This window comes from Anastrepha obliqua, chromosome 1, assembly GCF_027943255.1.
Source record: "Anastrepha obliqua isolate idAnaObli1 chromosome 1, idAnaObli1_1.0, whole genome shotgun sequence".
Classification (NCBI taxonomy): Eukaryota; Metazoa; Arthropoda; class Insecta; order Diptera; family Tephritidae; genus Anastrepha; species Anastrepha obliqua.
Window position 1 is genome coordinate 767,919 of NC_072892.1, and position 66,701 is coordinate 834,619.

At 37.9% G+C, this 66,701-nt stretch overlaps 4 protein-coding genes across 8 annotated transcripts; 2 read left to right on the forward strand and 2 right to left on the reverse strand.

The window, feature by feature from the left end:
* Positions 1-8,466: 8,466 nt before the first annotated feature.
* LOC129249430 (superoxide dismutase [Cu-Zn]) lies at positions 8,467-25,714 on the reverse strand. Of its 4 annotated transcripts, XM_054889250.1 has the most exons (6): positions 21,188-22,112; positions 21,060-21,135; positions 20,861-20,988; positions 9,181-9,368; positions 8,898-9,116; positions 8,467-8,832 (listed from the first exon to the last, which is right to left on the reverse strand). In XM_054889250.1, exons 4-6 carry the CDS (start codon positions 9,244-9,246, stop codon positions 8,521-8,523), a joined length of 597 nt encoding a protein of 198 aa, XP_054745225.1. In that variant the 5' UTR covers positions 9,247-9,368; positions 20,861-20,988; positions 21,060-21,135; positions 21,188-22,112; the 3' UTR covers positions 8,467-8,520. The 4 variants fall into 4 exon arrangements, 2 of the variants coding, with proteins under 2 accessions (XP_054745225.1, XP_054745219.1); XR_008582655.1 differs by lacking the exons at positions 8,467-8,832; positions 8,898-9,116; positions 9,181-9,368 and adding exons at positions 19,112-19,324; positions 24,880-25,520; positions 25,625-25,714 and having other exon boundaries at positions 21,060-22,331; XM_054889244.1 differs by lacking the exons at positions 20,861-20,988; positions 21,060-21,135; positions 21,188-22,112 and having other exon boundaries at positions 9,181-9,490.
* On the forward strand, positions 15,642-28,015 carry LOC129249416 (sodium-coupled monocarboxylate transporter 1). Of its 2 annotated transcripts, none has more exons than XM_054889225.1 (9): positions 15,642-16,145; positions 22,109-22,268; positions 26,066-26,131; positions 26,202-26,253; positions 26,320-26,387; positions 26,452-26,606; positions 26,731-26,980; positions 27,045-27,598; positions 27,655-28,015. In XM_054889225.1, the coding sequence occupies exons 1-9, from the start codon at positions 15,850-15,852 to the stop codon at positions 27,926-27,928; spliced, it is 1,875 nt and encodes a 624-aa protein (XP_054745200.1). In that variant the 5' UTR covers positions 15,642-15,849; the 3' UTR covers positions 27,929-28,015. The 2 variants fall into 2 exon arrangements, with proteins under 2 accessions (XP_054745200.1, XP_054745208.1); XM_054889233.1 differs by lacking the exons at positions 26,066-26,131; positions 26,202-26,253; positions 26,320-26,387; ... (2 more) ...; positions 27,045-27,598; positions 27,655-28,015 and adding exons at positions 24,004-24,069; positions 24,162-24,213; positions 24,288-24,355; ... (2 more) ...; positions 25,355-25,533; positions 25,597-25,846.
* An 807-nt stretch (positions 28,016-28,822) lies between these two features.
* LOC129235942 (uncharacterized) lies at positions 28,823-30,772 on the forward strand. The gene is made up of 3 exons (XM_054870034.1): positions 28,823-29,521; positions 29,595-29,718; positions 29,778-30,772. The coding sequence occupies exons 1-3, from the start codon at positions 29,063-29,065 to the stop codon at positions 30,380-30,382; spliced, it is 1,188 nt and encodes a 395-aa protein (XP_054726009.1). The 5' UTR covers positions 28,823-29,062; the 3' UTR covers positions 30,383-30,772.
* Positions 30,773-34,291: 3,519 nt separating this feature from the next.
* LOC129253524 (cardioacceleratory peptide receptor) lies at positions 34,292-60,168 on the reverse strand. The gene is made up of 6 exons (XM_054891942.1): positions 59,680-60,168; positions 37,171-37,306; positions 36,870-37,067; positions 36,254-36,800; positions 35,835-36,168; positions 34,292-34,672 (listed from the first exon to the last, which is right to left on the reverse strand). The coding sequence occupies exons 1-5, from the start codon at positions 60,166-60,168 to the stop codon at positions 35,946-35,948; spliced, it is 1,593 nt and encodes a 530-aa protein (XP_054747917.1). The 3' UTR covers positions 34,292-34,672; positions 35,835-35,945.
* Positions 60,169-66,701: the final 6,533 nt, after the last annotated feature.

Genomic DNA, 66,701 nt, shown 5'->3' on the forward strand with positions numbered 1-66,701 from the left:
GGACTTTACTGCTCAGTTGCCTACTTAGTCCAAAGTAGCACTTGTTGGCAAGAGAGATTCTACGTTGGTTCCTAAATAGACGAAGTCTTTTACAACCTCGAAATTATAACTGTCTACAGTGACGTGGGTGCCGATACGCGAGTGCGCTGACTGTTTGTTTGAAGACAGGAGGTACTTCGTTTTGTCCTCGTTCACCACCAGACCCATTCGCTTTGCCTCTTTATCCAGTTTGGAGAAGGCAGAACTAACAGCGCGGTTGTTACGCTCTTATAAAATATAATATTGTGCCTGAGCGATTAAGTTCTGCGGCTCGTACGATGCTCTCCAACATCAGGTTAAAGAAGTCACACGACAGCGAGTCACCCTGTCTGAAACCTCGTTTGGTATCAAACGGCTCGGAGAGGTCCTTCCCAATTCTGACGGCGCTGCTGGTGTTGAGCAACGTCATCTTACATAGCCGTATTAGTTTTGCGGGGATACCAAATTCAGACATAGTGGCATACAGGTAACTCCTTTCCGTACTGTCGAATGCAGCTTTGAACTCGACGAAAAGATGGTGTGTGTCGATTCTCCTTTCATGGGTCTTTTCCAAGATTTGACGTATTGTGAATATTTGGTCGATGGTAGACTTTCCAGGTCTGAATCCACACTGATAAGGTCCAATCAGTTGGTTGACGGTGGGCTTCAGCCTTTCACACAATACGCTCGCTAGAACCTTATAGGCGATATTTAGAAGACTAATCCCGCGGTAATTGGCACAAATTGCAGGATCGCCCTTCTTATGGATTGGGCAGAGCACACTTAAATTCCAATCGGCAGGCATGCTTTCATCCGACCATATTTTGGATAGAAGCTGATGCATGCACCTTACCAGCTCCTCAGCAGATATGTCTATAGTGAATAATAATAACAGCACGTCCAATATGGATGTTGTGTCGCGACTTATAACTGCTAGCACCGCCTCGCTGCGTAGCGAGGTAGAACAAGTTAGACGTCAGTTGCAGGCTTTAAGTAATTCCGATAATGTTGCTGAATATGCAACAGAATCAATAGATTCAACGATCAATTGTGAGGAAAGTTTAGATGTCATAAAATCTCTTCCTGAATTTCGAGGAAAAATCAACAATTATGTTAGCTGGCGCGAAGCTGCTAACAATTCAATGTCATTGTATACTAGGGGAAGCAAAAAATATTTTGCTGCCTTGACTATCTTGCGTAACAAAATCACGCAGGACGCTAACGATATTTTAACGAACCACGGTACGGTTCTTAATTTCGATGCAATTCTGAGTAGGCTAGATTTTGCCTTCGCTGATAAGAGGCCGTGTCACATAATAGAACAGGAAATGAGTGTGCTTAGGCAAGGACCTGGTACCCTAATAGAGTTCTACAACGAGGTCAATAAAAAACTGACGTTATTAATTAATAAAACGATAATGACGCACGGAACGAATTCCGCAATTACAAAGGAGCTTAATACCAAAAACAGGGAAACAGCTCTTCGAACCTTCATTACAGGTCTTAACCCTCCGTTGGACCAGATCCTCTTCACGTTGGCACCACGTGACTTACCAAATGCTCTTGCCAAGGCGCAGGAGCTCGATGCCAATCAAATGCGAGCACAATTCGCATTGCATTTTTCAAGGAGTAATAATAATAATAATAATACAATAAACAGAAACGCTCCTCAGGGCGTTCGTAGGGGTGCGAATTTTCAGAACAATTTAAGGTATCCACCAAGGAATACCCAAGCAAATGAGGTCAAACAAAATCGTCCAGAGCCAATGGACGTTGATCCATCATTACAGATTACAAATAGGCCCAAACCGATACAAGCGCACCAGCAACAGGTGAGAGGCAATAGAAATAATTGGCAGACCAGTTATAATTATCAGGCAAATGCTGTGCCAAAGAGGTCGAATGATAGTGCGCAAATAGGTACGCAACCTCAGCAGAAGGTACAAAAAATTAATAACATGGGAGAAAACCATTTTTTAGAGTAAGGTCTGATTTGCCCTACATTGTCAAGACGGATAGGAAGACGAGGCAAATCTTCAAAATCTTAGTTGATACGGGAGCAACAAGCTCATATATACGGGCCGGGCTCTATGTAAATAAAAATGTTTTAGAAATTAAGAAGAGGGTAAGAACCATTCATGGTTCGACCATCATAAACTTTTTCCATAATATAAATTTATTTGATGTTCAGGAGCGATTTTACGAGATAGAAAATTTGGAAAGTGATCTCTTAAATGGAATAAATTTCTTGAGTAGAATCGAGGCCAAGATTGATATTCCAAATCGGGTGTTGATCTATGGTAATAACAAAACCGAAAAAATTCATTTTCTTGATGATTTTGATATACCAAACCCCTCGGGACAAGAAGGTCCTGAAACGTCTGTCGAAACGGTGTGAAGAAAATTAATCAGAAACTAGTAGGGAAAAAAGGTCAGAAGGGCCTGCCAAAAATTATACTAGAAACAAAAAAAATGATAAAAATTTGCAAAAAAATATTTCGGAAAACCTAACTCCTGAAACGTTAGCTGAGGTAGATACCGCGAAAATAAAAAAATTGAAAATAAGAAATTGAAGATAAGAATGAAGATTCCCAAATTGGAAATTCATTGAATAATTTAAGGTCGGAGTCCTCAAAGATATCCTTTGAAGTAGGGGGAGTTGATCGAAGGTTTGCAAAATAAGGTGATTGAGGAAATTTCAATAACACATAGTGATGTTAATTTAGATTTACCTTTTCGTACCGACGTAAAGGCGGAAATACGAACTTTTGAAGAAAGGCCAATTTGGTCAAAACAATACCCTTACCCAATGTCAATGAATGATTTTGTTAATAATGAGGTTCAAAGCCTGTTGCAAAAGGATATAATTAGGGAAAGTAAAAGTCCATACAATTCTCCAGTATGGGTGGTTCCAAAGAAAGGAGTAAATGATGACGGGAGTCCTAAATTGAGATTGGTCATCGATTTCAAAAAAATTAATGAAAAAACCACATCTGATAGGTACCCAATGCCTAATACGGAGGTTATACTTTCGAATTTGGGAAAGTCTAATTATTTTTCTACAATAGATTTGGAGTCTGGATTTTACCAGATATTAATGAAAGAAGGTGATATAGAGAAAACGGCATTTTCGGTAAATAACGGGAAGTACGAGTTCCTACGAATGCCGTTCGGATTGAAAAAAGCACCAAGTGTTTTTCAATGAGCTATGGATAATGTATTAAGGGAATATATTGGAAAGTTTTGTCACGTTTATGTCGACGATGTTATAATTTTTTCAAATATTTGGAAGACCATAAAAAACATTTGAGTTTGGTAATTAATATATTAAGGTAGGCAAATATGAAAATATCCTCTGAAAAATCTAAGTTTTACCAAAGAGAGGTGGAATTTTTGGGATATATAGTGGCAAAGAATATAATCAAAACGGACCCAAGAAAGGTTGAAGCCACACAGAATTATCCTATACCAAAGACATTGCGTCAATTGCGGGGATTTTTGAGGGGAAACCTATTGTCTTTATATCAAAAACATTAAATTCTACGGAGCTTAATTATGCTACAAATGAGAAAGAGTCGTTCACAATAGTCTGGGCTTTGAAAGCATTGCGTAATTACCTTTACGGTGTTAGTGATCTGGAAATACACACTGATCATCAACCTTTGTCATTTGCGATTTCGGAAAGAAATCCGAATATTAAGATTAAGAGATGGAGATCATTTATTGAAGAATTTTCTCCAAAAATTATTTACAAATCAGGTGCAACCAATGTCGTTGCTGATTCATTGTCGAGACAAATGCTTAATAATTTGACGAATTCCGAAGAACATAGTGACTCCGGTGCTTCGTTAGCGGACACACAACAATCTGCTGAAGGCAGTGATGAATATCAGATTCATGAAACAAAAAAGCCATTAAATCATTTTAAGCAACAAATTTTGATAGATAACGGGGCGAAAATAACCGTGTTAGAGACAATTTCTTATTTTAATAATAAACGATTTTTGATCGAATACGACATACCGGAAAATATTGTTGGAGTTTTAAAAGAATATATTAACCCAAAGTTGGTTACGGGAATATATTGCACACCTGAGGTGCTTTACGAAATAACGAACGTATTGAGGGAGGCATTTCCAACTGTAAAATTTTTTCATACGAAATTGTTCCCAAACGATATTACTAATAGAGAGGATCAGGGAGCGATTATTGAGCAAACTCACAATAGGGCACATATAAATTATAGGGAAAATTTGGCCCAAATTAGGCAACAATATTATTGGCCATTGATGATAAAACAATTCAAGCAATATGTAAAAAATTGTAACATATGCAACAGTAATAAATATGAAAACTTATTCCGATAGGAGAGGCACCTATTCCGGAAAGGGAGGGAGAACAACTCCATATTGATATTTTTTTCGCGCAAAAATTAAAATTTTTAACTTGTATAGATTCTTATTCTAAATATTTAATTGTAAAATATATTGGGGATAAGCTTAATTTGGAGGAAAAAATTTTGGAACTTCTGCAAACATTTCCAGATGTTAAAAGTATGGTTATGGATAATGAACCAGGTTTAGGTACGATACAATACAGGTCTTTAATGGAAAGACTCAACATACAAATCTATTATTGCACACCACGTCATAGTACGAGTAATGGTCAAATAGAAAGGGTTCATTCCACACCTATAGAAATATCTCGATGTTTAAAAGAGGAACACAGTTTAGTCAGCGATTTCGAATCGATTATGAGGGGGGTGCAGCAGTATAATAAAACTATACATTCAGTAACAGGTAAACAACCTTGTAATATTTTGTTTAATAAAGAGAAGCATGAGGGGGATATATTAAGAAATAATCAGGAAAAAATGTCAGAATACCACAACAAGAAAAGTCTTCAAAAAAATTACCATAGGGGTGAAATTATATATGAAAAAGTATATGGGGAACGAAATAAATTAAAACCCAAATATAAAAAGTAAGTAGTAGTAGAAGATTTAGGATATAAAGTTAAAATACAAAACAGAAACAGAATAATTCACAAAGATAACATTAAAGTTTAATTGCATTATTTTTAGGAAAAACGGGGAAATTAGTGCCACTTATATTGATGTTTTCATATATCAATATCATTACAACAGATATAATTGATTACACAAGAGGAAATTATATACTTGTAGAAGAAGAAGATGCAGGAATTTTTGAATATTATGGATCATTATACCATTTAACAAATTTATCATTATTTGAAAATGTTGTAAACAAATACAAAAGCAATGAAGAAATAATATAAATTGATAATTCAAGTATGGATTATGAAATACGAATGATAGAAACATTACTAGGACAATTGAAGGTTGATAACAAAAGATCGAAAAGAGGTATTAATGAATTAGGTACTGTTTGGAAATGGATTTCGGGTACGCCTGACCAACTGCACAAAAATAAATGAAGCAAACGAATCAATAAATATTGTAAAAGATGGTGCTATAATAGCATCAGGAAAGCATAAAATTAATAATCACACTACAGAAGGAGTTTATTTGATAACTTTTCAAGATAATGTTATAATTGACAATAGAAAATATGAAAATCCTCCAGGAAAAATTTTAAGATATTTAAGGGAAGGAAAATTAAAATCTTTTTTTGTAAATAAATACATTGAAACAAAAAATATTGATTTAAAACTAAACAATGTTAATATACTCACACCATTAAAGCAAAAAATAAAACGAAATCCTGTTTGGTGGACATTTACCACTTTAATTGTAATAATATTATCTGCATATTTTGTCTTTAAATTTATCATATACATTAAGCTGAAAATTAAATTAAAAAATGCAAAAGAAAAAGAAGAATTATTATTGCAATTATCAAACAGAATTAATCACTTAACAGCTTTATATTCGAAGACGAGACGCTTCGATTTAGAAGAGGGGGAGTTAACGCCTCTTATACCACACACCACTAATCCAGTATGTAAACAATTAACCATAGATTAATGGCGCAAGCGACTTCCCATGTCATTGACACTTTGCGCCGTTGTGCATTGCGCGACAAGCATCACAATGAAGACTCACATTTTTTAAAAAGCTTTTGCCATTGAAGCAAAAGTTAATTTACATGCATACGTTTCGATTTCTGCCCTCTCCGTGAGATTCAAAGAGTACGGTGAACTCGACATGTTTCAGAAACGCTCATATATTTACATACATAGGTACATACATACGTATATATTTTACGATACATTTTATTTTAGTGACTCGTCGCTGTTCATATAAGTTTGCCAACCGGGTTGCTAAGTTTGCGAGTAGTGAGCAAAACAATTTGAATCCAACGTTACACTACTTCATTTTCATTTTGACGAACTGTAAAAGTATGCTGGACGGTCAAGAGACAAACGTTCCTCTCCTTATCACATGTCGCTCAAAATTTTATGTAATTCTATTCCTCTTTATTGGCGCGATAACAGCTTAAGCGCCCCAGGCCTTTCTTTCTCGTGCTAACCGACGCCAATTGGACACACCAAGTAAAGCCAAGTCCTTCTCCACCTGATCTTTTCTACGCATAGGAGGCCTTCCTCTTCCTCTACTACCACTAGCTGGTACCGCATCAAATACTTTCAAAGCCGTAGCGTTTGTACCAATTCGGACGACATGACCCAACCATCGTAGCCGCTGGATCTTTATTCGTTGCACTATATCTATATCGTCGTAACCCTCATACAGCTCATCGTTCCATCGCCTGCGATATTCGCCGGGCATGAAAATATGATTAGCTTGAAAATATGCAAAATATAATAAAAAACATCCCTTCTTATTTTTGGCAGATTGGCAGAATCCTCTAAACAAAGTCACTTGCTCTTCGCTAAAGTGTCGTGGCTTCCATGTACAAATTTTTCGGTTGTCGAGCAGCGGAATTTAATGGCGAGCAGAGAGCGGGAATAATAAATAGTGTTTAAGTTCTTTGCTCCAGGTTCCAGCAGGTTAGATTCTAGGACAGTTGGACTGTACAGATATTATATAAAGACTTTCGAAAATAAGATAAGCTCCGTCCTGTGAGAACTAACAGATATGTAGCTCATATCAACAGCCCATTTGACAACCAAGTTTGTGCTTCCCTATATCTGATCAGAAGAATTGCTCAAAAACCCTATCTTAAAAATAAGTGTCAGGTGATCCAGCTCTTCCAAAAAGGTTGTTTGATTTCTGTTAAATCGATTTCGGACACATTTTTTCCGCCTCCGGCAGAACGTTATTAAAGAACCTTATCCCTCATATTAAAGAAGGGGCCTACTGAAAAGTCTTTCCGAAAATAAATATTCTTGCTTTTAACAAATGGAGGCAGAGCAGATCTTTCTGATCTGTTGAGACTGTAAAAGCTGGCCTCAAGGAATCCTTTTTTTATATAAAATTCAAGGTCTGAAAAGCTCTCACTCGTCTTGGTTATAAAGGTCACTCTTACTTTTCTCCAAAGTCAGGGATGTTGTCCATTTAGGGGCAAACAAACGGCAATACACCAACAGTAAGACATTGTTCAATCCTGGTGACTAGAAGGTCCTATGAGACTCAGGAACTAGCTTGGGCTTCTCAAAATCATTAACATCTCTCTCGTTTTCCTTCACTACGGTTAGGAAAATTTGAACGATGCCCGACGCTATAAGCTCCTATTCTACCCTGAACTTCGCTAAATGCCTTTCAGGGTTCTAGAAACTGTTCCCCCTCTTCGAATTTCTGCCAGCCGCGCTTAGCATCTCTCTCTATATATTAAAGCTCGGTGTCGAGCTATGAATTGTGATAGTAAACCTTTGAATGGATGTAGTGTATTATGTTGTTGTCATTTTAATAATCAAATATATGTATTTTGTTCAGCCTGATTGCTGAATCTATCCCAAAGAGAATCCTGGAAAGACTTTTGTGGAAATATTGAAGAAAACTCTGAAGGAAATCGATTACAGAAAATATTACCGAAAAGACCATCCGCCTTGCTTAAATTACTTTTAAAAGCCAAATGGCATTTGGATCTCTTGCTTGTCGCCCTAATGAATTACCTGGATACACAGAGAACCTTGGCTCCGATACTCTTAACTTGGGCACCTGGAAACTTAAAGTTTTTTCAATACGTGCAAGTTGAATCGACAATGTTAATGCTCCTGCTCCTTTACTTCAAGAGGCATTTTAAATGGTTTGCTATTGAATTTTAATCCCCCGAATCAAGTGCGATACCAAATTCCAAATGCGCAATTTTTCCAGAAGTTATTGAAAACGACCTGGATTTATGTCCGGCTAAAGAATGTCGCTTCAGTAGCATCTACCAGAAAATCGTAACGAATATTTTTTGTTTGAAGAAAAAACACTCCATTTTAATTACAAATTTTACTTTAAATCATCAAGAAATACAAAATCACAACAAAAGCTTGCAAAGATTGTTTTTATTTACACTCTCACACACATTTTGTGTTATTTTTATATCTTTAGACAATTAAGCTGATTTTTCTTTACATCTGTGGTGGCGTTGTTGGCGTCGTTGTGGGCGTCTTTGTGGCCGATGTTGTGCTTGTAATACTGATAACGCCACATGCAATCGCCGGGCCCACAGAGTTCTCCTCATTCTGATAGGCCAGGGGATCAGGCATCGCTTGCAGTGAACTGGAGAATACTTCCGCATTAAGTGCCGTATTTAAATCGATAGGCTTCTCGTGAACAACAATCGAACGCCCTATTATCCCATTGAAACCGAACAAATTCAGATACACACTGCGAAAAGCCACCGATATGCTACCATCCTCTTTGGTTTCAATGTTGCCGATCTGTAAGGCAATATTAAATGTGGAATTCATATCACATAAATTTGTGTACAGCTTGGCATGCTCACGAAATTATTAGGAAATTGTCCGCCGGTGGATTTACAGCCCTCGCTTATGTCCCCATATGTATGTATATGCAGCGCATGTTTGCCTGGTGCCAATCCAGTAATGTTAATTGTCACTTTGAGATCGCTATTGTAGGGCATTTGCTGAAATGTAATCATTCCGCTCACGGCGGATTCACCTTCTCCTGAAATTTTTGCGGATGCTTGCCAATGTGGTACAACCTGTATTAAAATCTATTTATGAATAAATTTTCTAAATTTTCGCAAAAGGATTTGTACTACTCACGCTGACATAATTGTATCCAAAATACAGTGGGTGATGAATCAATTCGCCACCCAGAGGCACCGTCATTCGCTCAAAACGTTTTACCTGAGTACCTGAGACAACCTTCACCACCTCTGCAGCCGCTTTATTAGAGTACGAATTATTGACAGTGGGACGTGCCCGGATTTCTGTTGCTTGATTGGACGCAACTGCGAAGGGGTTGACGCAGATTGTGAACAGTAAAAAAATGTGCCAAAGTAGTCGAATGATATGTACCATATTATACAAAATTGTTTAATTAATTTTGACAAGCTAGCAAGCAACAGGTGTGTAAAATTGCCGACTAACAACTGAATTGACAAACATTAAACTTTAAACTAGTACGTCCATCAATGATGATGACTTCGACACGGTTTTCACGCTGATTGATTCAGTTAAATGCAGCAGGGGGTATTTGTTTTCAGACCGCCGATTTAACAGAAGGCAGTTCCCTACATAATGTACATTCATACATACATGTACATTCATACATACATATGTATGGGAGGTTAGTGTGTAAAAAAATATAAATATATTTTTATACATAATGATTGCAGAAATGTGGTGCGTTCTGCGACACGAATGGCCTATTGTTTGTTTGACACGCAACGTTTGTCAGGCTTGCACAGATACTACTTTATGTGTACGCAAATATAATATTTGTAGGCACTACTATTTATTTTAGATTAGTATGAGTACGGCTATAAATATGTGGATTTCAATAAAGCATTTGGCATACGTCACTAGAACAGTGGCCGGCTCAGTTCTCTTTTTGTTAAATTTAATGCAAATCCATTAGGTTTTAAATGCTTTTTTATAATGCTTTGATAATTGAAATGCCTAAATAAAAAGCGAAAGTAAACAGTAATTTTGTTTTACTGGCTCAGAGGAGAACTACACTGCGAGATGAAGAGAGTTTGTTAAATGTTAAATGAGAGGGAGAGAGAAAAGCTTGACACTACAGTATGTTTTCAATTGAAAGAAATATTGTGGGTATTTATTGTACAATACAACAAAAACGAAATACTGAAAGTTGTTTGCTGTGAAAAAGATTTTGAAAATGCCTTTATAGAAAAATTACTGTTGCGTATTCTTTTAATTATACAAATACTCATTAAAAGAATACGCAACAGTAATTTTTCTATAAAGGCATTTTCAAAATCTTTTAATTATACAAATACGCATTTAAAGCTGATGGCCTAGCCGCTAATGCTTTTTAATTCATTGTGATTGTAATTCATTACTTTTCCAATTTTTAAATAAAAAAAAAACAAAAAAACAAATACTCATTTTTGCTATGCATCTGAAGCACAGTTGTGCAGTCACCTGCTGACATATAAACCATTAAAAAGAGAAAGAATTCGTCTTGACAACTGCATGTGAGCTGGAGTGTAAAATGTTTGCTTCTGCATTAAAATAATAATTCAATATGCAGCCGAATTTCCATAACTCGAACTAAATCAAGTGGCAATAGGTTTCGAAGCAATATTCACTCAATTTTAGTTCCATAACTCGAACTTCTCTAACTCGAAATTCTCCATAACGCGAATCAACATACTTATTGAAAGAATGCTTGTCTAAATTGAATTATTTAGGGCAAATCCCAAATTATGTAATTATTGTAGGCTCTTTTCCGCTAAATCCTTTTTCGAGGAAGTACTTAGCGTTTTCGTAGACTAAAGTCTGTTTATCATGATTCCAAAGCGTGTGTTAGTCTACTGAAAAAAATTTAAGCTAACAAACAGGGTCGAAAGTGTATGAAAGAATGAAGAAGTGACTGAAAAATATGGCATCCCACTAAGTATGTTTTCCACAATTTAAAAAAATAAAAAAATCAACAATAGTGTCGTTCGAGTCTTCAACCGACATTTAAAAGTGTGAACAAAGCTGCCCTCGAATGGTTTCCAACAGGTTGGCTTGAAAAGCGGAAGCGGAGGTAGGCTTTCTGTCAATAATTTCTAATTATTGTAATTTATTGTAGCAGAAATATATGTACTTCGTTTTCATAAATATGTTTATTATTTAAGATGTATCTTACATTACTGCAGCTTATTAAAAAAAAGAATATTCTATAACTCTTCATCTATCTTCAAAAGTCGAACATTTTCTTTCAATAATACTGATTCACGTTAGAAAAATTTGACTACATATTCATTTAGTAATATTTTTACGTCAACAAACTTTTATAAAAAAATACTTATTTATATAGCCCACAAATAGATACTCAGCGAAGAGCTACACGTTTTTAATTTTAGCCTACAAATGTTAGATAAAATGTTTTGAAATGAAACTCTGAGCAAATACTATGAAAAGGGTTTCACATTTTTAGTGATTGGCTTACAGGGTTAATTATTTACGAACTTCAAATGTAAGAGACATTGGACTAAAACGTTATTTTCTGTCGACTGTAAGGAAAGCTCACTGCTGCTATATTCTCTTCGTTTGTATGTTAAGCCTTTATCAACAGTTGTTGCGCAACATGTGGATTGTTATCAACAGTTAGCTTCATATGTAACTACATACATATGGTCAGGCAAACATACATAAACCATTATTTAATGACATATATTGTACAAAAGTGTGCATTAAAAAATATTCAGTATACAACATATAAATTTGTGTTGATATTAACGTAATAATAGGTTCGCATGTAATAAGATTATTTACTTTTTCGAGCTTAACACCCAATCCGTAATTAAAATGCAGTTATAAAATGAACAAGTCCAAATAAAACCTGGACTGGGGAGACGCTTGGGAGACTAAGACTTTCCCTACAAAGCCGTTTCAGTAACTGGCAGCTGAATTGGCAAGCGCTATGCCAATTATTAATGCGAACACAGATAGCCATTTCCATAGAATTTCACATCAAACCGTCAAGAAATATTTACTACCTAAACGGCATATAAGATATTAAATACATTTATTACAGTAGCGAGCTTGGTGGTCATCTGTACACACAAACGTATGTAAAAAATAATGCATATCGTAATGATAATCCTTAAACATATAGTGCTGATCTGCATGCCTCCCACTGCTAATACAGCAAAGAATAGCTAAGTGTTTTACATTTGATTGCCAGATAAGCGATGCGAAGATGAGACCTGCTACTCTATTTTATTGTTCAAAGAAAAATTGTGTTTTTATTAAAAAACAATCTGATTAACGTCATTAAGTCATTTGCCAGCTGATAAGGGGCAACATACGCATATGAGATAAGGTGCGGCTCAAAGCAACGATAACCAGACTAGACGATATAAATTAAATAATTCTTAGATGATAATTTGCCCTTCGGGGGGCGGCGTAAAACTGCACAAATTTGGGCTTAACTCTTTTGCATTTATGTATTTATTTTAATTAGCATTAATTTAATTTAATACAAGAAATATATTTTATTGGGTTTTTTGCGTACAATCGATAAATTATTAGATTTAAAATTCCACGTTGCGTATTGTCCCAACCTTGTCATTTATGTTACGGAAGTTGCAAGAACGCATGGGTGGTCCGCATTTGGCAGTTTGCTGGTGACACCAATAAGCAGAATTAAATTGGAATGCTTTTGCAGTACTTAACGTCAAGTACATTTTAAGTGTCGAGTGGAATGCAAGCACCACCGCTGTGAACGCATTAATAAAAGTGTGGGGCTGTGATTCCGAGAGAGGCGAAAGTCTCAACCACACGATGAGCTCGCTTGACATTCTTCCGCGGGTGACTATGATATGGTGTCACGCTATGGTACATACATACCATTCAATATATACAATATCATTCGGTGCATGCCCAAGTAAGCTAACTTGTTTTCAGTACAAATACTTTTACTTGGAAAAAATTAGAAAAAATGCAGAGCTTCCATGGCTTAAACTTCGTTTTACATTTAAAATTGTATTGAATGTGTAATGTCAACATTTATATCTATAAATACATATATAATTGGCGCGAACCCCCTTTTTTTGGGTGTTTGGCCGAGCTCCTCCTCCTATTTGTGGTGTGCGTCCTGATGTTGTTCCTCGAATGGAGGGACCTACAGTTTTGAGCCGACTCCGAACGGCAGATATTTTTATGAGGAGCTTTTCCATGGCTGGAATACACTCGGAAGTTTGCCATTGCTTGCCGAGGAGCGACCGCTATTAAAAAAATGTTTTTCTTAATTTTGGTGTTTCACCGAGATTCGAACCTGCATTCTCTCTGTGAATTCCGAATGGTAGTAACGCATCAACCCATTCGGCTGCGGCGGCCGCGGCATTTGGTACGCCAATATCTGATCAGGCGTCCCTTGTAGTGTTTGCGAGAAAGATTCTGCGGAAGACTTTTGCATGCACGTTGGCGACGGCGAATATCGCAGGCGATGGAACGATGATCTGTATGAGATTTATGACGAAATAGATGGAAACAGGTGGTAACAGAGGAAGGTAAGGGCCTTCTATGCGTTGGAAAGATCAGGTGGACAAGGACTCGGTTTCACTTGGTATGTCCAACTGGCGTCGGTTAGCACGAGAAAGAAAGGACTGGGACGCTTTTTTAAACTTGGTCGAAATCACGTAAGCAGTTATCGCGCCAATCAAGCAGAATAAGAAGAATGCGTGAAGTTGTGTAGCGTGAGTTCCATTATAAAGGATGGTTAAATTTCAAGGGCCGAAGTTAAATGTGAACCATACCTAAATTTCAAGTTTTTTTCTGCATTTCATTTAGCATTTTTCAATTTCAGACTAACTCAATTTGAACCATTGAAAGATACGCAATCAAGCAATGCGTTAAAGTTATTCAGGCTTATTATGAAAACGGGCGTTCAAATCAAAATGCATATCGCGCACTTCGTGAAGAAAATCATCTTCAGTGATGAGGCACATTTTCACCTCAGTTGATTCGTCAATAAGCAGAATTATCGCATTTGGGCGAATGATAATCCAAGAGTGATTGCCGAAAAACCAATGCACCCGCCAAGAGTGACTGTTTGATGCGGTTTGTGGGCTGGCGGCATCATTGGGCCGTATTTTTTCCAAAATGAGGCCGGTCAGGCAGTTACTACATAAAGTACATAAAACATAAACATACAGGGTCTCCGGTGTAATGATAAAAGTTTATTTCAATAATCAAGAAGACAAGTGCGGATTTTGTTTTGTAAAAATTATTTCTTTTAAATGTTGACCGTTACGTCGGTCAGACTCTTTGAATTTGGTCTTCATAATCCATTAACCTCGCGAAAGATATTTTTTTAGTGCTGAGATGATCGTTTCATAGACTTTACTTTTGAGGTAGCCCCCAAAAAAAGTCCATAGGGGTAAGATTGCGTGACCTGTGTGGCACGGATACGATATGCCCTCGATGCGTCTTATCAGCTTGTTAGGGAAAAAATTACGCAGTATTACCATGGTTTCTCTGGGTCCCGGTCAAGGGCTCTTTGCCACCGAACTTGTTGCCTGATACCTTCGCACACATGAACGAATCAAATCTTCACCTGGGGCATCACGTAAACGTCGAATTTCGTAACGTGAACAAAATCTACCACGAGCAGGTGCACACGAATAATTGGCCTTGAAATACGTTTCGATTGCGAATGTGCGTTATTCACCCGTCCACTGCGACACCGTGATAACAAGCACGAATAACGAAGCGAACAGTGGTTAGGTGAAACTTTAAAATTAAGATTCTGGATCCGGGCACTCATACATCTTAGTTCTTAAGCTTAGTTTAGTTTTTAGTGCTAGGCTCACAAGCAACGTTCGTGCTTTCAATAAATGCTGAATGAAACATTCAAAATGGCGTTTCATTAACTTAAAATCATAACTCGTGCATGCGCGCATCATTTGATGGAAATGCATCAATGGCATAGTTCTTACAAACTTAATCGTAATCTATTAATTTAATTAGTTGATATTTTTTGTGTATAGTATGATGACTTGGAAAAAATTGTAAATGCAACTCCCATTAAATATCTTGTTTAATTATATAAATCAAATTTTACAATTTGCAATTTAACACGAAATTAAAAAAAAAATTCTGCATGCCATTTGTATACGTAGCTGCTATCTGTATTTGGATAGCAACTTACAGTTGGTGTTTCTGCTTCTGGTAGTGAGAAAACCAAGGGTCATGCGAGTGTCCACACAAGTATTCTCAGTTGTCGAATGACGTACTTCTATACCCGGCAGCAGCCACAGCGGTTTAAAGCACACACGAGGAGTGCATTGACAAACATTCGGTGTAATAAAGCGCCTTTATGCGAGTAGTAACCAGAATATGCGAGTGATGGGTTGTCGTACTCAATGCGATATAAATCGTTAAATCTTTTGTAGTTTGTTTTATCACAATTAATTTATATGTGCCATATTATGTGCATATACAAATGCACCTAAAAATAAATAAGCTATTTTTTAGATCAACTTACATCTTTGTTCCTTAGTTAGTTACGCTGTCGGTGATTTAGTTTATGCTGTACATTCCTTTGGGTTGGGTGCGTCTTATGCGTACCAGATAAATTTTTGTCAAATTATAAGTACATTAAATCGAAAAGCATATAAAACTTTAATTCAGTTTAGTGAGAATGCCTGAGACATATTCAACTCAGACATCAGTGTGAAGTGAAGGCCCAGAAGAATTTGAAATACTACTGCAACTCCCGGTTCATACAGCGTCGATCGCAAAGCAGCTAAAATTATGGATGCAACAGAATCAACATTATCCACATACGACACAAAAGATGACATATCGACGACAGTACATCCCATGAATGTGGCGGAACTAAGCTCCTCACTACAGCGATTCGGCATCGTTGACTATTTTGTGTTTGTGCTTATGTTGGTGGTGTGTGCTGTGATTGGATTCTATTTCGGGTTTATCGAGAAGAAAAAGAAAACTGGCTCAGAACAGTGTAGAGCATCGGAGGCATTAGATTACTTGGTGGGTGGCAGGAATATGAAAGTGCTTCCAGTGTCTTTGTCGCTAGTCGCCAGGTAATGCCCTACTCTATAGGCACAAACTAACATCCACAAACGTTTGGAATGTAGATATTTGCTGAAAGTTAACACCTATTAACATTTATTAATACAGTTAATATGAAAGGAAATAAAAAATAAAAAGTTTTGTTTATCGATTCGAATACAATACTCGTAGAATAGAATAGAATAGAATAGAATAGAATAGAATAGAATAGAATAGAATAGAATAGAATAGAATAGAATAGAATAGAATAGAATAGAATAGAATAGAATAGAATAGAATAGAATAGAATAGAATAGAATAGAATAGAATAGAATAGAATAGAATAGAATAGAATAGAATAGAATAGAATAGAATAGAATAGAATAGAATAGAATAGAATAGAATAGAATAGAATAGAATAGAATAGAATAGAATAGAATAGAATAGAATAGAATAGAATAGAATAGAATAGAATAGAATAGAATAGAATAGAATAGAATAGAATAGAATAGAATAGAATAGAATAGAATAGAATAGAATAGAATAGAATAGAATAGAATAGAATAGAATAGAATAGAATAGAATAGAATAGAATAGAATAGAATAGAATAGAATAGAATAGAATAGAATAGAATAGAATAGAATAGAATAGAATAGAATAGAATAGAATAGAATAGAATAGAATAGAATAGAATAGAATAGAATAGAATAGAATAGAATAGAATAGAATAGAATAGAATAGAATAGAATAGAATAGAATAGAATAGAATAGAATAGAATAGAATAGAATAGAATAGAATGGAATAGAACAGATCGACGAGGAAAAGCTAAATATGGATTAATTTTGGTATCTAAAAACAATACCTTTGCCATAGTTAATTCTTATAAGAAAAATCATTTGTTTGTACAATTTTCATCAATCCCTTCGGCTACGGCGGCCGTCACATAGCAGAAAATATGCATTTGCGAAAGTTGGTTCAGAGATTAAGTGACCGCCAATATAAATGTGGTATTATTTTTCCCATAAAATGGCATTAATATTAAAATATTTATAACACATTTATAGCATATTCATGGGGTTGCGTCTTCTTTTCCAAACTGTTGTATTCCAACCAGTCAAAAGTGCAGCATTTTCTACACTACACAAAAAGGGAGGATGAGCGCTGCCCGCTTATTTTAGTCTATATTTTATATCGAAGTGAATCCTTCAGTTTTATTATATTATTGTATATTCGAAATAAATACATTAGGCTGGATAAATTTTTTCCCACCTCCTTTCTAACACTTACGGATCCTATTCGGGTGATCTATTTAGAGGTAACGGATTTTAAATTTAAATAAAACTACGAGAATTCGAATTGATTAGACAATCTTTATTATTTTTGTGTATAATCATTCATCAAAATCATTCATTCATCATCCTAAACCTTATTTTAATTTAACTGCGACGTAATTCGGCCATCCGTAAACACCAATTTTGAGTGACTCGCAACTCGCTGGAGAACTTCCGTCGGTATCTCGCCAATGACTACAGTAATTTTGGCTTCCAATGCTTCAATCGATGCTAGTTTCTCCACAAAGCGTTTAGACTTAACATAAATAAAAAAGAATAAATAATTGGCGCGTACACTTCTGTTAGGTGTTTGGCCGAGCTCCTCCTCCTATTTGTGGTGTGCGTCTTGATGTTTTTCCACAAATGGAGGGACCTACAGTTTCAAGCCGACTCCGAACGGCAGATATTTTTATGAGGAGCTTTTTCATGGCAGAAATACACTCGGAGGTTTGCCATTGCCTGCCGAGGGTCGACCGCTATTAGAAAAATGTTTTTATTAATTTTGCTTTCACGCACCAACCTATTCGGCATTAGACTTAACATACCCCCACAAATAAAAGTCTATTCAACGCAAATACGTCAATTTTATTTATTGATGTAGCCATTAAGCCAAAAATGAGCCTCATCGCTGAACTCAATAAGTTGGCCTGAGTGTGCGATGTACGATATAGGATTTTTGTAATAGAGTTGTACGATTTGTAAACGTTGTTAAGGTGTAAACCTTTTCATGATCAATGTCAATGAATATGAAAAAAGTTATGTATTTACTTTGACAGTAGTCACGCGTGATCTGTCAAAAAAACCCAATTGCGAAAAGTACCTAAAATCTGATCACCCTTTAGAAAAATTATAAATTATAATTATTAAATTATAATTTAAAAGTCTAGGCCTTGCTCTAAAGTCGATTTCTTGGAAGACGAATTGAGTACTGAGGGTGGCGTTTTCCCAAAACAGTTACTTTATTTTTCGCGATTTTGACAAGTCTGACGTCAAACCCCTTACCAATACAAAACAAATAGAGATTACATGTTTGTGAAAATTCAGTGATTGGCTTGGTAATATTGTGATTTGTGGGGTTTAAACTAAACCAACTAACTAAAACGAAGTGACATGTGTTAAACTGTTTTTTGGGTGTGAGTGTGCGTATAATTTCTTGTGTTTGGTTATTTCCACTGCTTTCGCCTACTTTTCCGCTTCACCAACAAGTAATCCCCCATCCTTTTGTTTGTTTATTCATGGGCTCTGACGACACATCGAATTCGGAAGGTGCAACCTGGTATTCTATCAACCTTGGATTTCTAGCAAACCAAATTTTAACAGAGGCTATCTTCAGTTAATAATAACTAAAGAATTATGCATGTTGTTTTTATACTGGAAACTTGTACCAGGGTATCCCAAAATGGTGCTACAAAGCAAATTATTGTAATTGTTTAATATTCTAATAAGAAGACCGCGTAGATTTTTCTTTATGTGGAAACTAAACTAAAACTTGCAAAGAAATAAAAAAACAATTCAATTTTACAATATATCACAAATTTGCTCAAAGAGTTTTTTTAATCATATATTTTTTTACAATTAACAACGTATTTATAATTATTTTGATTTAAGCTCCTTTTTATTTTCAACATGAGGGTTTTTTTTCTATTTTCAATCTTTATAGCCATCTATCTCTCATCCTCCCTATTTTTTTATAAAAAAATATAGTTTCTTTCAAAATTTGGTCGCTGGAAATTTATTTTAGTATGTTGAATGTTTTAGTATTTTTTTAAAGAATACTGTGTTGTTGCGTATAACTTGACCCGACCTTTTCCCATATGAAGTAAGCAACATTTTCGCAAAATTTCGGTAAAGTCGCCGTGCAATGAGGAGATAATTTTGCTTCGAGAAAGAAAACACTATTAGTTTAATAAAAACTTATTGATATTTCTATAAAAGAAACAAATTCTATTAAATAAAATGTTTTCGGTCTGTGGCAAGCAAAAGAGATTGGAAAAAACATATTTTATAAAACTTATAGAAACATATAATCAAATTTTACAGACTTAAGCTATTAAGTCATACGACCACTGAATTTATTAAATCTTCCATTGCACACATTTGATATGCGGATGGCCTGGATCGAGCTCAAGAGTGCTTTTTAATATTTAACAAAATTGTTTACAGAAAACTGCATTCACCTATTATTATTATTAGTTTTTATTTGGAATTGGAACTAAAAATTCGCACAAGAACAAGAAATAATTCTGAAGCCACAGCTAACTGATCTGCACTTTAATAGGTTCAGAATCAACACTTCTAATTGAATATCGGTACTTCTGATTACATTTTTTTAAATAATCACGTTTGTAACGTAATTTCGTTTTATTTGTTTTATGAGAAATTAAATAACACGGAATGTAATTGATAAAAAATGTCGTGGTTATCCCAATGTCTGCACAGATAGAGTCCCAATTCGTGTATATGAAAAACGCGAAATACCAAATGTGTTTGTATAATTACAAATTCCCAACACGTCGCAAAAATTTGATTGCTTCTTCTATGCACATCCGAAAAATATACATACATACATATGTACGCGAGGAGCAATGGAAGAAGGCCGCAAATTTTCATAAACCCAAAAGCGAAAGAGAAATTTAAATTGCGCCTGCTAACAGAGGTGGCGATGCTAATGGCTGGAAGAGTATTGGTGGGTGATTTTAAAAATATCAAATTGCGTGAAATTGTTCAGACTTAGTTAAGATCAACGTACGCCAAATAAATTCAATTGAGTTTATGTTGCTCATAAACGCTTTAAATATCGGTGTATTTCCCAAAGGTGCCCTTGCCAAGTGTGATTTTGCATGACATATCAGCTAACAGTTTGAAGATAGCAGTTCGACGAATCGATAATAACATCGGCATGAACTCACCTATTTCATATTTTTTATATAAATGTACAAATATGAATTACTCCCTATGGATTTTTTCAAAGCGCGTAGATTTTATCTGTACGAGGACTCTTATGCAATATTCGATTTGTCTAATTCATAAGCCAGACAGAAGCGGATTATACTCGTATTGTATGCAAATTTTAATAAAATAATTATTTTCAGAAATGCTTAAAGCGTTACTTGTGCATGGATATAAATACACACGTATGTATGTACATATGTATATGTATGTTCGTATATACTTGTACATTTACTTAGTGATGTTAGTATGCTGTTATTTGCGTAGACATACATACACATTGCATTTTGTTCATTCACAACACATTGCAATTCGCGGTTTCAATTGAAATTCCACAGGAAGCTTTGCCACAGCACAAAGTTGTCAATTGATTCTACTCACTAAACAATTCCCAATTTAACTTCAATCATCGTACAGCTTTGAACTAAACACATTAAACCGTTTAACCATCCCTTTTCAACTTACCGCACGTATCTTTTATGCTTAGAGCAGTCCCAGAACGCCCATCCGTCCATCGAATTCAAGGTCAACTCACCGGTTTAATGGAATTTATTGTACATTTCGAATGTCTGCCGCTATTTTTGTCCTGCCACCTTGATCAAAAAGTTCCCGAAATATATTCAGAGAATTCAAAAACCAAGTTTATTCCTCAAAAGTGTGTTACCGCTTTCAAAGTACTCCACATCAACTGCAATGCATTTATGCCAGCGCTTGATTCTGCTCTTGAAACATTTCTGGAACTTTATTTTCAGTATAGCCATCAGAGCCGTCTTCGGATTTTCCATTACTTACTTTCAGCTGTTAAAACGTGTTGTCTATAGTAGGTTCCATACCAGGTGAATCCGATGGCTGTTAGATGATATTCGCTTCATTCTTGGTCAAAAATTCGCGGATAATGCCGGTATTTTGCAGAGCACTGTGAGTTGGTGCGTTATCATAGTGCAAAATGCACGAGTTATTTTCCCACAAGTCTTTTCGATATTGGCAGATTGCTTCACGCAACGTCTCGTAACGCCAAAGTAATAGTCCTTATTAACTGTCTAGCCTGGCAAAATTTCGTGGTGTACAATACCGTCGTAATCCATACATACTGTGAGTATCGCTTTGTTTTTTGAATGACAAGGACGTGTTTTTTGGTCTTGGTTCATTCAGAGTTCTCCACTCACTCGTTTGATGTCTACCTGTCTACCTTTTGCCTGTCGTACTCATAACCCCTCCAGTAATGATGCGAAATAGAAATGCGACGAAATAGAACTCAAATCAGTCGACTTAGAGCGTCACCCGGCGGTTATTCCGCGAGCTTTTTGATCAGGGTGGTGCATACATATGTATGCACAGTCGTGTGTAAACTTAGTCTGCTACTTTTTAAGAGAATAACAATAATAACGAAATGCCTAACGGCCCAACGGCAGAGCGTAATGCGTTTGCTGCAGACATCGTTTTCGTTGCGGTCTTTGATTACCACCAGACTGATTTGCACAAAGTTTTAAGATGTTTATATTTTATATTATATATATATTAGTCCTAATAATAAACTTTGGCTTGGCGGTGTAAATGATTGCTTCAAAATGTAAGAGCATCTTGGTAAGACCAGCTGCAAAAACACATTACTACAATTTAATTTAGCCATGTGGCAATAAGGCGATGTGTGTAGCTCGAATTGTAAGTGCACGCTTAGATGTTTCACTTTAACACCAAATTTTGTAATTTTAGCTTTGTCTCGGGAATTTCGCTGCTTGGAACATCAACCGAAATATATGTATATGGCACTCAGTACGCCTTCATTCTCTTCACATTGCTGATATCCGGAATAATTTCGTGGTATGTGTTCCTGCCGGTATTTTGCAATCTCCAACTAACTTCAACGTATGAGGTAAGTTTTCATGTAGAAACTCGAAATTTCATTAGGTTTCATAAAAACATCATCTGAAAATATCTTAAAAGAAAAATTCATTTTAATTTTCTAACTAAATAACTTTAAAAGAGAACACTTTCAGAATGAGCTTTAATTTATCTTATACAGTTAAATATTATATCATTGGCAGAACCGTTTCTTGACAGTAATTTTTCAAACTATGTCAAAGGGTCTTTCAAGGTGGCCGGCTGGTATGGACTAATTGACAACTGTGAATCATTAGATTATCTAACCTCAATCCTTGTTTTTCAACAAGCGACTTTCGAGTGATTTCTTGAACCACCCATTAGTGTGGCCTACTGTGACAATTTTATACACCACTTTTCCTATGAAAACATTTCTAATGTTAATAAAGCAAAATATATTTGTTGCTGTACACAGCATTTACATACATCTAAGTTTTAAGTAATAAAGTTATCAATACTTATGAGTTTCCATGTTATAACACATGGGCTGAAAAGTCTCGGGTCTGACAAAGAAAATACTTTTTTTGTCCAAAATTAGCTTTATTCATCAACGTAACTTCCATCAAGAACAGGCCTCAGTTTCAGCGACAACCTCTTCATTCGATCGAAATTTCTTACCAGTGAGCATTGTTTTATGTCTGCGAACAGCCAGTAGTTTCTGGGAGCCAAATCTGGCAATCTGGCATTGTTCAAAATCATCAAGACTTTCTTGTATTTGGTCCACAGTGAGCAAACGCGGCACCCACTTTGAACCGAGCTTTCTCATAATCAAATGCTAATCCAATATAAAGCCAATATCTTCTCGATGCCAGCTAATAGACCTCTCACAATAGGTTCGTTCCGCCCATTTGCGCAACGTATTTGACAGACGTGACGTATAAAACGTACGTTGTGCTACAATGACGGTACTGCCGCATACAAACACAGAAAAAAACTTGATGTTCTTGTGAAATTTTCAAATTATTTTCATTGTGTATAAATCGATTTTTGTCAAGCTGTGTAGTCAAGCTTTTATCGAAAAGAGAAGGGACAATTCCAATGACTCAATTAATTTAATTTCCATTTATTTTCTATATTTAATTTGATATAATAAAAGGTACCATCTATAAAAATTTGCGCGATACAAAATTGTTCTAAAGTTCTCATTTTCGCCGCACTTGCCTACCGCAAAAGTAGAAAGTTGTCAGTTTTTGTGCGTTCCAGCACGGCGTACGGCACGTAAGTGGCGCTTTCGACTCAAATACAAATAATGTATTTTGGTGCCAATCAAATCCGTTGGCGTAACAAACGAAGCGGACCCATTGTGACAGGCCTATAACTCACGCAACTTCACTTTTCAGTCATTTAAAACGATTTTGGAGATTTTGTGGGCTTTTTTGAGGTTTTCTTTTGAAGTCAGCAAACCATCGTTTTATTGTTGTTTTCGATGAAAGTATTGCTTTACTTGAACGGTATTTTTCCCATCAAGAAGCATTGCAAAATAACAAAAGCAGCGTCACTCTTAGCACAATAACTCAGGAACTAATTAATAGAATATCCTGAAATTTTAACAACTGTTTTTTCAAGGTCAGGGGAATCAATATATATGAGTTAGGGACTTTTAAGCCCATGTTTTACCTGAAATAATACTAATTCAACTCTCTTCCCGTCGTATAATAAATCAACTGATGCTTTTTTATTGTCGATTTAGACAAAATTTTTGAATACCAATTACATACATTTTACAGTATCTGGAAATACGCTTTGATAAAAGTGTTCGTTTGCTTGGCTCTGTGCTCTTCAGTATTGGAACGGTAAGTGCCCCCAAACTCTGGAACCGAGGGTTGGATTTTTCATTCTACGTCTCTCTTATACATTTCTCCTTCCTCATTTTTTACACCCGTAGATATTCTGGTTGCCTATTGTCATTTATGTTCCTGCATTGGCTTTCAATCAAGGTGAGTTCCGCCACCTAGATCCTAAGCCCAGCGCTACAAGATAAGCACCGCAACTATTTTTCGTGTTATTGCAGTTACTGGTGTGAATATCCATGTTGTTACCCCTGTGGTGTGTGTTGTTTGTATTTTTTACACGTGTGTGGTAGGTAGTAAGAAATAAGGCTTGATAAGCTCATCCAATTCAAGAGGTTATGTTAATTTTCATGATTTAATTGACTTAGGGTGGGTTGAAAGCTGTAGTGTGGACGGATGTCCTCCAAACAGTAGTTATGGTGGGATCCATAATATTGGTAATCATAAAGGGCACTGCAGATGTTGGAGGGTTAGCTATAGTTTGGCAACGCAACCTAGAAGGAAGACGTATAGAAGTTCCTGAGTAAGTGTTCTGATTCATGATTGATGAAATTTGTCTCTATGTATTTCTATTCCGGCAAAAAATTTAGAATGACTTGGGATCCTGCAGTTCGAGTATCAATGCTATCAATTCTCTTGGGATCTACTTTGTACTATACGCAAAATACAGCTGGAAATCAAGTAATTATGCAACGATATCTCTCTCTTCCTGGTATGAAGGAGGTTAAGGGAGCATTGATATGGTTTAACATTGGTATAATTGTGCTTACTGGCGCTTGTTTTTATAATGGATTACTAATCTATGCCACTTACCACGATTGCGATCCATTAAGTACAAAGTTAGCTAAAGCGAAGGATCAGTTGGTGCCGCTTTTGGTAATGGATACTTTAGGGGTATTTCCTGGAATGGCAGGACTATTTGTGGCGGGAGTTTTCAGTGCTGCACTAAGTTCACTGTCGACTGGTCTGAATTCATTAGCGGCAGTTATACTTGAGGACTACATTAAACCCTTTAGAAAAACTCCTTTGACCGAACGCCAAATTGCATTTGTCATGCGGCTTTCAGTGGTGTTGATGGGAGTCCTATGTGTGATTTTAGTTTTTGTTGTTGAGCGGATGGGAACAGTATTGCAATTAACAATGACTCTCGCATCGATAACTAGTGGCCCATTGCTAGGCCTTTTTATTATTGGATTGATGCTGCCTTGGATCAATGGAAAGGTAGTAGAATTTTTTCATATTAATATCGTCTCATTAACTGTTCTGCCGTATATCTGTATATTCGTAGAGTGCATTGGTGGGAAGTATTGCATCGACCTGCGTAGTTACCTGGATCTGCCTCCGGGCTCAATTAGCAATCGCCGAAGGCGAGATACAATACGCTGAAAAGCCAGTCGCCACAGATGGTTGTAAATATATTTTTGACAATTCCACAATGCCTACGAATACAGGACCTATTGAAAAGGGGCAAGTTTTGTTGTAAAATTGTTGAAATTCTACCATTACCATTAAAAAAATATTCTATTTTAGCTCAAAGAGTACGTTGCAATATATTTACCATATGACCTTTATGCTTTATGTGGCAGTAGGTGCTCTCCTGACGGTCATATGTGCTGGTTTGGTTACACCCTTTTTAGGACACAATGACCCCAGAAAAATGAAAGATGAACTTTTTTCTCCATTTTTGAGAAAATTCCTAAGACGCGCAGAATATCTTAAAGTGCAGCAGCCAAACGAAGAGATTCCTATAAATATTTTGAAAATTAAGAGTTCTCTTTAAAAATAGAATAGTAAAAAAATGAATTTTGAAAAAACTGGTTTTGAACTTAATAAGCTTATTTTTTAATGAAGTACTTCCGTACATATATTTTTGTAAAATAATGATAAATCAAAAAAAAAAAAAAGAAAATGGCCTACTACTTCTTTTTTAAAATATAAGTAGCTGATTCCAGTATTATGTTATATTAATAATTTCTTATTACTTTCAATTCTGCACTAGTACTTTGAAATGCGGTTTGGCCGTGAGGTGCGCTATTTCGGATCCGTCTTATTTATCGTAGGAATGGTGAGTTAGTAAACGTTTTAGCTTCAATTTTGTGCTTCTCATAATTATGGATTAATTTCGTCTACCATAGGTACTTTGGTTGCCTGTTGCCGTGTATGTGCCAGCACTGACTTTTAATCAAGGTGAGACTAGACTGAAAAAATGTCCGAAAAAATATAATATAAATTCTTAATTCATTACTTTTTCAGTATCTGGCGTCGATACGCATATTATAACGCCGATAGTGTGTCTGATTTGCACCTTTTACACTTGTGTGGTGAGTTCTTACCTGATAACGGCTTAAATTTTCCTTCACCTAACCAGCCTCATATTCTGTGAAGGGCGGTTTGAAAGCCGTAATCTGGACAGACGTTATACAGAGCTTTATTATGTACGGATCAATACTGGCTATTTGCATTAAAGGAACCCTCGACATTGGCGGCTTGGACGTGGTTTGGCAGCGCAATATCGAAAGCGGTCGCTTAAATGCACCAGAGTAAGTGAAAAAGCATTCCTTAATCTTCTAAAAATCATCGCCTTGTTTGTTAGAATTAAGAACATACATCCATACGCATCATAATTTTTTGAAGCACTTCTTAATTGACTCTCCAACGAAATAGCTGGACCTGGGATCCTACAGTACGTTTGTCAATGTTGGCTGTATTTGTTGGCGGTTCGCTTCATAAGATCCAATCCTCTGCGGTCAATCAGATTTGCATTCAACGCTACCTTTCCTTACCATCCTTCAAAGCAGCAAAGCAGACAGTGGTTTTGTTCAATATTTTGTTAATTTTTTTGATGCTGTGTTGTTGTTATATGGGATTATTAGCCTTTGCCAGCTACTACGATTGTGATCCACTTAGTACAAAGGTTAGTACCTTATGGAGATTGGCATTAGAATGTCTGCCTTGTTAATGTTCCTTTTTAATTATAGCTCGCATCAGCAAGCGATCAGCTGCCCACTTTGCTGGTAATGAAGACGGTCGGAGATATACCAGGGTTACCGGGCCTATTCGTCGCGGGAGTTTTCAGTGCTGCATTAAGCTCTTTATCTACTGGTTTAAATTCTTTGGCGTGCGTTATTTCTCAAGATGTCATTGGTTCATTTCTGAAGAGTCCGCTAAACGAACGCCAGACGGCAACACTATTGCGCTTGATCGTGTTTGTGTTTGGTGTCTCCTGTATAGGGTTGGTGTATATTGTTGAGAAGCTTGGTATGGTTTTACAATTAGCCACAATGACGGGTGCTGTAACTATGGGCCCACTCCTAGCTGTATATACTATGGGCGTTGTAGTGCCGTGGATTAATGGAAGGAGCGCCCTCACAGGATGTGCGGCAGGGTTTCTTGTTCTAAGTTGGATATGTGCTAATGCACAGATCGCCCAAATGAAGGGCGAAATTGCATATCCTAAAATGCCTGTATCCGTAGATGGGTGCAAATATCAATTTGACAATGAAACGGCTTGGCACATTATCCATGACTACAAGTGAGTTGTTCACTCTGCAATTAATGAAACTGTAATAGCTGTAATTGAATTTGCAGGCCATCCACTGCGGATCAGCGAAATATATTTCACCTGTCCTTCTTATGGTATTCTGCTTTAGGTGCAGGCATCTCGATTGTCGTAGCAGCCATTGCAACCCGAATATTTGGCACAACAAATTTGGACGAACTGGATCCAGCTTTGGTCTCGCCTTTTATGCGACGTTTCTTACCAGAGCGGCAGCAAAAAGAATATTTTAGTGTTAGCTTAGAAGACTTTTTTAATGATAAATGTGGAAATGAGCATTGCCAAAATAGTGCAGACAAAAAATAGTTTCAGTTTTTTCCATTAAATTTACATCTGAAATCATTTTTCTTCTATTAATTAAATAAAAATGCTAATCTTAGCTTACGACCTTGACGATATGTGAATGAGGTTTGGCTTTTATTTTTGAAGCCTTATAAGCAACTTTAGCGGCAGAGTACTGTTGTTACTCTTGTTTGTGGTATGATAACAAAGATTTCCTAAAATAATGACAATTTTAAAGAGACTTTGGCCTCCATCGATTGCAGTCTGTTCATTCTACATACATTATTATGGTGAGCACCAAGACAGATTCCTGCTCGGATACCACTCAAGGTGTGGTGAAATTTGGTTATTTGGTGGAGTTTTAGATAAAAGGCTTCAACGATAGAGGGAGCGATTCAATCAGCTTTTTTATAGATATTTAGTTTGCATTTTTATTAAGTTCTTCAAAGTGTTACTCCTGGTAGGCTGATACTAGCTCTCTTAACATGAATTACTACTTCAAATCACCGCATGATGAACATAAGAAATTATTAAGAGACGCAGTCACACTTACATACATATATGTATATGTGCATATGCATGTATACATTTTGGATGCTTTAATATTCCAGTTATCCTAGGCACGGGCTCGCCTAATATAACACGGAGCGTCTGTTTTATACAATGCTAGGTGTACTCACAACCATAATTAACAGAGGTTTGCATAATACAGATCACTGATAGAAATTACATACCTACTTTATCGATATTTTAAAGCTTCATACATGCAGAAGGCTTTAAACCCAGCACCTACTGTTGATGTGCCACTCACTCGCACTCGGCTATGGTCATTATCAAGTTTGTTTATATTTTTATTCACTTGGTTTCTGCCGAATGCTTCATGGCCAAACATCAGTCTCTGTTTCATTGGAAGTTGTTGTCAGTACTTAACTAGCAAAATATTTTCTGTTTTATCCATAGTCGCAGCTCACTGTCAATGGAAAATGTCTAAATCAGTTTTGGATTATTAAAACTTTCTTGTGAAAATATACCAAATATTTCGATACTTTGCTTTCGAGCCTCCTTAGTCAGGACTCACGTTTCTCCGCCAACAACCGAAATTGCAAACTGTCTAATCCAAATAAAATATAAGTGTACAAATTTGAATATTCAAAAATAATGAGTTGTTTCGCGCGTCAATTGGAATGTGGCTGCTGTTCGTCTTGCAACGTTCATCGAAATCGGCCTGGCAGCGATTGTTTTCCCACGCGATTGGTTCCAGATACGCAGATCCCCTCCAAAAAACCCAAGTGTAGATCGTCCCCGATCAAGCCTACGATATCTAAGACCAATAACAAACGGGCACCGCAACTCAAAAATGAAAAGCGGATAAATTTTCCATTTGACAGCGAACACAGCATAGATTCTAAAGGAAAACAAAAATGCCAGTGCGATCCGAAACAGACAAAAAACAAGCAAAATTTCCAATACCAGGATTTAAAGAAGCGTATGGAGGTAATAAGCGAGGAAGCAGAAAACGATTCTGCTGACGACGAACAATTTGGGAGTAAAAGCGTCCAAAACTCGTGCGCCGACTTCCTCAATATTGTGCATGACACTGTGCTGGAGACGGTGCAGGTAAGAGGGAATATTGGGCTGCAGATGCCTAATCCTTGCAAAATACCCAACTTTTGTCTGCTTCACCTTGCAGAGCTCCGTCGAAGGCATGATGCGTAATTATTTTGCGCAAACCGCGGAAAAGATCGAAACGTTGTGTTCGCAGATGATGAGAAATGAATGCTTGCTAAGCAAAATGTATTTGGATGTTCTAGATAGTGAGCCCTAACATTCTATTAACTTGAGATAGAAATTATATTTCGACGTTCTCTTGCAGAACTGGAACAGCAGAACGAAAAAAGTTTGCAGCAGTTTAAATGTTTGTGTCAGTTTATTGTCGAAACGCAGAAAGAAGCCAGCGAGGAGCGCGTACAGAATCAGAAATGCTGTTGCCCGAATTGTGGAACCACCGAGGAGGTTTTTGTATCATTGGCTAGAGAAAAGGCGTTGTCGGCAGGGCGTCATCTCTCCGACAATGGTGCTGGTAATGGCTATCGCAACTTCAGCCGTAACGGGGGTGGCAATGTGCGCAGTGAACAAAATCTAAGGCATCATCGAGACTTTGATAACGAACCAAAAACTCATCTCTCTCTTACAAGCTGCACAAATTCATTATCACAACTCAAGTCTAAAACGGGTGTTATGCCAACTAGTTGTACTAGTATGAGCAATAAAGATATTCCTCGAAATATAAGGCAGTTAAGTGCATATTCAGATTCGGGTCAATTTTGGAATTGCAATAACCGCCGAAGTCCTCAACAATCAAGGGTCGATGAAAATTGCAAAATATATCAAAATGAAAATCGAATGGAAGAGGGCAAATACGGCAATGTGAAAAGGGGGCTGAGCGACACAATAGTGTCAAAGAGGGTGCAATTGTAAAAGCAATATAAGATTTTTCTTTGTGGTTGTGTTATCGAAGATACAGACCTTTTCTCAAGTTACTTTTTTGAGCAGCTTATTTGAGCAAAAGTCCGCGCCTTTCGATTTGGTGAAAGAAACACATAATTTTAAACCCTGAAATTTAATAAAGGTTGAAATATTCGCCTTTATGCAAAGTAGGGACTGCTGCTTCTAAACCTTAAGAGATGAAAATGTCCAAAAAGTCCAACTTATACCCTCATACTTGCGCTTGTACGACATTTTTATCCATTACGGTTTAGAAAAAGAGATGCTGATGCTTTACATAAATGCATTTATGAAGCCCGTAAATATTAAACTACGCCAAGCCCGAAAATATAAATAAAGATTCGTCCTCTGTATTTCTACAAATTGATAAAGTGGACTTCATTTTCGATTTTTGCAATAAGAAACTATTTGATTCCTATTTCTGCGCTAACCAATTTGGCTTTTAATTTGAAAGTTAACAGCATTTGTATACACAGATTATGTTTTTAAAGCTCTATTCAAATCCGAATGAAGGAAGGTTTTTCATTTGTTACGCAATTTATAAAGCAGCTCAAGGTATTGCACAGCGCCGGTGTACACCAGCTTTCGACTTTAAATTAATGTGCCAACATTTGCTACGAAACGTACCATCGCAAAGGCTAAGCATCCAAGTTGGTACTGTTTAATGGCTCAGGGCAGTAGATTCTATGAAGTGAACATTTGCTAATTGCATCGGCATTACTGAGTTTTTTCTTGTTATTTTTGAATTTATCACGGATTTTCGAAACAATATTCTCTCTGATTTTCGGATAGTGGCGTGAAACTGGTGCAAGTTTAAATACAAGGCAATGCAATTATTAACAGTCGGCTAATTTATTTAGCGCTTAATATAGGGTTTTCCAAACAGAGGTGTTATTTTGATATTCGGATCGGATGTTTATTTCATTATAAAGAGGAAGGTATGCCGTTAGTGGAAAATAACATCAGGCAAATAACCACCACGAACACGCTTACAGGACAATATCCTTTTCCATAACCGAATTGCATAGTGGCTGCCCTCTGCCCTCGATCGCCTTACGAATTTCATCTTTGAGGTCTTGAATCGACCCTGGGCTGTTGGCGTAGACCTTCTATTTCACATGGCCCCAAGGAAAAAAATCACAAGGTGTTAAATCACAGGAACTCGGTGGTCAATTGTGATCTCCTTTTCGAGAGATAACACGGTTCGGAAACTTTTCCCGTAAAAGATCAATGGTTTCGTTGCTTGAGTGGCACGTAGCGCTGTCTTGTTGAAAATAAACGTTATCCAGATCAATACCATCCAATTCTGGCCATAAAAAATCGTTAATCATCTCTCGATAGCGATAGATAACACCTGTTATTGGAAAACCCTTTATTACGTTTCTTTTTTTTATAGAACACGTAACAAAATGGGCTTATTCTTGCCACTCAATAATTGCTGTTCAGATACTCAGCTGATATTGTCACTTGCGTAGCGAACAAATGTGGTGAAGCGAACGGTTTGGCGAACACTCCCAAAATTTGCATCATGAGAGGTGAATGAACTTATTCGCTGGGCTCATGTCGTTGCCATTTAAGAAAACGAATTAGTTCATCCTCATTTGACATTTGTGTCATTTATACATAAAAATTTGTATACTTATACGAATTGACATTTGAACAGCGGAAATATTTTATAACGGCGATCTTCCGACCGCTGTGTAAGTATTTAGTGCAGATAACCGATTCAAAGAGCCACGAAAGTTTTTAAGCAAATTATGGTTTTTATAAATGCATTTTGTAGATTCATAGTGAACTTTCGGCTAAGTAAGAACACATTTATATTTATGCTGGACAAAATTTGAGACAAATTTCATTGCCGCTCGTCATCATCCATAACGCCAATGTTAAAATTTTGTTGAGCGATACGATTTTTTACACACAGTTACCAACAAACTGAGCAGAATGAATTTCAATTGGGTCTTGCTCAACCCAGAGTTTCGCTTACTTTAAAGTAAATTTTGGAAAGCGAAATTTTTAATGCTTACCAAGATAAATTACCAAAGAAGAGAAGTCACAAGCAAAGAGCAAATATTTAACCTGTATATTTATGTACAGTCTGTGTCAGAAGAAAATAAGCAGTTTTTTTCTTGTAACTTCAATATTCGTTCTGTTTTTTACTGCAAAAGAGTCCCACTCAAGGGCTACGTCGCCAGTGCTAACCCAGGTTAGTGTCGTTCGAAACTTTTCCGTAAACACAACTAAATAAAAATGAGTGAGAAGTACGCGAAGCGTTTTTGTTCAGAAGAACACATTGAGAAACAACATAACAAGAAAATGGCGTCCCAGTCCCCAGACGCCAACCCCATTGAAAATGTGTGGGGAACAATGAAAACGCATCTTGCTGGAAGGACAGTCCATGATTTAAAGCAACTGTGGTGAAGTTCGCAAAATCTAATCCTGTTTGTCGACGAGCTACGAAGAAAAGCTGGTTCAAAGCAAGAAGAACATGCCAGGCTATACTCGACAACGATGAAAACTACACGGCTTATTGAGTAATTGCGACTCGTAGTTTTTACATACTTTCATGTAAAAAAATTTTAAATACTCATATGTCTTTTATAAGTAGGTAGGGAGCGCCGTTTTGATACCATTATTGGACCTGCAACAGGCAGATATCTACAGCCAGCCAGAGCTGTTGATATAATGGAGAAGATTGATGGGATTTAGGTTGGCAAGTTTAAAGGAGATAGATAAATTGGATAATTTAGAGAAAACCGCTGCTTCGACTCCCGATTCCATTTTGGAACGGTCAGTGAAGACAGAGGTGCAGGTTTCGGTGCAGATTTTGGAAAGATTGCCCTAGCACAACCCTCAAACTCTAGCTTGCGGATACAGAGATCTGTTCGAAGTTTGGAGAAATACGGTGTTAACTGCGACCGAAAATGCTGCCATGTCCCCTGAGAGATTGCCTCCAGAGGCCAACCTCCTTTATATTTTCTTTATACCCCCTTTTATACTTCAAGAATAACCGCGGTTCCTTTCTTCTGACACAGACTGCATATAGATAAGATTACAGTATACTTACATGGTTTCCATTATTTCAATGCGAACAGAATAAGCAGTAGCAACATTTTGACAGTAATAGCGAATCGAGTTTAGTTTTTTCGCCAATGGCAATACAGAAAATTAATTTTCAACACTTGTTCGCCATTTTCGACACTCGTTCGGAAATATATTCGGAGGCTTGCCATTGCCGATCGAGGGGTGACCGCTACTAGAAAAAACTGTTGTTATCATTTTGCTGATTCATGCACGGGGATTTGAACCTACGCACTCCCGAATGGTGGTCACTCACCAGTCCTTCGGGCTACGGCGGCCGCATAGTAATTAAGGGCCTAATGATTATGATAATTTGATAAAAAAAAACTATTCTGCCCTCTTTTCTTCGAAAATCACAAATTTTGCTGATGCTGCCTTTGCAAAGTTTTACGCGGCGATACATCAAAGTTCGAATTACTCGAACGCTTGCCATTTGCATAGCTACAACATTTTTACATCAAACATAATGCCTCGCCATATTGCCGCTTTACTTGAGACTCGAACGATACCAATATTTCAAACAGGTGCAGTTTGTTTACAAATGTTTCATACGATTTCACATACAAAATTTGTAGTCCGCATTCCTAGATAAAGATTTTGTTTAGCAATTCCTCGCGCGTTCTCCAAATGAAAAATAAAATACAAATATAATTCTGTAAGTGCATTCTTTATTTATTCGTAGAATTATACTAAACGTTACTTTAATAATAAATATATATATATACTCGTAATTTATCAGTGTCACCTTATATACATTTTTCACATTTACATTTTCCAAAAATCCTGACAATAAAGAAAAATATTTGGTATATTGTTCTAAGCATTAATTCTTATTTCTTATTTCTAAAGCAATAAGCTTATTGTGCGGCAAAAACCTATTATTTGCACTCTTACTTACAGATGTCTTGACTTTCTGATGGCTTTTGATATTCCTTATTTTAAATTTAATAAAAATTTACAAAAAATGTTATACAGGCTGATTATGCATGAGTGTGAGTGTATGGGTGCATGTAAAATCTAGCAATGTTGCTTCCTCTTACAATATTATTCGAAGTATTTTGAACGTTTTGTTGCTTTTTCTTTACAAATTGTGGTTACTGTACCTTGAGATTTGGTTTAGTCTTTTAAATTCTCCATAACCACATCATCGCTTGCCGCAAGATTGTTGCAAAGTATTGGAAACTGTAAACAAATTAAAGTTTATAAGAGCTACAAGAACTTCTAAGATTTCCTTAAACGAAACGCTTTTATTTAACACTTAGGTTATTATGAAGCTAGTTTTCCAAATATATAAAGAGAAAAAAAAACTAAAAATAGCTCAAAATTTACTCTTTAACCTTAAAAAGTTTTTATTGTAGGGCATCGAACATAGAACCTTAGGCTGAACAGTCACAGTGTTACGGACATAGTCGAAAGATCGTAAATTTCATCATAAAGTCAGTGCAGTTGATCATTCCATTTTCTACCGTGGAAGTCGCCTATTTGGGAAGGGACGCAGACTGCTCTAAAAAACATGCGAGTATTCATGCCTCAATTATCGGCCTTTCAGCGAACGAGTGACGAACGAGTACAAGGTGACCCCGCAAGCGTCTGGAATGTGAACTATCAATTTTTTTGTTACCTTGACAGCGTTCAGAAAATGGGTCACTTTCGCTTGAAATACGGTTGGTTGAGGATTTGAGGAGGATTTTTTAGATTAAGCTCATTTCCATTTCGTCGGATATCTTAACCGAAAGATCCCCGTATTTGGGGATCGGAGACCCCACATCGTCATGGAGATGCCGATGCACCCACAACGATTGACTATTTGGTGTGGATTTTGGTCTGGCGGTATTACTGAATCTTTTTTTCCGAAAATGCGACAGAAACTGCCGTTATAGTCAATAGCGAGCATCACTGCGCCATGCTAACCGATTTTTTAATTGCTCATTTTATTGGTTTCCACGTGAGGGCACTGTGTGCATCTGAGAAAAGGCAGTTGTGAAAGTCATTTGAACGAAATTTTGTTCCATGCTTAATGCCAACTTCCAACAAAATAATTAATTTCCAAATGCCAGACAGCCTGTATAATGGAGGAAGGACGAATAGTCTAAACTTGAGAAACAAATTTAAATATATTTTATATCGGCGGTTTTATTTTGGTGATTTTCTGTTAACTTTTGCTCTCAAATTCCATCACTACGTTCCTGTTCAGGTGCCAGAGTGGCGCTAATCGAGTTCATGTTCTGGCCGCAGCGTTATTAAGCTCATACAGTACGTATATACAAACATATATATCTTATAAGAAAACCCAACTGATTAAAGCTGAAGTTATTTACATTTAAAATGGAAATGAAATACTTACCTACATGCAAAAATACGCAACTATGAATAAAATTCTTATCTTACGTAGGATTTCATACATTTAAAATACATTTTTTTTCTGGATGGCTTCTATTTATCAACACTGCAGTTATCACACTTCTGATACGGCTAACGGTTCTTTTGACCTTTCGCATATTACTACACGGGCCGCTGCTTTGTTGGATCGCCGTGAAACGGTTAACGAAGTGGTTAGCGTTCGCATTGAATCGCAGCTGTGATGAAGACGTCGACTCACGGTGCTGCAACGCCTTTGTGTGGAATTGCTCAGATAAGTGCGGCAACAACATGCAAACCATTTGAAAGGTGGAAAACGGCTGGGGAAACAATAGCATTTATTTTCGAAATACAATATATAAACCAGTTATTCTGAAATTCATAATTCTCGGATGCAGTACCAACCTGAGCGTCCGAAAGACTTGCGAAGAGAAGAGGCAATATATCAGTGGATTAGCTGCAGAATTTAAGGGTGCCAAACTTTGTATAAATGTTGCTATGGCAATGTTTGTTTGAGTTTGCGGAATACGTCCAAACACTTGCAGCAAATCGAAGATAATATACGGCGACCAGCACAATATAAATACAATCACAATCACAAAAGTCATTTTGACAGTTTTTACTTTGGCACGGGGTATTATTCCGCGCGAGCTTGCTCTTCTGGTTGTTGGATTGTTATAGCCAGTTCGTTCTGTTGGGATAAATATAGAGCCCTTCGCCCAAATGGTCTTTACGATAATCGCGTAGCAGGTGGTGATAATCAATGCCGGCACAACGAATAGTGAGGCAGACACTAAGCACATGTAAATTTGCCATGCTTTCGGTGACCCCAACTCGATCCAGCATTGCATTTGTCCTTGTACAAGCTTCTCTTCATACAGCATCAAAATGGGTAGTGAAAAAATAGCCGAAACCGCCCATGCCGCTGTGACAAGATGCTTCGCCCTGCGCCCTGTAAGAAAGTGCAAATGGAGAGTTAAAATGTATTTACAAACTGCGTATTGCTCCCAATAGGACTGACATGATTTAGAGAAGTTCATTGGATGTGTGATGGCATCGTAGCGATCGATACTCATTGCAACAAGCACATATGTGGACGAGTAGGTTACGCATACTTGGGAGAAGCGAATGATCTTGCAGGCGATATTGCCGGCTCGCCACGAAATCGTTATGCGCCAGATAATGTCGGTAAGCACATGCAGCAGGCCGACAGAAAGATCTTAATGGGAATGAAACACAAATTATGTATCAAATATGGAATTGAATTGAACAATACATACATACAATGCACGAAACAAATGTATGGGCCCACACATTCTTACCTGCGATTGCAAGCTGCTTAATGAAGTAATTCATTCGTGATTTTCGATTTTTATTTACAAACATCACGAAAAGCACGGCAGAGTTTCCAAGCACGATAACTGTGAATAATATCCAAAGAACTGCAAACTGTTCAGTCTGAAAGCAGAAATGAGAAAGAAAAATTCTCTGAATAAATAATACAAAATATAACCACACATAAATGCGCAAGTACGAGTTCTAAATTGGAAACAAATTTGTTCAGTATTCCTTGTTTAATAGTAACTTCAAAAAATCCTGACATCTCTCGTTAAAAAGTTCACTTCAGACTTCTTCCGAGCAAAAAAATAATCAGAGCAACCTTAGAAATCACTGACGGAAAAAAGCCACACCAAATACTCCTCGTGCTGAAAAATTCATGTTTCTGACTATGTCGAAAATAATAGAGATTGCAGTGTACGCGGATGAGCTTATTACTTTGGTCCTAGGAAAAATCAATGGTCAATGAAAATCTGTAACCTGTAAGCGCCCCATCCAAGAGAACACGAGAAAACGACATGGGAGTCCTTCCTGCCAAAACATGACTAAGCCATAATTCCATAACTTATTGACACAAATCAAAAATAGTAGAAATATTTCAAATTTCAGGAAGTTGTCTACTTTAAACTTATCTGAAAAAGAAATATTAGGGAACGGAGCAGAATAAGCGCAACTCGTGCATGAGTTTGAGCTTGAAAAATACGGATGCCATGCAGTGAGAGCAGTCCGCCCAACGCTTCAGGCCGCGTAAGAGCATAGAACATTCAACCAATGCATCTACAGGCATATATTCGTTTCTTTCTAAGCAAACGAAGCAAAACTCTATACCACAATAGTTTATTTTCTTACGTTACTTGACCTCATCATGTTGGTCTCCTTGACGTGGGGATGAGGCTTAAGTGGTGGTCTGACGCCCATATCATGGGGGCCAACCCAACACGAACTAAGAGGGAAGCTCCATATGGGGATTGGCTAGCCATCCATTCGCTTTACGGCGTACTTGGTGGCCATCCAATCACCATGCGAAGATCACCGTACCGACGAAGATCCCTTTGTCATCCCCAAACCCCTTACATCCCGTTATTTCCTCTCCTAGCCCACCCCCTAATCCAGGGTGTTATGCGACACCGTGCCCATTGGATGGTTTGCAGCCAGGGGGTTTACCAGACCGGCTGTATTTCAACGGCGCCTTCCTAACACCGGGCCGCCTTAGGAAGTAACTGTGGCCTTGCCACGGCATGGGGCGCTGCCGTGGTGGACCGTTTTGAATTCCCCATTATATAAATACACCACTGCGCTCGCCTCGTCGAGCAGGTGGTCGAACGAAAAAGATGAATATGAATACAAGCAAAAATTCAAGCAACAAAACTTCCATTGCAGCGGGAGCAGGCTACAGTGGTCGTAATTCCACTGCCAAACACACACAGAACGCTCTTCAGCGCGGAGGTGCCGTTGTCCACGAAGACTCGGACCACGAAAGCGTCGGGAGCACTAACACAGCTGAGGAAGAGGCTTTTCTGCGTTCTCCGGCTGGGTCCAATGGTGCTGCTTCGGATAGCAAGAACAGGCCAAGGATCAAGCCTGATAAAGAGAAGCTGAAGGCCAAAGCCCGATACAAGACCACGGTCAAAGTTTGTGACCGATTTGGCTGCAAGTCCAACCTGACGAAGCAAGAGGGGGAACGGTTGGCTTGGGCCAGAGAGGTGATCAAAAATGGCCGGGCCTTCTACGCAGCTAAGCCAATGTTCGCAGCCTCCAATCCGAAGTATGCGAACAAAATCGAAGAAGAGCTAGCCATCAAGAGGCAGCGTTCTGCGGATAGTGAGGCCTCAGTGCCATCGAAAAAGCAGAAGCACAGGCACGAGATGGCTAAACCGAAAAACGGAGACGAAAGTCCTACGACGCCGAAAGCAGCGGCAGCGGCAGTGAAATTGCCAAGAGGCACCTCATAGTGGCACTCACTGACCGTAGGGACCAGCTGGGGTGAATGCCACAGGAACGGTGGAAGGTAGTTGAAATGAAGCTACCGGAAACCCTGTTTACGAAAATGGACGCAGAGCCGAACGCACCCATGCCAGCATTCGACGGAGCAGGGTGGTTCAGCGGCGTCAAAATTGTAAAATTTAAGGATGACCCTTCGCTTACATGGCTAAAGGAAGCGGTAAAAACGCTTCAAGGCCTGTGGGAGGGGGCATCACTGGAAATTGTTGATCGCAGCTGCACTCCCTCAATACCGAAGGGAAAGGTTTTCATTCCGCGAGTGGTAAAACCAGAATATGCACTGCGACTACTACAAAGACAGAACACAGATGTGCCGACAGACGATTGGAAAGTGTTGAGCGTGGCAAAACCAGCAACTGCTGATGGTAGCCAGGACTATATTATCCAAATCAACAAGCCGGCAGAGGACCTGCTTTACGCGCGATTCGGGAGGATGGCTTGGGGAGTTGGTAGCGTGTACCTTCGTCTCAAAAAAGCGCAACCCGGCAGATGACAATTACAACACGCTCGCTGCGGGGGAGGTGGAAAAGGATCTCGGTATAGAAGAAATCCTAAAAGCCTCCCTCAATATACAGGAAGTGGAGAAGGGTGACTTGGAGGTAGTATCCAACTCCGAGAAGGTACTGAGGCCAGATGCTGAAAGTCCTTCAGATAAACCTCCACAAAAGTAAGAACGCCTTAGCCGAGCTCCTGCTCAACATAGAGGGAGTCGGCTACGATGTGGCTCTAGTCCAGGAACCATGGATAGCATCGAGCAACAAAGTCTCCGGTGTAAAGTCATACAACTACAACATATACATCCCGGTTGCAAAAAATAAGTTAAGAACAGCGATAATGGTAAAAAAAGTATATGTTCTTATATTGATCATAATCTCTCTTCAGACGATCTGACAGGATGAGACGTTACTCTTTGGGTCTTGCTATATGCCACATGATGAGGAAGCACCACAGATGCAACTTCGGAAGCTGGTAGAAACAACTGCCAGAAAGAGGCATGCTCTGGTGGTAGGAACGGACGCAAACGCACATCACACGGTCTGGGGTAGTGCAGACATAAACGACCGAGGTGAGTCACTATTTACCTATACCCACCTCGAAGAATATACTTGATTTAACACTCTACACAAGCAGGCATGTTATGGTACAGAAATGGGAATTGTTGAGTAGGCCCTCATTCTCTGATCACAGATTCATAAGCTTTCAGGTTATATTCCGCTCAAAAAACAAGTTTATATCCTTTAGAAATCCTAAGAATACGAACTGGGATTTGTATAGGGATATACTATCAAAAACACCAATGATACCCCGGAAATACAAGTCACACGTCGCGCTTGAGAAAGGGGTTGTATTGTTCGCAACTACTCTTTGCCTTTAAAAGATCCTGCCCTCCAACACGGAATAGACGCAAGGTGAAGCATCCTTGGTGGAACAGGGGATTAGAAGCACAAAGGCGTAGAGTACATGAATTCTATAGGTTAGCCAAAGTTGCTGACAATGAGTTCTGTTGGAAAGAGTATAAGAATCTTCTAAAAGTATACAACAAAGAGATACGTAAAGCCAAGAGAGAATCTTGGAAAGACTTCTGTAGCAGTATGGAAGACACTAACGATGTGGCTAGACTTAGGAAACTGTTATCCAAGAATCCGTCTGTGCCAAGAACAATACGAAAAATTAACGGGAAGTGGGCTGACAGCTGTGAGGATTTTCTAGAAGACCTAGTCAGCACACATTTTCCAGGGTGTGCGTACACTGCAGATCTCGAACCTAGAGGCGATATTGAGCACGAAATCCCGACGAACGTAATTACAACCAACAAAAAAAAATGGGCTACACAAAGTTTCGACCCATATAAATCGCAATGACTGGATGGAATCTTCCCAGCCATGCTCCAAAAGATAAGCCATCTTGTGGTACCATGGTTAACAACGATATTCAGGGGATGCCTGAGGTTCAGCTACGTTCCTGTATTGTGGAGAGAAGCGAGAGTTGTGTTTATTTCAAGCAGGAAAAAGCAACCCTCTATACTCAAAGGAATACAGGCCCACTAGTCTGACCTCATTTCTCTTGAAAACTTTAGAGAAGATTCTAGACACATACATTAGAGACACAATTGCGCCGTACGAATTATCCGAAGCGCAGCATTCTTACACTAAAGGCAGATCTACTGAAACTCCACTTCACTCACTTGTACTAAACATAGAAAAGGCGTTAGAATATAAGGAGTATGCTCTAGGAGTATTTATAGATATATCAGGGGCCTTTAACAACGGGACAAAAGATGCTATTTTAAATAGCATAGAGTTATTTAATGTGCAACCCGCGGTTTATCTATGGATAAGGCAGCTATTAGCTAGCAGAAAGATAAGAGCGGAGTGGAACGATGCAAGCGTCACCAAATATGCATGCAGAGGTACTCCGCAAGGTGCGGTACTATCGCTGCTATTATGGTTACTTGTAGCAATTTAAATGCTTAAAAAACTTGACGGAGGGGCACCAAAACTAGTGGCATATGCCGATAACATAGCTATAGTAGTTACGGGAAAGTACCTGGACACCATCAGTAATGTGATGAACAACACTCTCAAAACGATACACCAATGGGCATCTCGCGCAGGGCTAGGGATAAACGCGGGAAAAACGAACAAGGTACTTTTTACCAGGAAGTACAAAGTTCCGGCGTGGAACCTCCAGAAACTAGGCAACAACGAACTACTTCTCAAAGATTAGGCGAGGTACCTCGGAGTAATACTGGACAGCAAATTGCTGTGGAAGCACAACGTTGAGGAGTAGTGCGTTGTACGCATGTAAAAGAATGCTGGGCGTTACTTGGGGTCTATCTAATGCATTGGTGCTACACAGCAGTAGTTAGACCGATATTGCTGTATGGAGCCTTAGTATGGGGGACTGCGACAAGAAAACAGACATACTTAATGCCACTGGAAAGGATTCAACGACTCGCTGGTCTGTGCATAACAGGAGCGATGAAAACCACTCCAACGGCGGCGCTGGAAATAATACTCAGCATGCCACCTATTGACCTCAGGGCGGAAAACCTAGCAGCGAAATCCACGAGGAGGCTAATGGCTGCGGTGGTATTCACCTGCAGAACCTTCGGTCACAGCTCAATAAGAAAGTGGAGCTTAGGTGGCACGGACTACATGACTCCGTACTTTAATTGGGAGAGAAGGTTTCGCACTGCAATTGAAGGGGAGGGATGGCACAAAGGCATGAAGCCTGGCCATAGAACTTTTCACATCTATATAGATGGCTTTAAAACTCTAGACGGAGTGGGAGCGGGTATTTACTGCTCAAAACTAGGAATAAGGCAGCCTATCAAGCTGCCAGACCACTGCAGTATTTTCCAAGCGGAAGGTTTTGCTGTGGGGAAAGCCGCGGAGCTAGCCTACACTAGAACAAGAAATAACTCAACAATTAATATATACGTGGATAGTCAAGCAGCAATAAGAGCAATAAGCTCATATTGTATTAAGTACAAAAATGTTCGACGGAGCAGGGAGGCCATAGAAAGGCTAGCCGGAAACAGTAGGCTGCATATCTACTGGGTACCTGGTCACAAAGGCATTATGGGGAACGAAATAATAGATGAGATAGCAAAAAGCTAGACTGTTAGACTACCTTTTGAGCAAGAGAACGACATACTAAAACTGCTAAACACAATATACAACGAAATGGACGACCACATGAAAAGGCAAGTGGAAGCTAGGTGGACTAACCTGACCACATGCAAAACAGCAAAAGTCATGTGAAGAACTAACGGCAAAAAACTGACTAAATTCGTACTTACGCTCTCGCGAAAGGAATGCAGAACTATCATAGGCATGCTAACAGGTCATAATCTATTGGATGCACATGTGTATAAGATAGGGATTGCTAACACGGACAAATGCAGAAAATGCAGAGAAGATGTTGAGCAAACTTTAGAACACCTTTTGTGCATTTGTCTGGCATTATCAAAAACGCGACTAAGATGCTTGGAAGCCCCACTGTTTGAGGCGGAGCTCTCAACCCTACTTAGATTCGCCAAAAGCGCTGACATCCTACATTATATCTACTTTAGGTATTCATAGAGGTCGGTCTCCAATTGGTTTCGCTAGGGACCAAAAGGTCTATGCGTGGCTTATTGCCAACCAGGCTGACCTAACCTAACCTTACGTTACTTGAGCTTTTGAAATCTGGGAGATGCGTAAGGCGGATAATGAAAAGCTCAATGTATTTGAGCGAAAAATCTGACGCCGCATTTTTGGACCGGTGCTAGACCAAGTCAACTATCACCTACGTTTCAAAGGTGAATCACTAGCTCCACTAAATGACTTCCAAATCGTCTACTACATCAAGCTTCAGCGTCTTAACCCAACGAAATTGCAAAAAAGATTTACAATAGTAAGCTCTGTGTGCCTACAGTTTATGACGACACCAAGATACTTGGACCGGCACGCCAACAATGATGGTGATATTTGAAACGCACTACTGCTAAAAACGCCATTAGGTTAATGGTGTCTAACAGAATTCGGATGACATACAAAGCCCATCGAAGAGATTGAACAGGTTGAACATATTAGCTGTGTTTTTCAGATTTTTGATCTGATTCTTTTTGATCTTTCTCCTAGAGTAACCAATGACGAAATTCAAATCTTCATAGACAGATCAAAAATTGAACTTGGTACAGGACTTGCGAATATACCCAATCACATTTCTTTATTCACTGTAATATTTCTCAAACCTAGATTTTTAAAATATAAAGCATTTGCCATATTACCGCCATATTCGGAACGTCTCCTTTCTGGAGAGGATACAGTTCAAGGATAGCTGGGCTTGCCAAATGAAGGGGATGACTTAATGTGTCTAGGGATGGGACAGACGAAATCTCGTTTTTACTCTTAATCTGTTATATAAAAGGATAATATAAACTATGTATGTACACATGGCCCTACCCCGTTAAGTGCATTACGAAAAAATTTGGTTTGTTACAAGTATGAGCATCTTCACGAATAAAATTTTAATTTCACTTTTTTTTTAATTTACGTTAACATTATTTTCTAGTCTTCTTTTATGCAGTAGTGCGCACGGATATAAAGAGTTCAGATAGTAGAGGTATTCATAATAAGGCGAGTCAACTGTGCTTAAATATTGCTTCGTATTATTTATAAAAGAAATAGTTACATTTGTATAATGGCAATGTAGAAGATGCAAAATGGGGCATGGTAGACTCCTTCTGTGTGAATCTAATTCGAGTACGCGTATTTTTAATTCTTTTGTAATTTTCTATTAATTAAGTTGAGTGAAATCGGTGAATTCCAATTTGGGACAGTGCAAATGAATTATTAAGCATATCAAACGCAATATCAAACGCTTTTAACTAAAGCTTTTATGCAGCATCCAATTTTTCAGGGGAAGTGTGTGCTACCGCAGATATGTATGTATAAATACGTACTTATTCTCAAACAGAAAGGTCACTGTGAAATTCCAAAGCCTTTAGTGTTTTAATTCCATGACTTAATGAAATTAATGCTGCAGAATACCATGCGTGTACCCATGCAAGTGCATGGAAGCATACATTATCCGATTCACCCACATTATTCGCCTGCATACGCATACATGCATACTTAGATGTGTGTGTATATGAAATATTTGTTTTCGTTCAAGTGTTCACGGCAATATCAGCACGGACTCGTCCATATTATAAGCGAGAAAATGATTGCTGATGGCACTTGGCAAATTGACTTGGCCTAATTTCTGGTTCGGGCAAGAACTGCAACAAAAGGATCCTTTCAGACTCACAATAATATGTGTGTGCATGACTATGTATGTGCAGACACACATCCATTTTACCAATTGTAACGGACAATTAGTCCAAAGTGAACCGATAAACTCTCAATTAAATATCTTTAGAAGGTGAGCCTAAAACGAAAAGTAAAATAACTCTAAACACACACATACCTACTTACATACACATGATTTAATTTTAATTTTCCTATTTGTGATTGTGTCCTTGATTTAAGAATAGCGATTGTTCACCCTGGCCTTTGCACGGTCAATAAGCTTATTTCTAGTATTTATTATATTTTAAATCAGTGGCGCTGCACAAAAGTAGAAATGTGCTCATAAGATACTCGCAGCCAACTCCCAGTTTACTGTGCTTATTATTAGGATAATAAAGAAAGTGAAACAATAAGGCAGTCGCTGAGGGCGAGGACGCAAATAAACCAACGTGTCGAGACAACAGATTGCGCCAGCACTTTTGTACGTTTTGAGTAGATGTAACCATGACAACCAAATCATTGTGACAGCTTTTCAAGTCTGCATTGCTGTCCGCCTAAAAATGGTTTAAATAGCACGCTAATAAAAGCGAAATCTGTCTGCCGCAAAAGTCAAAGAATCCCAAAGGAGATGACAAGAAAACCTACATAAAGGGTGTATTTTACGTTCTTATACTTACATACCTACATATGTACATTCGCATAGTGTAAAAATTCATGCATACGCATATTACTCGTTCAAGTGCCATTTTTTATCAGATTCACATATACATACATACATAGGTATTTACATACGTACAAAGTTGAATATACCCAGCGCGTTGCTCGTGAGGGCACAAAACTCAGGCGAATTCGTTGGTTAGCCCATTTTACCCGTAGTTGCATGGTGGCCGAGCTTGGGTTACTAGGTTTGGGTTAATAATTTAGTATTAATATTATTTTTATTATCCAACTCGTCTTTGATGTTGATTTTTTATGATTTTTCTTCTTTCTGCCTTTGTTTGCTAAGGCAACCGAAAATTTAATGCAAAGTAAAATAATGATATCTGAGGATTTAAAAACAAAAGAAATAAGGGAAATAAGAACAAGGACTTATAAGGAGTACGGATGTTGAAAATTACAGTTTTTATCGCCTTAAAAATTGCGCACGATTCACAGGCTTATCGGCTGAGAAATACAAATTCCAGACTTTTGCTTAAGTCGAAAAATATCTTTGAGAGGAATTTGTGTACTGAACTAACAGGTGGCGCTAAAGTAATCCTCCTATCAGAAAATGCTATAAATTTTGCGATTGGCCTCTAATGTCAGTTCTGTTTTGATATTTGTGTAGTAAGCACATGCGAAATACATGTTAATAAACAATGTTATGCTACACTGCTCCAGAACGCGAAATATTGCTGACTATTTATTTGACCAATAATCGGTCGGTGACTTTGGCACAACGTGAATTTCGTCGCAGATTTCCTCGCTGCTGTAGCCGAGGATGTCATGGAAGCTCCGTCGACCTCGACCCGACGACGTACCACGCAAATGGGTATCACGACGGTCTTTACAGCGAATTTTTGTACAAGATTTGAAGATGTTTCAGTACAAAGTCCAGACGGTGCATCAGCCTAGCTGCTGACCGCCAATCGCGTCTAATGATGATTGATGGCTTGATGATTTTTCATCAAAAATAATCATGAGTGATGAGGCCCATTTCCATCTTAGCGGGTACGTAAATAAGCAAAATTTACGCTTCTAGGGCACTGAAAATCCGGGTGTAACCCACGAAGTGCCATTACACTCGCTCAAAATCACTGTATGGTGTGCTGTTTTCGCTGGAGGAGTCATCGGACCCTTTTTCTTCGAAGACGTCGCGGGCCAAACGGTTACTGCGAATGGTGAGCGCTACAGAGCAATGATCAACGAGTTCTTTTTGCCGCAACTTGATGAATTGGGATTGGAAAACATGTGGTTCCAACAGGACGGTTCAACGGCACACACTGCACGTGCCACAACCGATATGCTGAAGGATGCATTTCCCGGGCGCCTAATCTCCCGTTTTGGCGATTTGCACTGGCCAGCAAGATCGCCTGATTTGACCGCTCCAGACTTCTTTTCGTGGGGCCATTTGAAGTCGCGGGTTTATGTCAACAAGCCTCAGACTCTTGCAGCTCTTAAAGACAATATCCGTCAAGAATGTGAGGACCTGTCGCCGGAAGTTTTAGCCAAAGTGATGGAAAAAGCCATAAAAAGGGCTCAAATGGCAATCAACTGTGGCGGCGGCCATTTACATGACATCATACTCTCGACTTGATGTAAAAAAAATTAAAAGACCAAATAAAAATAATCCTCAAGAAGAATCAAAGTTTTTCATTTGTTTTTTAAATTACAGCCAAAAAACATCGCAAGGTTACTTTTGCGCCACCTTGTACAATAAGTAAATACTACCTTGGAATGAGATATTACGAAGAAATTCTGTTTACGAAATTATGAAGAACAATTTTAGGTAGTCTGGTTGTTACAAAAGTTTCATTAGTTGATCAGATTAAGTTAACAAGCACGTGTGGTCTTTTTCAACCTGAAATTTGAATATGAATATAATAAATACAGTTTGGCCAACGGAAGCGTGACCGACAAAACTCAAGCTAAGAATCCCACTAAAAAATTTAAATGGTGCTAAATGGTGTATCCTTTGCGCAATGCGCGCTGTGCAATTTGTTAGTTTTGTGAAAAATTTAGAAAGCGTGCGTTTTTTTTTACAAAATGAGTTCCGCGTATGAAAACCGATTTCAAGTACTGTTCCTATGTGCACACCCTAGGTTAGGTTGATATGGTTGCCCAGGGAATGGGCACACTTGGACGAAGAAAGATTCATCCTTTGTGATGCCATTATGAAGGGGGTGAGGCGGTAGAGAAAGACCGATGGGATGCAGGGAGAGGGCGGGGAGAGGTGGTGCTGGGATGGATAGGAGCGTTCGGATTACGAACGATGACTATGTTTGCGTCGACCGCTTTATGCTACTGATGAAATTCATCAGATTTTTAATGTCAGCGCCAGCTATATCAGCAGGTGTGGCAAAGAAGTAGGAGCCAAGATGCCTAGATCTTAGCCCCGCCAGAGCAGGGCAGCTAAGGAGAAGGTGCTGAGATGATTCCACCTCATCCTCCATACATCCAGCGCAAAAAGCATTAGAGAGCTGATATTTTGTCAGCCTCAGAAGCTTGCCCAAGCGCCCCGGTCCACATGTGGCCAAAAGGATTTCGCGACCTTACACGTTTGTGTACTTGCCCAGTGCTCGCTGAGAGAAAGAATAAAGATCCAGCGGCAACGGTGTCTGAGTCATGCCATCCGAATGGATACAAACGCTCCGACTCTGAAAGTATATAACGCGGTACCAGCTGGTGGTAGCAGAGGAAGAGGAAGGCTTCTTCTGCGTTGGAAAGATCAGCCGGACAAGGACTTGGTTTCACTTGGTATGTCCAACTGGCGCCGGTTAGCTCTAGAAAAAAACGACTTTGTTAAACTCGGCCATAATCGCTTAAGCGGTTATCGCGCCAATCAAGAATAAGAAGAAGTGCACCAAATTTCATTAAAATATTTTAACTGTTGCGGGAATTATCGTGCGCACGACGGAAGGAAGGGCTTAGCTCCAACCATTCCTCTCCCCATGCTGAGCATTTTGGTATATGTTTGTATGTCTATACTTCGCTCGCACGTACGGTCGTTATGTGCACAAAACTATAATAGCCTTGTTCACAAGTGCGCGCCGGTGTATAAAGATGTTCGTGTGTATGTACGTATGCCCTCGCTTCTTTGAACCAGTGTCAAAATAATAATGTTGATCAGCATTAGTCATCGATTGCTTCTTAACCTACATTTTAATTCCCACTAGTATGAACACGCGCAAATAACCCAACATTTAACTCCAGAGGGAACAACGAGAAATAGAGGTCACGCATGCCACGGTGTAACTTAAAATAATCTTAGGTGAAGGATAAGCGCCTTAAGAGCGCTTCCTATTAAAATTAGTATACCATTAAATAGTACTTAATATATATTTTTGTAGAGAATCTTTTATGGACGTTTCGGGATATACCAAAGCATTCAAAATTTTAAGTTGATTTTTCTCAAAAAGTTTTATTTTAAAGATGTGTAACTACAAACTGAAACCAGAGAAAAAGTACTGCAATATCCTGGCGAAACCTTAGTAGGGAGAAGGGGATGGATGTCACGCATAAACATACTCGGTCAAAGCGGTCGCAAATGACCGATAGTAGCTTCCACAATACCAGTTAATGCTACATTTAAATAACGGCGGAATATGCCCTGAACTTTCCTTATTAACCAAAATGTAAAAGTATGCGTAATGTAGTGATATGCCAGGGCTCGCTTAAGTTGCGGCACCAGCATGGTGCCATAAATTTATTAAGACATTTGCTTTTTACCATTTTGTGGAGTTTTATGGAAATAATAATGTCAAAGATAATGTTGCGTAGCAGAACTGATCTATTATTATTTTTCATTTGAGTGAGCTGCGGTCACTCTGTGGGCTTTGCTGCCAATGACATTGAAAGAGGTTTGTTTTTTTGCAAGAAAATGGGTCATTACTTCCTTTTGTGCGCATTTTCTTTTTAAGAGTACAAGCTGTTGACTGAAGGAAAATGCCAGATGAAAAGCGCAAACATTTTAATAAGTACTTATTTATTTATATGCAATATGTGTACATACCCTAGGACGCGTTGTTGTTGTGTGCAGGAACTACCCAGTTGGAAAACAAATGGATAATTGAGAAAAGATGGAGCGGGAAACACATTGCTGTCTTTAGTAGCAGTCAGGCTGCACTAAAGGCTGAAAACGCAAAGCAAACCTCAAAGATTGTGCTGCTTGATTCTGTTGCAAGATGATGAATTGGCCAACTGCATATTAGCGGTTACCCCACAGGGACCAGAGCAAATAATCGGTATCAGTTCTGCAGGAATCATGAATTAGATCAGCGATCTTGAATGCAATTTACATAAAGCAACGATGGCCCAGCCTAGCACACTGCAAAACTGCAAAGTATTTTGTGATAAGGCCGTACAGAAAACTTTCGAACTTTCTTCTATAGCTTGGGAGAAGAGACGTTCGGTTGATGGTCGGTATTATTACAGGATACAACCCATGTGGTCAGCATATGACCACCATTGGAAGCATTGAGGACCCGATTTGCCTGTCTTGGTTAGAAGAGGCGGATAGCACTGAGAATTTTCATTGTGAATGTGCTGCACTCGTTAGAGCAAGGCTACGAGTTTTGGGTTCCGATGTCATGAGAGTTTGCAATATTTGTTCTCCCAAACTGGAGGATATTTTTAAACTTGCTAAAGAATCTGGGCTAGCTATCTCTGTCTCTGACTCTATTCTTCCTATATCTTTCTCTCTGTCACTTCTCCCCTTTCCTCCTTGACTATCCACACTTTTACTTTCCAGGGCTTCGAATAAAATGAGCGTTCAGTAGCCTGAGTGTTTTAGAAGTTACCAATCTTTCTTGGTTCTTGGTTCGCCCTCTCTCAAAGTTCAATATCAAACAAATTCCATTCTTTAAGGGCAATTTTTAAATCTATCCATTCAAATTCATTATTTTTGAGTAAAGGTTTTGCACAAATTTCATAATTTCAACGGCCTGGCTTGCAGTTTCGCCTTTATCAAAAAAACTTGTAAAATGTACCAACATTATTTTTAACACTCTGTTTTAACACTCTGTAACTCATAAACTTCATTTTTGCTAACGGGTCTTTGTTAAAGAAAAAATTTTATTCTTCGACTGTTGCTCGATGATTTTTCGTAAAGTGCAGAACAATTAAGAGGCTATTTCGTCTTAAGTAAAAATATCAAGATTTGAGATTGATTAATTGGTTGTAAGGTACCATTGGAAGTCCGAGATTCCAAAATTAACCCTTCGTGTACTGTGCCCCATTATTTATCTGCAGACATTTTCCCGCTGCCTGTGCAGATCATTGACATCCATGCCGATAATTAATTACATTATGAAAAGCATTGTCGTCGCGAATTCCAGTGGTAAATGGCAGAGGATAACTAAGAATGGCAGAAGCAGTTGTGTGTACATATAAACAAGGATGTGGGTGATGATGTGGTTGACACCACTTCACGGTGACGATAATGTCAAATGGCAATGATATGTACAAAAACAATAATACTAACAATGAAGAGAAGAAAACTTAATAACATCAGAGAAGATGGTAACATGCGAGCAGTATTGAAATACCATTTCTGTCTATGTACATATGTATGTATGTATTAAATTTGTATCGCATTTGTTTCTGGGTCATGGCTATTAAATCTGCAGCAGATGCCAAACATTTGGCAAATGTCTTCATTTTAACATCATAATGAAGTAGAAAGAAATATTGTCAAACTATGTAAAATAATTATCTATAAAGTCCTAAACCCCACAGAGGATATTAGTTATTTGGCAACTTATATTACGATACAATTGATACATACCATTCAACATACATACATACTTATATAAGTAGGAAACTAAGCGGCGGATCAGCCAAATTGATTATTCACCCCTAATCTCTTATAGCCTTTATTGAGCCAAACATTTGGTATCAAATGTCCCATCAAGTAAACATTGCATAATGTCAAAGTTCTTGTAAACATTTACATACATACAATCCTCGGAATTAGGATGCTAAAGAAAAGAATCAGTCATTGTATTTTGCAACCTTTGTGAGACAAGTAAATATTTATATTTGTACACTGAACCAAAAAAGTACAAAAAATTACGTAAAACCAAGTTTTTTGCTTTCAACTTTCAACTGAATAGACAAATTTAAATATTCACTATTCTAAAATTGTCATAAAATTTTATTACCGAGAAAGCCGATAGCAATTTTTACCGTATCTGAGCGCAAGGGAAGCAATATTTCAGAGTTTGGAGCTACATCTTAGCAGAAAAATCATATGGAAAACATGCATGATTTCATGTAGGCAAGTCCAACTTGGCTATTATTCGAGTGCTTTGTGATAGACAATATTTCTGTCTTCCGTCTTCAGCAAAAACGGACAAATGTTTTGGTTGCTCGACTCACGAGCACGCAATGTGAAGAACAGGGAGCTTCCAGATTCAAACCGCACATTTCAAGTCATTGTTCTTAAGCGTTGTTAACGGTCATAGCGAAAGCAAGACGGATGCGAAACTGCAGTTGTTTGAAATCAAATGTCATACCGGTGGAAATATAGGGAATGCGTGGTATGAGCACATATTTTCATTCGAGCTTCCATTATGAATAGTTGTTTCGCTGACATTCGGTATATTTTCTTGCTGGCGAGTTTTGCTCCATTCCGCAATCGTTACCCAATTAGTAAATGTCATTAACCAACGGCATTCGCCAATAGTACCGCGTGAGTGAATGCGTCAGCCGAATAAAATTTTGGAAGACAGAAATGAATTGACATGTTCAGTTTTTTCACATAGTGCAAAAACTGGATCCACAGCTAGATTTTCGTTCAGTATCTGTCGTGAATTAGACTCTTCGTCAGTTTTGAAGATGAACACTCAGATAAACAACATTTGGATGGCAGCCATAGTATGTCCGGATACTAAAAAACTCCTCTTCGTTTGGAGCCGTTGCCCACACTGGAACCGCTTTCGCATTACTTCTGCATGGCGTTCCAGGTCCCTCTTTTTCATCCGGTGGTAACGAATGCATTCTTTTTTCCGGTGTATAATGGTATAAGTAAATGTGTATCTGTGTATGCATGTAAACCACACTCTTGTTGTTCTGTTGCCACGACCAAGGCAACTAAAGCTAGGGAACCAAAGGGCCTGATGCATCTGTTAAAGAACGGTGGAGGCCATCCCTTGTAGTTTGCCACATTCCTAACAAGTAATCTTTACGACCAAACATATGTACATAAAAATATATATATACGCTAATACATATCAACTTCACACGAAATGTACATCTTTATGCAATTTGTTAGGCTTTTTATATTTTATCTCATTTTATTTTATTCTGGTACACCTGTACACGCATATGTAGATGTGTTTGCACACTATTCGCTCCGCTTAGAGGAGATTTTCTCGTTTCCAGCGAAATCATTAGATAAAGATTTGAACATTGAACAAATTGATTGGAAGCCAGTGGCTAAGGTTTTTGATACATCATGCAACACAATGCTTACAAAGTCCTAAAGTATTTGAACACTTCCTATCTCTCTAATGTCTTGATAGGCTGGGTTCATTGACAAATTACGACATCTTTTTATTTCGAATACCTTTTTTGCGATATTCGTACACTTTTTTTCGGTTTTGTGATGGTGATTGCCACTTTCACAAAATCGATGTAATTGATAAAGAAAAAGAAATTGGAAGCGAGGAGAAAGCAATTTGATGATTCCACTAAACTTATATGCAGTAAATATGTGTACGTGTGAGTATTTTCCTCTTAAAATGAAGGAATGTAAGTAACTTTGTTGAAAATGTCGAAATACGAATGTCTCAACACAAGTACCATAAACACGTCAGAGAGTAGTTAATTTCAAAGAATGAAACGTAATATGGTATTTGCAACATTTTCGAGATAGAGAAGGGTAACATGGAATCTATGTGACTTTATATAATTTTAATTAGCTGTACTCGACCCCGCTTTGCTGTGGCTAAGTCTGGTTAAATAGAAATGAATGGGAATAATGAAAAGGAAACGAAGACGCTTCTGAAGTTTAGTTTCACAATGTTTGTGGGTATGTAATTGGCGCGTACATCCTTTGCTGGGTGTTTGGTGAGATCGTCCTACAACTTGTGGAGGGCATCTAAGGTGATTCCAGAAGTGGAGGGACCTGCAGTTGTACGCAAACCAGCCATTTCACAATTATTTATATGGATTTAATCCTACTGACTCATTTGCCCACTGTAGGGTGGAAATATGATTCTTATATGACTGCGACTAGCGCTTGCTTTCCTAGAGAAATTTTATGCAATTATAAGTACATAAATAGTATATTTTATTGTGCTCGCCTACTAGTAGATACAGCTGAGTACTTCTATGTACAGCGTCCGGCTCTCGACCACTCGCTTAGCTGATGCACGGACATCAACTGTCTGATAGTTGACTAAATGGTAGTCCACAGTATTGTCTATAAGCGCGTGGAAGCATTTTGCCGAGAGTACACGCGAAAAAAGAAAATTAGTAATGGATTTCAAACGTAATAGTGTTATTGAATTATATTTGGCTGGAAAATCACGACCAGCGATTATTCGTGAGCTCGAGCACCTTAAAGTAAATAAAGTCTTTGTTTGTCGCACCATTACTCGTTAAAAGTCATACTTGTAATATCGCGAAACGTCATGGAGATGGTCATCAAAAGACTGCAGCGTCACGTGAAATGGTGAAGAAAGTGAAGAAGCGACTTGAGTGAAATCTCCGATGATGTGTCAATCAGATGGCGAAAGAACTGAAAATATCTGACCGTAGCATCCGCCGTATACTGAAAAATGATCTCAGGCTCACCAAAGCAGCAACAAGTCAGACTTGAGAGAGCGAAGGAGTTGCTTCGCTTGGCCGAAAGTGTTCAATTTCCGAACATTGCGTTTTCTGACGAGAACATTTTTCAAGGTGAGCAATTCGTAAACTCCCAAAACGATAGGGTTTATCTAACCGAGAACTTGAGTCATCGATTGGCTACCAGGAGGCAGCACCTGCCACAGGTAATGGTTTGGGCCGCTGTAAACGCAGATCGGCGCTCGGCAATCGTTTTCATCGGACCTGGCGTCAAGGTAAATGTAAAATATTATCGGGAAAGTTTTCTGGAGGTTTTTTGAAGCCGTGGGCAGACATTCCTTTTGGTGGCAGACCATGAACGTTTCAATAGGACTCGACATCGTCTCACAAAGCTCGAGTGAACCAAAAATGGCTAAGAACATGGCTCTGAAATTCACCAAACGCGAATCCGATGGATTCTTTGTGCCATTTTAGAGTGCAAGGCCTGAACTAAAAGATTCATCAGTCTCGAGGCGCTGAAAAAAGCTATTGTCCGCGAGTGGGTTAAAATACCTGCAAGTTACATTCGGGCAGCTTGGCAAAAGCTGGTCATATCGAGCAAAAGTAAATTGATTCTTAATTTTGTATTATTTTCGCATATTTTTTACTTTGATTTGTATAAAAGTAATTTTCCAAACTAAATTGATGACCTTTTTAATTGGTTACACTTCGAGTGCCGGACTCTGTATTTGTATGTTTATTAATAAGAGGAGCTCGGCGAAACACCTGACAAAAGTGTACGCGGCAATTATTGATTGATTGATGTTTATTATTAGAGGAAAGCGAAACTTTTCGACTCATTTCACTCGCATATTGTTTTTGAGCCCGAATTTTATCTAAAGAGTGATTGATTGATTGTTGTTTTCTGATGTAACTGCCGGGATATTTTGATAACTCATAATTGCTAGTTACGTTTTCGGTCTTTTAGTTAGATTTCTTCGCATGAAATAAAATACTTTGAACAAAGAATGTAAACTAATGAGCTTTGGCATTGTCAGTTATTGATATTTAGTATATGACTATCATAAGTATTCATTGCTTCCTCGAGGAAAATTTAAAATCTTGTTACTTTCTCAGTCATAGAGCAGATTCACTAGCGAAATGCCCAGCAGGGTGTTCAGCATTTGTGCCATCTCCTCAGTGGCCGCCCGGGTGGTCTAGTGTGGATTATTCTGCCGTCCATCACCTTTAAATAACATATCTCTCTTATTTCGTCCGTAAGGTTTTCATTTCGACAGTGCTAATGTATTGCTGGTTTATGGAAGTGTCTGCTCTTGCCTTATATAATATTTCCTATCTCGCTTTCAATGTTCATGCATTTATTCTTCCATATCGCCGATCTTAGACAGTAAGATAGTGCTGCTGCTTTTTTTGCCACAGTCTTCATCTGTTTCTTTATATCCTTTGTGAACCCAAGTATGGGAGGAGCTCTGCCAAGTACCTAACAAAAGTGTACGCGCCAACTATTTATTTATTTTTTTAATTCTGATGGTGTGGAATTTATTGACGTGCTTTCAACTATTTATCTGGTCACTCGCACCTCATCTGCTTGCCATAATGACAGTTTTCAAAATAAATAAAGAGTGTAAATTAAAATGGGTTTAGTATAAAGTATCTGTTTTAAGATCAAACATAACAGAAATATTTGGATAAAACGTTTACAAATCAGTAAAAAGAACTTTGCAGACCCATACAGATTGCTTCCTTTTTTTTTTGAGAATGTTTTAAGTTTTCATGGAAACTTGCTTTGACGCATCTTTAGCTAATAATAATAATTGCAAAGTTGTAGTAGTTGTGAACTGTGTAGAACACGTTTCTCTTTTTATTTGTTGGATACAATACAGAAATTTGTTGTTATATGAAGATTCTTCGTAATAGAAATGCCATAGCGATAATATTCTGAACTTTTTGAGGATACCCACAATCTGCCATGATGAGATTTCTCGTGCTGGTCTCTTTTCTCCAAAAATTATCTGTTCTAACGATAATTGCTAAATATTACAAAGCATTTTGGGAAAAACTATAATATTTTTGATAAATTGTGCTCTTCTGAATGCTTAAATAGTGTATCATCATTTCAACCCAAGCAAAAAAGTAACGTACAAAAAATTGTTTCTGAGAGAAGTTTCAAGAGACTTTACTGCTTCTATAAATGAAAGCAACAAAAACGCTGTCGTTATTGATCAGACTAAGCGTTCTTCAAGAACGTTCTTCCGCCTGGGCAATAATCAGGTGACATAAATAGGCATATACTGAAAGCAATTCCTTGCCTTGGTAAAAGAAAAATTTTCCAACACGGGCAACTCGACTCTGTGCGACCCATAAAAAAGGAGTAAAATAAAAGATGGGAACTTGCTTTTAAAGATATCGCATCCTGAGGAATTATTCAACTTAAAAGCATTTTATATAGTAGATACTCCTAATCTATATATATAAAAATGAAATGATGTTCGTTTGTACGCATTTTTTTGGGCCGCTACGAGGCCAATTTTATTCGTTCTTTTTTCATATTATAGGGATCCACTAGGGGAAGGTTTTTAGCAAAAAAAAATTTTTTTTAAATATTTTCTTCATACAAAAAAAAGAAAAAATCAAAATATTGTACAAAACAAAACTTGCTCGATTCTTAGATTAAAGTATGTTTCGAATCGACATTCATTTTATGTGTACAACTTTTTTTTAATTTTTCGATATTGTATACAGAAATTTCAAATGATTCGAATGAAATTTTTTTTTTTTTCTTCCATAAAATATTACACCTGTCGTTAGACAATAAGTAATTTGATTTACAAAAAGATGGAATGAGAGTGATATTGAAGGGCCAATGCCCCCAAGCTCATTTAGAAGAAATATATACAATACATATTATTTAAAAACAAGTGGTTAACAAACAATGACATATACGATTAGTTGACAATTGATTACGAGGATTTTGCAAGATTTGTTGCTGTTTGACGGTTAAGCCGACTTTGGGTAGATTTTTCTTTATTTGGTAGTCTTCTCATCATAGGATTTGTATGCGTTAATAGTCTATTTATGTGTCTTCTGCTAGCGCTTTGTATTGTTTCATCAATAGTATCGATGTCAAGGTCGCGATGAATATCTGCGTTAGGTATGTACCAAGGTGCATTAGTTAATGTTTTCGGCTATGAACAAATGTTGGAATCGAATGAAAAAGGAAAGAAACGCGAAATGATAAAAAAAAATCTTGGAAAATTTAAAATGAATGGTGCTTCATTGGAAAAATTCAAAGGTAATAAGAACATACACAAGATAAAGTTAGAATTCGAATTTTTAGATTTATTTTGTTTATTTCTCATTTTTTCAGAAGTACACCACACAATAACTCATTCCAACTCTGATTTTGAAATCCTGTTGGAATTGGTGATCGATAATTTTGTCACTGTAATGGTCAATGGAAATTTGCGTGTATCAGACCCTGCATATTATTTACCATATCAACTTTTTATGGAACATATGGACCAAATGAACACAAAAATAATTTAGTTTTGTTTTGATTTTTTGCAACATTTTGGTTTTCAGTTAATACCATAAAAACAATACTGTTTTTTCGTGAACACAAAATTCTAAATTTATTACGTTGTTTGTTTAGAATTTTTTTAGAAAAAAAGTAAATTTTTTGGTTTTGAGGAAATTTGTTTATTGTTGCTATTTGTGAAAGCGTAGATATTTGTAAGTATTTGACTATAATCCTAAAAGTTAATGGAATACCACTATGACACATAGAAAACATTTTTTCAAAGGGGTGTTTTTCGAAAATTATAAAAAAAGTTGTTTTCAAAAATTTTGAAGAAATAAAGTAAAATAAAAAAATTTCGAAAGCATGAATTTTTTTCAAAACCAAATTTTCCTCAAAAAGATAAAAGAAATTTCTTCGAAGAGGTGTTTTTCTAAAATTACAAAAAAAAAATTTCAAAAATTTTAAACAAATAAAATAAAATAAAACTTTTTCAAGGGTATGAAATTTTTTCAAAACAAAATTTTCTGAAAACCAAAAAAAATTTAAAAAAAGGTGTTTTCAAAGCATTTCATATTCCACTATTAATAGAGAATACATTTTTTCGAGGGGGTGTTTTTCAAAGCGGAAAAAAATCTTTTTTAGCAAATCAATTTAAACTTTTACAAAAGTATGAAATTTTTTCAAGAACAAAATTTTCTCAAAAACGTTAAATTACAAAAAAATAGTTTTTTCAAAATATTTAATTTTCAGCAATTAACTGAGAAGAAATTTGTTAGAGCGAAGTGTTTTCAAAACTTCAAAAAGCACTTTTTAACCAAAAAAAATAAACCTTTTTTCAAAAACAACAGGAATGATAACATTGCCTAACAATTTCTGCACTTTTGCACAGTCTAAAGAGGCATTAATACAGAGTGTATTTCCAAACATAGTTCAACATTACAAAAACCATGATTGACTCAGCGAAAGAGCAATTAACGTTATCAAAGCAACAATTTTGAAAGGGAAGTACAAAGGAGAAGACATTTTGATACCCTGAATTCCACTGATTCCGGCGGATTTACCATTCGATTTCAAACGTTTGCAGTTCCCTATTCGCCTTGCCTTCGCTATGAGAATTAATAAGGCGCAAGGACAGTCTCTACAAATGTGCGGTATTAATTTAGAATACCCAATTTTTCTCATGGACAATTGTATGTAGCTTGCTCACGAGTTGGCAAACCATCGTCATTATTCACGCGAAAGATGAAAAAACCAAAAACGTTGTCTACCAAAAAGTGTTACAATAAAGTTCGAATGAAATTGTATCAAAGAATTTGCTTTGTTTCGTATTAATTTTATTCTCTTTCAGCAAATCATTGAATTTATCGTCTAGCGAAGCGGGCGAGGGTACGCTAGTAAGCTTAATAAATTTGTGGCATTCATTTTTTATTTTCACACGGAAAAATCTCCGGGTTTGAGTAAACCTGCGGGTAATAAAATGCGGTCATTTAAGTGTTAAGCACTTAGCTGTTTACGTTTTGTATAATTCAGGGAGAAATCCCACTGTTCCTAATTTGTATGAATGAAATTACGATGCCTGCTGTGCCGAGGTTGTATTTACACGCATGACAAAAACATTAATAAATAGCAGATTATCGCATGCACGCATTTATGAGTGCGTAAATAAAAACATTTGTACGCACCTACAAAATTTCGCTACTCACCTCATAAAAATAGAACGAGTTTAGCTTGTCGTTTGTCGCATTCAAAACATCACCATTCTCTATCGTCACCGCTGGTGATCCTAAAACGATCGGCAGCACATCCTCCGGAACTTCAGTGCTCCTATTTAGTGACGTCGTAAAATTTTTCTCAATCAAATTTGGTTTGAATTCATACGATGGCATTGACAATGTCATAGTCAGAGCTGTAGGAGCAAGGACGTCGTGCAATACGGCAGGTATGAAATACGAGTAAGTAAAGTTGTTTGCCACTATTACATCGCCACTAAAACTATAGTTGTCGCTCGCTCTTGCGTAATTGAAATCATTAACAAAGTCATTATGGCTGTCGAAGGCAGTGGTAAGAGTAGCACTTATGTTGGGTTTAGTTGCTACTAAACTATTCGTAATTGATTGCTGCGGCATACGCTCGTAGGCCAACACAGCTGGATGGCTTGTGACAGAAGCCTGGGCATTTATTCTTCTGGCCATCATGCGGCCTACCGCCAGTAGTTTCGACCTCTCTACTTGCTTTATCGCTTCTTCACCACAAATGCACGAAAGAGATGATAATTTATGGGAAACTTTGTGCCCAGTGGAAGGCTGACATGTGCTTCCACTCTTTTGCTGTGACCACTTGCCGTGAGCTATAGTTTGACATTTATTATCCAGATCTTGGGCTATTAATTCATGCCCTTTCCTGCTATCATGGAGGGATACGGTGAAAAAAAGAATAAGGTTTTTGTTATCGTAGCATTTATGCGCCCATTTGTCTTTAAAGCCGCACGTGTGGATGTTGACCCTCGCGTACAAAAAACCGAATAAAAGGCGCATTGTACCATATCCGAGCAATCATTTGGGAACCTGCACAGCTTTGCCGAGATTGATAGAACTTTCGAGCAAATTGTTAATGGCACATCTGTGAATTACAAAAATATACTTCTTTTACATATTGCAGTGCATTCATTCATATGTTTATAGGTGTGTATGGTTATTAAGGTGCGCTACGAAAATTCATTAAAAGTGACAGAAGCTCAGTTGTTGGCTTTCTTCGCATTGAGTTTGGAAGTGGATTGTTTCAACAAAAATTCCATTCCCAGCTATTAGTTATTAAGCACAATTCATCATTATGCACAGTCCAACTAAATCTTGCATATTGACTAGAACACTTAAGTGGTTCATTTCAATAAATGTAATAGATAAATATTTCGAATACATTTTCGTACATAGTAGAATACTTATATGTAAATGTAATTCTTCGACATACTCGTACATAAGCTACCGTTTTTCCGAGTGTTATCCTCTTTTTTGATATCAAAAGTGGATGCAGCTCAGTTTTCTAAAATACCGCATTAAAAGAAAAATGGGGAAATATATAATATCGATAGGAGCGAAGAGCGTTGTGTACACTTTCAACTGATGCTGACAAAATGTATGTATACGAGTATATTTAGCTTAGTTTTGTCAAGGGTGAATTTTCATATTTTTTAATTTCATTTCTATAAGGAGTGATTTTTTTAGAGCAATAAAGGCAATGGGGTCAGTAGTCAGCCTCTAAAAGAAGGCGAGGTGGATTTTTTTTATCTGATTTGGATGATGAAATAATTGATTTTAATGGCGACGATAGTGTTTAAGACCGGGGCGTTTTCCTGTAAGAACAAAGACGGCGAACTGGTGACTGACCAACAGGGCAATCTTAAATTATGGAGGGAACACTTCTCGAACCTAATAAACAGTGATAGCTGCGCATGTCACAGAGAATGTGAAGATCCCGATACCCCAATCGACGATGACGGAATTGACGTTCCGTTACCCGACCATGACGAGGTGAGAAAAGCGATAACGTGGCTAAGGAACAACAAAGCCGCGGACGCCAACGGACTGCAGGCTGAGCTATTCAAGCACCGCGGTGAGGAGCTGGTAAGGTGCATGCATCAGCTCCTATGCAAAATATGGTCGGATGAAAGCATGCCTGCCGATTGGAAGTTAAGTGTGCTCTGCACAATCCATAAGAAGGACGATCCTGCAATCTGTGCCAATTACCGCGGGATTAGTCCTCTAAATATCGCCTATAAGGTTCTAGCGAGCGTATTGTGTGAAAGGCTGAAGCCCACCGTCAACCAACTGATTGGACCTTATCAATGTGGCTTCAGACCTGGAAAGTCTACCATCGACCAAATATTCTCAATATGGCAAATCTTGGAAAAGACCCATGAAAGGAGAATCGACACACACCATCTTTTCGTCGACTTCAAAGCTGCATTCGACAGTACGGAAAGGAGTTACCTGTATGCCGCGATGTCTGAATTTGGTATTCCCACAAAACTAATACGGCTATGTAAGATGACGTTGCTCAACACCAGCAGCGCCGTCAGAATTGGGAAGGACCTCTCCGAGCCGTTTGATACCAAACGAAGTTTCAGACAGGCTGACTCGCTGTCGTGTGACTTCTTTAACCTGATGTGGGAGCGCCGTACGAGCCGCAGAACTTAATCGCTCAGGCACAATATTTTATAAGAGCGTACAATTGCTGGCGTATGACGATGATATTGACGTCATCGGCCTTAACAACCGCGCTGTTAGTTCTGCCTTCTCCAAACTGGAGAAGGAGGCAAAACGAATGGGTCTGGTAGTGAACGAGGACAAAACGAAGTACCTCCTGTCTTCAAACAAACAGTCAGCGCACTCGCGTATCGGCACCCATGTCACTGTTGACAGTTATAATTTCGAAGTTGTAAAAAAACTTCGTTTATTTAGGAACCAGCATTAACACCGATAACAATTTCAGCCTTGAAATCCATCGTAGAATCTCTCTTGCCAACAAGTGCTACTTTGGACTAAGTAGGCAACTGAGCAGTAAAGTCCTCTCTCGACAAACAAAACTAACACTCTACAAGACTCTCATCATGCCCGTCCAAACGTATGGCGCAGAGTCTTGGACGATGACAACATCCGATGAAGCAACGCTTGGAGTGTTCGAGAGAAAGATTATGCGCAAGATTTTTGGACCATTACACGTTGGCAACGGCGAATATCGCAGACGATGGAACGATGAGCTGTATGAGCTTTACGACGACATAGACATAGCGCAGCGAATAAAGATCCAGCGGCTACGTTGGCTGGGCCATGTCGTCCGAATGGATACAAACGCTCCGGCTTTGAGAGTATTCGATGCGGTACCAGCTGGTGGTAGTAGAGGAAGAGGAAGGCCTCCTCTGCGTTGGAAGGATCAGGTGGAGAAGGACTTAGCTTCACCGGTTAGCATGAGAAAGAAACGACTGGCGCGCTTTGTTAAACTCGGCCAAAATCGCGTAAGCGGTTATCGCGCCAATTAAGAAGAAGAGTGTCCCAGACTTGTCAATATATGGTGTCCCTTTTCTCTTACGTATACTGTATATTCAAAACTACTTCGAACTACACACGGGTCAATTTCATCCAGTCATTTTTTAGATTTGCATAAATTTGGCGCGCACCAACTGCATGAATTCCAAGAGTGAAATCGGCGTTGCTAAAATTCAGCTAACGGTATATTTTTAGGTGTTAGAAATAAACAAACTTCGACCCAGTGTCTCTTCCGAAGGTTAAAATTGATTATAGTTTTTTTTTCACAAAACGCTGCAAAAGACGATTGTTGTACTACACACGAAACAATGAACGCAAAGGAGCTTAATTTGCCACTTATCAACTTGCCGGTATTAAGTAAGATGCCTCAAAGTTCTTTGTTTTAGTGAAGCTAATTGAAAAATTGTATAGTACGCATTTTGTATGTTTGTTTTTTAAAGGATTTTGTGTCAAAAAGATGCGAGCATCATAAATAGTAGAAATCGCCAGTCAAATAAAAGTTAGTTTATGATAGAGGGCTGGGCTCAAACTTTTATGGTACAAAATTCTGTATTCGAAATTATGGCTGTTAAAATTCTGTGTTGTAAAATTCTGCTTGAAAATATTTTTATTGCTGTATTACAGAACGCTGTATCGTAAAAATTCCGCTTTGTAAAATTCTGTATTAATAGTTCCGAGAACCGTACGGATAATGAGGAGAAATGCACACCCCTTCTCATTATTCGTACGGTTCTCAGAATATTGCAAAGCAGAATTTTTGCAATGCAGCACATTGCACTTTTGCATTTGAAGTACATACATCACTTCGCAGTGAGGAATTGTGACAGGTAGAATGTTATAATACAGAATACACCATAAGAATTTAGTGCTTACAGCGCACATATCGATATTAAACATTGACACCTCCTATCTGCCTCGATTCACATATGTGACTGGCGGAAGTGGTGAATGAATTGAAATCCAACTAGCAGTGGTTATTTACAGCACAACTATATCCAGTCTTATCAGGTTGTTGAAGTCTTAGCCAGACAGTTCCTTGAGACTTTCAGTGATTTGTCTAGAGCTAATATTTTCTATTTCCATAAGGCAGAGCAAAAATCACTTCGCAGAGAAAATGGAAGATTGTTTCTTTTTTTCAGGTTGCTTACAACTGGGACAGTGTGTCTTGTGGGAAATGCTTGGCTGCTTGCTCTCCGACAGACCAAAAGCTAGTTATGACTGGCGTGGGACGCTTGGAGACTCATGTTTATCAATGTTGACGTTTGTTTGAGGTTGTAGGTGGGCCATAACGCTTTGCTAATTTGCATGTCGTTTGGTCTCTCCATCTATAATTCGCAATTCGAATGTATTTTGAGGAGATTGCATTCTTAATTGCACCCTGTAGTGTGAATACCGATTCCGCAAGGGCGTTATTCATGGCAGACTTTCCCTTGCTTTTCCATTAACTTCAATGTTGGGATGTCTCGCGACCCAGATTAAGGTAACTTTAAGGTTTTCATCAAGGTGGTGAGGCTATTCCTACTTTGTTCCTCCACTTTAGAGGTTGTTGTAGCTGAAGCCAGTGCCTGGATTACAGCTTGGCCCTTAAAAGAGAAACCTTTGAGTAGTAACATGCAAGCTTCCCCAATTGTAAGTACTTCCGCCTGGAAAACACTGCAAACAGTAGGAAGACGCACAGATTTTTCTATTCCTTCTAAGATGGGAAAAGAGTGGTAAAGTTCCTATTGAATGTTACCGTCACGATAATGTAATCAATCCTCTCCGAGGTGTACTGAATTTTTTACAATAATAGACTGGCATGACCATACGTTTCTTCTTCAGTGACCCGTTTCAACTAACCTAAATTCACTCACGGTTGCCATCTTCTTGATATACAGATCAGAGCCCTACGAAACAATTTGCCTTCACATTAAATCGAGCCTAAGACGTCTTAACCAGTTAACTGTGGCGCTCCCATTTAAAAGTGCGCACAGTTTTGTGTCGCCAGAATTGAGTTATGACGAGTATAGTCGTCAATCACAGAGTAAGTTGCGCTGGTAAGATATTGGATAAAAAAGATAGGTTACACACACGAGTTAGCTTTCTAGTTTATAAATCCACTTTTTGACTTTTGCCTTTGCCCCTTTTAGGTTAACATCTAAAAAATTTTATCATCGCACATAAATAAATTCATTATGCGAACTGGTGAACTTTTTCAACCAGTGCATACGGGAAAGCATGACATCATCTCAAATTGTTTATATTTTCTATTTGTTTGTTTTATTCCGGCATAGCCTCAAAATATTCTAAACATCTTGAAATTTGAGAATATGTGTAGTTTTTCTCAAAAATTGTAATTTAAATAGCCGATGGTCACTAATTTATACGCATGACGAGTATACTCGTCAATACACAAAATTTTGCCACTTCTCCATGACGAGTATACTCGTCAATCACAGTTAACTGTTTAAGAGATTATACTTACATATACATATGCATATATAATTGGCGCTTAGGCCCTTTTTGGGTGTTTGGCCGAGCTGTTCTTCCTATTTGTGGCGTGCCAGTTGATGTTGTTCCACAAATTCAGCTCTATTAAGATATTCATCTCTTTTGGTGTTATGGTAATTCTTTCAAGTTCTTTGTTGTGCACATCATAAATAAATATTTTTTTTGAAACCAATATAAAAGAAAATGGCGGCTGTAGAACTATTCTTCAGTGAAGCCAATGTTAGTATTAAGAAGCTAAAGCTACTACTTAGTACAATAGTACCTTTTTATCGATTCGACCCATTGTTTAGAATCGACTACAAACTAGTCCAAAAGGGATATATAATAAACGTCGCTGTCACATTTTATTTACCACAGGGAATGAAGAAATATGACGGGTACCTACTAACCGTGACGCTGAGAAAATCTGCATGTGGAAATTTCAAAAAATTCCAGACAGTTGGAGCCATAGGTAAAAACAACAATTGGGACTGTGACAACGCAGACATTAGATTGGAGGAACATTTGCAAAATAAAACGTTACGCGTAGCTGAAACAAATTCATGCTATGTATTATACAAATATGAATACATTTATGCTTATATATACATACTACCTATGTACGTATGTAATTAAATTATACTGCGAAGTGAACATTCCACGAGCAGAGACAGATTAAAGGCTGAAAATGGTTTCCTAACTCCCGACAAATGCTCAGAGTGTGATTGTGTGTTTAGGTAAAATTTTGTATGATCTCAAAAATTCGTACGTATCAAAGAGTATACGCGGCACTTAAATATATTTTGAAGATACAGACTGGCATACATACATATAATATATAAGCTCACCTAAATATGCATGCGTATGCAGTCCACCAACAGCAAAATCACATAACAAGCAGCAATTATAAATTTGATATATTTTATATAATATTTTATTTTATTTATTTACCTCAGCCTACAGAAAATTATCTTACAGACTAATTCACTAACTTAAATATGGTAAACCAGTCAAGCTAAAATTGTACAATATTTTCATTGATGTTAGTAACGTGACAATAATTGTTACACAATCGCGCTGATCGCACAAGAGGTTCATTAAATGAATAATTAATGGTATTATTAGAAATGTTAAAGAAACGAGTATCCTTAGACAATAAAGTGAAGTACGGCCTTGAAATTGGCTTAATAACTCCTTGCAATCAATATTACCAT

Bases quoted from the DNA above. Each gene is read 5' to 3' on its own strand.
- LOC129235942 (XM_054870034.1), top strand. From the start codon at position 29,063: ATGAGTTGTTTCGCGCGTCAATTGGAATGTGGCTGCTGTTCGTCTTGC. The intron at 29,522-29,594 runs GTAAGAGGGAAT...TTCACCTTGCAG, and splicing joins CTGTGCTGGAGACGGTGCAG to AGCTCCGTCGAAGGCATGAT. The intron at 29,719-29,777 runs GTGAGCCCTAAC...GTTCTCTTGCAG, and splicing joins GTATTTGGATGTTCTAGATA to AACTGGAACAGCAGAACGAA.
- LOC129249430 (XM_054889244.1), bottom strand. From the start codon at position 9,438: ATGGTACATATCATTCGACTACTTTGGCACATTTTTTTACTGTTCACA. The intron at 9,117-9,180 runs GTGAGTAGTACA...ATTTTAATACAG, and splicing joins TTGGATACAATTATGTCAGC to GTTGTACCACATTGGCAAGC. The intron at 8,833-8,897 runs GTGAGCATGCCA...ATTGCCTTACAG, and splicing joins GACAATTTCCTAATAATTTC to ATCGGCAACATTGAAACCAA.
- LOC129253524 (XM_054891942.1), bottom strand. From the start codon at position 60,168: ATGGCCAGAAGAATAAATGCCCAGGCTTCTGTCACAAGCCATCCAGCT. The intron at 37,307-59,679 runs GTGAGTAGCGAA...TTCTGCTTTCAG, and splicing joins ACTCGTTCTATTTTTATGAG to ACTGAACAGTTTGCAGTTCT. The intron at 36,169-36,253 runs GTTGGTACTGCA...TTGTTTCCCCAG, and splicing joins CAAGTCTTTCGGACGCTCAG to CCGTTTTCCACCTTTCAAAT.
- LOC129249416 (XM_054889225.1), top strand. From the start codon at position 15,850: ATGGATGCAACAGAATCAACATTATCCACATACGACACAAAAGATGAC. The intron at 16,146-22,108 runs GTAATGCCCTAC...TTGTAATTTTAG, and splicing joins TCTTTGTCGCTAGTCGCCAG to CTTTGTCTCGGGAATTTCGC. The intron at 26,132-26,201 runs GTGAGTTAGTAA...CGTCTACCATAG, and splicing joins TCTTATTTATCGTAGGAATG to GTACTTTGGTTGCCTGTTGC.